Here is a 72089-nt window from a genome sequence, read left to right as displayed (position 1 = left end):
GGAACAATGTTCACCTGCGCTTCAACTGTGTACATGTACTTCTGTAATCTGTTGACAAAACTCAATGTTCCACCTCTAGTTGCCACCAGCCTTCTTAATCATTTTGAAGACTTCATTAAAAATCCTCTGAGTTTCAACACGTCAGTCACTGACCCGTTCTCTGTTCCTATCGACTCCCACTTACAGGAACTGCCAGATCCTAGAACAACCTGAGAACAAACATTCTCCATATTCAACAAGAAATTTTCTAGAGAAGTTTCAACCGCTGGAATACTGGTTCTCCTAACCCACTGTCGTCTAGGAACCTCAGCTGAAGCATAACCCGTGCTCCCACTGCCACAAGTACCTCTGATTGGTCTACCTGAACCTTTCCATGCTCGTTCATCCTGAATCTGACCTGTGGCTCTGGGTTTCTCTCTTGTAAAGACAACCCTTTTCTGCCGACGAGATTCTGTGAACCGAACTTTGTTTATCTTCTGAACTGGGATGGTCACTCCCTCAGACGGTAATCTGACCATATACAACGAACCTCTCTTTCTTCCGCAGGCCATGACAAGATTTCCCTTGACAACCTTCCACTGCTGATTTCCGAACTTCACTTCATGTCCCTGTTCATCCAACTGCCTAACAAAAATCACACTTTTCGTTAAGCTTGGAACAACTCTGACATTCTTCAAAGTCCAAAAACCAACTGGTGTCTTCAACACTATGTCACCCATGCCCGTAACATCAAGAGTTTTGTTGTTTGTTAGTCTTACCTTTCCAAAGTCTCCAATAACTAGATTATGCAATGCTTCAGAATCCATGACCCAGGAATCCACACTGTTATCCGCGCAACAGACTAAAAAATCCTCGTCCATGAAATCTTCTGCAATGTTGACTTATTTATCATTTGGGCATTGATTCCTGAAATGCCCCACCTCCTTGCAGTTCCAACATGTTACACTTGAGCAATCCCGAGTCTTCGACTGACTCCTTCTTTTGTTCTTGCTCCCACTATCTCTGATATTTTTCTTACCTCTAATGACATATAGCGATTCACTAGATAATTCCCCAGAACTCCTTCTTCGGACATCCTCGCCAAGAATGAGATCATGAATTTTCTCAAAAGTGAATCCATCGGATCTCGCTGAACTGGTAACTATTGTAACCATTCCAGACCAACTGTTAGGCAAAGATAATACCAGTAGTAAAGCTTGAACTTCATCATCGAACTTAATGCCCACTGACATAAGTCTGGCTAAGATCGAATTCGTTTTATTGATGTGCTCAGTAACTGAACTCGCAAATCCTCAATTTGCATTTTTCACCAACTGAAATTTGTACCATCGAATTTTCAATTCGGAACTTTCCTTCTTCTGCCATCTCAAATGACTAGACGAGATACTCGATACAACTAATTTCAGATCTTGGCAATCTTTTTTTTTTTAATTAAGACTACAAAAATTGCACCACCCAAAATCACTCACCAACAGACTTGGTCGCAGTCCCCACTGCACTGGCGCTCCGCACCACCACCATCGTTGGTCACCGCTGTTGTGAAGCAGATCTGGGAGCCTCTCCTTGCACCGCTGTGAAACCCTAAACCTTGGGACACTGCTGCAGCCCCTGTGAAACCCTAGCTTTGGGATGCTGCTGCCACCTTTGCGAAACCCTAGCTTTGGAACACTACTGCCGCCTCTACGAAACCCTAACTTTGGGACGCTACTGCAATCACAATTTTCACGTCTCGTTGATTAATTTCTGCTGATCGGATCTCTAGTGTGTAAACGAACCAAAGCTCTTGATACCACTTGATGGGAAAAACGCACGCGGAAGCAATACACACAATCACGAATCAACTGCAGAAAAATAAACAACACAAGATTTAACGTGGTTCGGTCGCCAACTGCAACCTACATCCACACGGGCAACTATTAGGTTTACATTATATCTTGTTGCACATCAATTACAAGTACAATGATCTCTTTAAATAGAGATAAATAGAGATAATAAAGGGACACAGTGATTAAGCCCATTCACTAAAACATGGTGTCTACTCAGCCCAACCCAATTGGTCTTGGCTTCATACCCAAAAATCTCCCACTTGAAGTCACGGAACAATGTTCACCTACGCTTCAACTGTGTAGAATGATTAAGCTCACTCACTAAACATGGTGTCTAGTCAGCCCAACCCAATTGGTCTTGACTTCATACCCAACACCTTTTGTAAGCCAAGGTTTTTCTTCATTGAGTTTAGTACCCTTGTCAACAGATAGATGAGCATTATGAAGCTTGCGAGTAGAGATAGGAGAACATCCAAGTATACCAATTTCTTCAAGCATATCCAAAGTATATTTTCTCTAGCTTAAGGGAATTCCAGTATTGTTGTGAGCAACCTCAAGGCCCAAGAAGTATGTACAATCTCCAAGATTTTGATGCGAAAGAATTGGTGAAGAAGGGCAGTTATGTTAGAGATTTCCTTAGGATTATTTCCAATTAAAACAATTAATCCACATATACTTGAAGGGCAATAGTGAATTTTCCATCAAGTTTAAAAAAATAAAGAGTGATCAATAGCATAAAAATTATAATGGTGTCAAAATAAGAAAGTGAGATAATTTTGCATACTAGTGGCATCCGACTTCCTTGAGGTCATAAAGGGAATTTTGTAACTGACAAACACGATTTTTATCAGCAATATGAAATCCTGGAGGAATTCTCATATATATATATATATATATATATATATATATATACATATATATATATATATATCTTCATTTAGATCACCATGTAAAAAGACATTGTTAACATCCAGCTACAAAATCCAATTATTTGCTGCAACAAAAGCAAGGAGAAGTTGTAGGGTAGTTAACTTCGTGAAAGGAGAAAAAATATTCATAAAATCTAATCTCATCAATTGATTGTACCCATTTGCAACAAGTCGAGCTTGTAGCGCTCAATAGTACCATCAACATGATTTTAACTTTGTAGACCCATCTCAGCCAATAACAATCTTCAGGAGGAATTTTTGTTATTATTCAAGTTTGATTAGATTCAAGGGCATTTAATTCTTCTTTCATAGCTTGAATCCATAAGGAATTATAAGCAACTTCCTCATAATTTCGGGGTTCAACAATAAAAAAAATAAACATTATTGTGTGTTTAAAGTTATTAGATAATGAATCATAATTTAAATAAGATTGAATGTGATGCTTAGTACTTATAGTTTTGTTGTTGAAGTTTGTGATATGAAAGTCCTGTAGATATGTTGGAGGTATTTTTTTTTTCGAGCAGATCGTTTAGGGGGTATGCCAATGGATTCATCAGAAGTGTCATTAAGTTTATCATTATTATTGTGATCAACAACATTATCATTGAAAATTTTCATATTAGCTCCATTAAAAGTTTGGGCATAATTTTGAGGAACAGGAAGAGAATGACTATTTGAATCTTTATTGAAAACATTTTTAGAATGATAAAGAAAATGATTTCATAAGATACAACATTCCTAGAAACATCAACTTTTTAGTTTTTAAGGATTAAGAAAAAAAAAAACCTTTAGTATGAGGTCAAAAATCGAGAAACATACTAGGAACAACACAATTTTCAAGTTTCTTCTATGAGCAAAGAGAGTAATGGAATAACACAAACAACCAAACACACAAAGATTAGAAATATCACATATTTTTTCAAGTAATTTTTCATATGGAGAAATATTACTGTGTAAAGGAGTGGGAATGTAGTTAATAAAAAAATAGTACGTTCTGCAACAAAACACCAACAAAGAGCGGGAAGATTAGACTGAAAAAGCAATACGCGTGTGACATTTAAAAGGTATTGATGTTATCTTTCAAGAATCTCATTTTGTTTGGGTGTTTCAATACAAGTGGTTTAATATATTATTGCTTTTGAAGAAAAAAAAATCACGCATAGCAAATTAAATCCCATTATCGGTACAAATGCATAGAATAAACCAAGTGTGTCAAGAAAATTCATCAACAATGTACTCAAGCATAGAAACAATAGAGCAAGGCCCACAAGTATTAATTTGCAACAATTCAAAAGTTTGAACAATCAGTAAGAGAAAAAGGATGTCTTTTATGTTTTGCTTGATGACAAGTACCAAAGACATAAGATTAAAGAAGACAATGACCAAGGAAATTTAATTCAATAATTTACCGTAGGAAGGTAATTTAATTAAATTAAACAATAATGTCCTTAGTGCAAGAATTTTTAAATAGGTAAGATAATGTTTATTCAATATTCTGTTTTCATCTTTTCTATTTTAACTATTGAAGTTATGGTTATCAAACTTGTGAGTTAACTCATATGAGTTTACGTTTCTGCTCATCCTTTTCGAGTTAACTCAAAAGCAAACTTGGTTTTGGATCAAACTTGGTAGACTTACTATAAACTCAGTAAACTCACAAGTTTGCCTCTGAGTTGATGAGTTTAGAGGTTTTTTCTTTAAACCCAAAACGATGTCTTTTGTAAAAAAAAATCAAATAAACTCACGTCTTTTGTTCATGTTAGTGTTTGTTGGTTAAAGTTAACGCGCTTTTGTCGTTCATCGTGTTTGTTGTTGTGTTTTCGTGATCATTCATGTCGTCTCTATTTGTCATTGACGCATTCGTGGTTGCTTGCATATAAGTTCCAACCATAGGGTGGTCACGTCGTCTAAGTTCCGATTTATGGTGGTTGCATTCATATCGTGCGGTGGTTGCTTCATCTTATTATTGTGTTTGGGAAATTTATGACAGACACTGTTGCATTTTTTTTAAATTTGGGAGCTTATCTGTAGGGTTTTGTTTTTTAAGTTAGGTGGCATATAACAGTTTTTTTAGTTGAATTGGATTTGCATAATTTGCAATTCTTTTGGGATGAATATTTGCATGTTGGAGGAATCTTTTAATTAGGATTTTTTTTAATTCGAGAGATTAGAGTAATACATTCATGCAATTGTATTATTTTTATTTCACTTTTATCGTCAATTTCAAGTAGGGAAAGATAAGTTAATTGCAGTGTGGGAAGAAAAAACAACAGTCTCAACTTTAGATAAGGATAAATAAAACAAATGAAAGGTCAAGAGAAATAGCAATACACTACAAACGTTTCAGAATCTCAAAATTAGGGTTTTAGAGGCATTGAGGAGGTGGAAGGCATGACGGTAGTGGTGGCCAAGGAACAACATCTACTCCTGCATGTAGATATCGGCGAGGCGGCCACTTTTTCGGCGAAAAAGTAATAGGTGCCAGAGTTCAGTAATATTTCATATTAAAATACAGACATTTATGGATATTAATTGATAAAATAACTATAAAATAACTCTTAATTTATGAAATTAAATCTTTTTACATATTTTGTTATTTTAATTTAAATAAGAACAATTTATTCCCAAATTTGTATTAATTTCAGGATTCTATGGAAGACTAGAGATGAAAGGGAAAGAAGAGAATATACAAAGCTAAAAAGGGAAAGTTGGAATGAACCAACACTCACCCAAGCTCGCCCAAACTCGCCTAAGCCAGAAGCTCCCAGAGGATCTCGCCCAAGCAAGCTCAATCTCGCCCAGGCGAGATCACTACAGTGACGTTGGGCCTTTTTTCGTGCAACTCGCCCAGGCGATAAGTCATTTAGCCTAAGCCCAACTAGGTTAAATATGAGGCGTGAGGCACAATCCTAGACATTTAATTGGGAGAATAAAAGGTGTTAGAACCTAAAAAAGACAACCGTCAAGGAGAAACATCTTGGATCTTCTTTTCTTGCTCACCATGCTTGTAATAGCCAACATGAGTGACTAATTCTACCTTCTGGGATTGGGACTAATCTCTTCAATCTCTTATGTATTGAGGTGGTATTTAAATATAATATTTTGTTCTTGATTGATGATTGCTATTATCATTTTATTTGTAAATGCTTGTTTCTATGATTTATATCCTTAGATTTGACTAGAAAGTACTTTTAAGTTTTTTACCCAAATGGTAAGGCTTAACATATTTGAATGCTAGAAATATATTTAAAATGTTAAATATAAGGAATGTTGATTAAAGTTATGTACTATTAAATTATAATAGAAGTGATTCTTCTCGAATGGGATAGGTTCATACCTATAATAAAAACGTGAGATTTCACACACAATAGTGAACACCTCAATGACCATTATAGAACATAATGGGTCGAGATTGGATTAACTTCGTTCACATAAGTGATGAGTACAAAAGAGGAGTAGAAGAATTTATACACTTTGCGCAACGTAACGCCAACAGTAGTGGTCATGATGGAGTAAAGTTTAGGTGTCTGTGCGTTAATTGTTTGAACGGAAGGAGATTGGATGTTAACAAAATCAGGGAGCACCTTCAATGTGACGGGTTTCTACGATCTTATACAACATGGACATGGCATGTTGAATTATTAAATTTACAAAGTGTTTCCATATCCGAAGAATATATTCAGTCCACTATGGATGATGCAGTACATGGTGAAATACATGATGATCGATTAAAGGACAAACTTTGTGATGTTAGAGTTGATTCTTTTGCAAAATTGCATGGATGTGGAAGTATGTCAAGCGGTGAAGAGACTTCATTGTATCCTGGATCAACTAACTTCACACGGTTGTCGATGGTGTTAACATTGGTGAATTCAAAGATAATAAATGGATGGAATGATAAAAGCTTCACGGAATTGCTTCAGTTGTTGAAGGATATGCTTTCAGAGGGAAATAATCTACCTAATTGTAATTATGAGGCTAAAAAGATTCTTTGTCTGATGGGTGTGGAGTATAAAAAGATACATGTAAGTCCTAATGATTGTATATTATACAAGAAAGATTTTGAATTGGTTAAAAATTGTATGAGGTGTGGGTTATCAAGTTATAAGTTGAAACAAAACAACGATGATACTATTGAAGAGATGGAAAAGCATGGACCCTCAATGAAGGTTGTGTGGTATCTTCCCATCATTCCAAGGATGAAGTGTTTGTTTACAAACCCAAATGATGTTAAGAATCTTAGATGACATGCAGATGAGAGGAAATGTGATAGCATGTACCGACATCCATCTAATTCTATTCAATTGAAGAAATTTGATAATGAGTTTCCAGAGTTTGGTAAATAGTCAAGAAATATCCGACTTGGTTTAGCTACAGAAGGAATGAATATGTTTTGTAATATGAGTATGAATCACAGGTCATGGCCTGTTTTACTAGTTATTTACAACTTACCACCTGGATTGTGCATGAAGTGAAAATACATGATGATATCCAGTCCAAGACAACCAGGAAATGACATATGTTTATCTAAGTCCCCTAATTGAAGATTAAAAGTTAATGTGGAATCAAGGTGTTGAAGTATTTGACGGATTTGGTAATGAAACTTTCAAGATGCATGTCATGTTATTTTGCACCATCAATGACTTTCAGACATATGGTAACTTATCAGGGTATAGTGTTAATGGTCATAAAGCATGTCAAATATGCAAAGAAGACATCACTTCTCGACAATTGAAACATATATCTTCGGAATCGAAGGTTGCTTAGAAGTTATCATCCTTATCGAAGGTTGAAAAAATCTTTTAATGGACATCAAGAGACTGACAGTGCACCAACTCCATTAACTGGTGTTGAGTTTTACGAAAAGGTAAATAACATAAACCACACATTCGGTACGTTGAAAAAGAAGTCATCTATGACAAACATATGGAAGAAAAAATCAATCTTCTTTCATCATCCGTACTGTCGAGGTTAAAAGTCAGACATTGTATAAATGTAATGCATGTTGAGACATGGCGTCTTTTTGTTGAAAGCCATGAATCTAAAGAGTGGTTGGTAAGTGAAATCACTTAATTATTTTATTTATGTATCATATAATTAATTATTCAATATTATTTCATTCACTTTATTTATTTCATTTATGACAAGATCGTAGGAAGAAAGCTCGAGACATATCATCCAAGAATATGACCCCGCACCTATGTCTCATTCGGGGTATCGTAAGCTTGAAGAATCATTGATAATTGAAAATGAGCAATTGAGACAGGGGACTACTTCTGAAATTGATACAGGGGTCAGTGAACCTCCATCTCCACATACCCACCACCAAAAATGGAAGATGGCCCGAATTAAAAAATCGAGTACATATAGTTCTGAGCAATCACGGATAGTCTCAAAAAAATTGTAAGTTATTTTTAACTTCTTTTGCATTTATTTTAAAGAATTAATTATATTAAAAACTTATATGATTTTGGTCTCTTGCAGGATTCCTTGGTTAAGCAAATTTCTCAAGGAAATTGTTAGCATTAGTGGCCTAAACAAGAGGGGGGTAAATTGTTTTTGAAAGATTTTCGTAAAGATTGAAGGTAGAGTGAAAAGCTCTGAAAAATCAACCAATTGATTTTCTGTTGAACTCAATAATCTTTTTTTTTTAATTTTATTTCCAGAAAATCAACTTGTTTTCACGAAACAATCGGTTGTTTATACCAGCATAATATGAAATCAAGTTAAAACATATTAAGAGAGTAGAGATAGAGAGAAACACACAAGATGTTTATATTGGTTCACTCTTAACCAAGAGCTACATCCATTCCTCAACTAACCACTGAGAATTCACATGTAGATTACAAAACACACATCAAGACTGATGATTTTGAACCCCTAAAGAACACACATCACTCTTTGGCAAAACAACAATTTCCAAAAACATCTTTCTAAAACTGCCCTACACAAGAACACACATGAATACAATGTTCAAGGAGAAGAGAATAGAATACGATTGGGTATACAAAGCTTAAGTTCAAAAGAATACAAAACCCAATCCTATTTCACACACTTGAGATTATCCAAAACTTTTGAACTCTTGAAAATCGTTTTTGATAATCTCTCTTTCTTTGTTAATGCAAAAGAATGTTAAACAACCTTTATATAACCTCAATCAAGTGTTCAAAGCAGTTAAATCAAAAACCAAAAGCAGTTGGAATCATTTAAAACAGTTTAAATACTTAACAGAATTCTGTTATAAAAATAACCAGTTGTTTTCTAAATCAATCGATTGAAATGGTGTTTCTGTTAAATTTTTAATAAAAATAACCAGTTGATTTATTGAAACAACCGGTTGATTCTGTTTGACAGCAAAGACAAAACAAAGCTAAGCTTTTCCAAACCATTTTAAAAACCACTAAGTGTCAAACAACAGGTTGATTCGACATTTCAACAGGTTGAAATTTCACACCCTTTTAGAAAACACATCTTTTCAAAAAGGTAAAGATTCAAATGAACTTGGATCATCTTAAGGGGTGAATTAACAAGTTAAAAACTACTAGACAACACACACCCAGCAGCAAGGTCTTCAAGCTTTCCACATGGATTTGGAGACATCAAAGCATATTATTCAACATTTTTGTACCTCAAAGTTGTCAAGATATCTTGCTTGAAGCTATTGGACGACCTGAGCACCCTGCTCGTGTACGTGCAGCTGGAAAAGGGGTTGGAATTTGACATTATTTTGGAGCTGCACCACGACATTCATTCTCCTCCCCCGCCTTAGAGACCAAAGCAGAAATAGAGACTAAGATACAACAAGAATTAATGGAGGAGATGAAAAAGGAGACTGAGTGCGTGTGACTAGAGTTTAAGGAGAAGAATCGTTTGTTGCGACAAGAGTTTCTATCGCAACAATTTTTTGTTGAGCTGTTTGTTACTTTCACTCCTCTCAAGAGCACAAAGGGGAGTTGTGCAACTACTACAACATCAGGGAAGGATGTCATTGGCCAGATATGTCAATGTAAGTTACTGATAAGGATGACATCTTTTCTTAGGTGGTGATTATTGGAAAAGTCTTTCATGAGGTCACCACCTTGCATAATGTTCCTCTCCCTCTGATGTGGTGAAGGTAATGGTGGACAAAGTATAAGTAGTTGATGCTCGTGTTCCACTACCTACAAATAAGGTAACCATTGTGGTCGAGGCATTTCAAACATTCATAGCCTAGTCCAGACACCTCATTCGAATTATACCAAAACCCCAGGTAATAATTTAATTCAATTATATTAATTTATATTTTTACATCTAATTTAATATAAATGTTCTTTATTTTGTAGAAATTTCGTCGGAAACCAAGTCCGCAAAAGAAGCTTGCGGTTCCCATTGACGATCCTATAGCTTCTTTAACAACAATGACTAAAGATATTGATCTAGACCCCTATTGAGGTTCTGTGGGATGATACTTTTTTTGGAAGAAACACTAGCATGCCCCTGTACATATACATGTCAGATTTGTTAGAATTTGTAGTTGAAACTAGGAGCTCAATATATAGTTCAATTTTTTACGATGTTAGTATCTTTACCTATATTTCAATTTACTTTATGTTAAATTATTATTGATTATGCTTTAATTAATAACATGTAGGTATTTTTCTGGAGTTTCTATTAATGACGGGAATAAAGGTATCTATGGATTCTTGGATCCCTATTTGATTAATCCGATTGGAGCAAAGAAAGTAGAAACTCAGTCATACATCACTAACACTCTGAGTTCAGAGCAAAACAAATTTATCTTTGTCCTTATATTAATGAGTAAGTTCAATTATAAGTTGTCAATTATTACTATTTCATGTTTTAAATATTTACTAACTCTTTTCATGGATGATATAGGGGTCATTGGCAGTTACTTGTGTTATATAAGACTATTGTGTGGTTTTGTTCCCTGCATAAGAAGTCATCCACACATCTGAAGCAAATAATTTATGTGTAATTACATTATAAATTTAACTGTGTATGTTACTTAAACGTCTACTAACACAGTTTTTTGTATTAATCAGGGCATGACGTGGATATAGCATACTTAGAGGTCGACCTAGTGCAAATTATCAAAAACTAACATGGTTAAACCTAAAGGTTTGTAATTTTTGTCTTCCTCTTTTCATTTTTTTATTAATATTAACTTTTAATTCCTATTGAATTATAGTGTAATAGACAACCAGAAGGCTATGAGTGTGGCTATTACGTTATGCAATGGATGGTTACCATTGTAAGACTAGGCATTAAAAAAGATTGGGAGTCGATAATAATATGTAAATTATTCTTTATAATTTTTTAAAGTATATGTATCTTAGTGTTAATGTGAACCTTATTTTGTAATGCAGTTCTTTATGAATGAGTAACCACTGCCTTTGTCCACCATAGATTATGTGAGACATGCTTGGGCAACATATTTCCTTAATTTCTATAACTATAGGATAGCTAATCAATAGTATATGAATTAGATAGATAGATAGGAATATGTATTGGCGTTTGTAATACATTTTTATCAATACATATAATTTGCTTCTTTGAATGAATGTCTGAATTTATGTATTTGGTTGGATGGATTTAAATGAATAGGTTAATTAAGACGAGAAAACACATAAAATAGAATGAACTAAAAAAAAATCCCAAAATACACGACAGTTATGGTCATAACCGTCGTTTATACCTCCCAGGAAAGGGTCTAAAATGGCAGTTATGACCATAACGTTGTTTTAGACCTCGAGCATTTGCATTATATTGTTGTGAAGGGAAGGGTCTAAAATGACAGTTATGGTCATAACTGTCGTTTTAAACTTCGAGCATGCACAATGTTTGACAGTGCCAGAAAAGAATCTAAAACGATAGTTATTGCTATAATCGTTTTTTATATGTGATTTATATACGACGATTCCAAAACCGCCGTCTATACCTCAATAAAATAAATTATATGTGCATAGACAATGATTTTGAAATCTCCGTTTAATTACTAAAAGAATCATTGTCGTTGACGTTTTGTGCACCAACAATAACATCACGAGGTTCCTGTCTTGAAGGCTTCGGCTGAGGAATCCTTGTTGGCGTTCGATCCTTGTTCTTTGGAGGACCGTGTGTACAGGGAGCGGTCATCTACCGAGCCTCCCTTTTTCTTCATGTATGGTTGTCTTTTTTCGGACCTGCATGTGTCTCTCCCGTTTGATGTCTTTACAGTCGGGGTTTTGAAGGAGCTCAACGTGGCTCCAACTCAGCTTCATCCCAATTCGTGGGCGTCTATGCAAGCGTTCCGCATTGTTTGTCGGACGTTTGGGTTGCGCCCTCTCCCCTCCTGTTTTCTTCACTTCTATTCGTCGTACCCGGCCAAGCTTGCCAGTTGGCAATCGCTGGTCAGCCGGGCGGGTAGCGTGTTGTTCAAGCCCTTCACGACCTCTTATAAGACCTTTAAAGAAAAGTTCTATAAAGTGTACGTGGAGCCGACCGAGACGCGTTATTTTTTTGACGAGGTTGGCCAGTCTCGTTTCCCACTTTTTTGGTCGAGGAGTCCGACGAAGATAACGGATTGGCCGAGGCCGGCACATCCGAGCGAGCATGAGCGGCTCGTTTTTGCTTTGTTTGATAGTCTCCCCAGGAAGCTCCCCGCCCGACCGCTCATGTCGCTGTACAATGCGACCAATCGTGCGGAGGCTTTTGAGGGTATGCTCTTTTCATGCACTCAGTTTATTACTTGTTGCGTTTTGCTCTGACTGATCGTTTCTTGTTTGGTTTGCAGAAATCGCGAAGAGAGAAATCCCGCAAGCCGTCGGGATGTTACACTCGTTCAAAAACAAATTGAACGAGAAGAGGGGGGCCACTAGCGCCAAGCCCCGCGTAGAGGAGGGTGCCCGGGTGGGGCCCTCGAAGAAACGTGGCCGCGAGGGCGGCAACATTGCCCGTACCGTGCGGGAGGCAGGACAGATGCCGACTCCTCCTCCTAGCCGGTCGGGTAGGAATGTTTCCCCCCCCCCCCACTAATGACTTCAACCGTCCGATCCCAACGGCGGTGGCGGTGCCCATGCCGGCCTCTGGGGGGTCAGCCCTGGCTTTGTTGGGGGGCGACCGGACCTTCAGCCGGGCCGTATCCTTCAGGTTGCCCCCAGGCCTTAAGGGGGAGATCAAGTCAATCCCCGAGGGCGACCTTCTCAATGGCGGCATTGAGATGATATGTCGGGGTCTGGTGCTGGCCAGGCGGGGGGCAGACGCCCGGAAGGGCCGAGTGGAGGAACTTTCCCACCTCGAGCACGAGCTGCAAGAGGCGGGCCAAAATATGAAGCAAGCCGTGGAGGCCAACACAACTTATGAAAAACAGTTGTGTGCGCAAGCTGCCGAACTGGAGCTGCGTCAGAACCGGCTGGCCGAGCTGGAGAAGGCCGATGCAGAGAAAGTCGCGGAGGTTGCTCGTCTCCGCAAGGCATTGGAAGCGGCCGACTATCGGGTCACCTTGATGGGAGAAGAGGTCGCGGCCGAGCGTGAGGGGAAGAAGGCGGCCGAGGCCGAGGTTTTGAAGACAATGGAAGATACCATGGTTCTGATCAACCAGAGCTTCGACCTGGTCATCCGCCAGGCCGCGGTACTCTATGGCGGTCCTCCTCCTTCCGGTCAATTTGACCAAGACATGGAGGTCGTCGACGGCCGCTTGGTCCCTGCGGAGGCCGGCCAGCTCGCCGAGGAAGCCGATCCCGCCGATGCTGTTTTGAATATTGTAGACTAGGCGGTTTGGCTTTTGATTTTGAACCCTTGGGGTCGAGGTGTGGCCCCCACCTCTTTTTTTATTAATACAAGTGTTTTTTATCCTCAATTACTTCTGCACTTTCTTGGACGGACGAGTCTTTACGAGCCGAGTGGCTTGGAGTAATTAATCTTAAATCGTGGTAAAATTAACTAAGTAAAAAGAACTAAGCAACCGGTCGGCGGATGAAATCAACTGAGTGACTTGTGATAATTAAAATCAACCAAGTGAATGTAACGGACTTCGATCAGTCGGTCGTTCTTTAGCGAATTCGATTTAGACGAGTTTTACTGTTTAGGCAAACTTTGGTTCTTGTCGAACGTTAGGTGTGTGCCGGGAGGGTATGCCGGTTAAGGCTGCGCTCTGGCCGAGATGGGTACGGGTTCGGGAGGGTATGCCGTTTGGGGCTACATCCTGGCTGAACTGTGTGTGTTACGGGAGGGTATGCCGGTTAAGGCTTCATCCTGGCCGAACCGTGTGGGTTGTGGGAGGGTATGCCGGTTAAGGCTACATCCTGGTCGAACCGTGTGGGTGACAGGAGGGTATGCCGGTTAGGGCTACATCCTGGCCGAACCGTTTGTGTCATTCGTTGTATACACTTATGTACGAAACGCCTCGTTAAAACCTCTCTGACCGATCGGGCGAGGAAAGAGTGCGTGTATTTTATTCATGTTTAGCTGAAATAAAACTTTAGGTGCGTGGCATTCCACGTCCTAGGTACAATTTTTCCCGATAGATGTTCCAAGTGATAAGCCCCCCCTTCTCCTACTTCTCGGATTCGGAACGGTCCTTCCCAATTTGATGAGAACTTGTCGTCCGACTTCCTAGCGTTGCTGCGCATTCTCCAGACGAGGTCGCCTTGTTGAAAGCTTCTGGGCTGAACCTTTGAGTTGTACCTCCTTGACGCTCGGAGCTTGCATGCCGCTTCTCGTATCTTGCTTTTATCTCGGAGCTCGTTCAAGAGGTCAAGGCTGACCGCCAGGCTTTCCTTGTTGAGGGATACGTCGAAGAGTTGACGTCAGATGGATGGCTCCCCGACTTCTACTGGTATCATGGCCTCGGTGCCGTACGTGAGGCTGTAAGGGGTTTCTTGTGTGGTGGATTGCGGGGTGCATCGGTATGCCCACAAGACCTCGGGCAGCTCCTCCGTCCATCTTCCCTTGGCGGTGCCGAGCCTCTTCCTTAGTTCGTTCAACAAGACCTTGTTGGCCGCCTCGGCTTGTCCGTTCGTTTGTGGGTGCTCGACAGAGCTTGTGAGGAATTTGATGCCGAGGTCGTTGTAGAATGTCATGAGGCCTTGGTCGATGAACTACCGGCCATTATCGGAGACTATTGAGTGTGGTATGCCGAATCGGCACACTATGCTTTTCCACACGAAATTTTGGACGTTTCGAGCGGTGATTGTGGCTAGTGGTTCGGCCTCTATCCACTTTGTGAAGTAATCTACCGCGACTAACAGGTGCTTCGTCTAGCCTTTGCCTGGTGAGAATGGACCGATGATGTCCATTCCCCACATGGCGAACGGCCAGGGTGATGTCATGCTGTGCAGTTCTTCTGGTTTTTCGTGGTCTAGGGGGCCAAACTCTTGGCATTTTTGGCATTTCTTGACGTAATTAGCGCTATCTCCATGGACGGTCGGCCAGTAGTATCCTGCGCGGATTATCTTGGCCGCCATCGTTCGGGCTCCGGAGTGGCTCCCGCACGTCCCTTCGTGGATTTCTTGTAGCACATATTGGGATTGTTCCTTGGTGAGACACTTTAGGAGTGGCGTTGAGTACCCCCTTCGGTATAGGTCTTGGCCGATCGTGGTGTACCATGCGCACTGCCGTCTGATGCTCTTCTCTTCCCCCGGTTGGCATATTCCGTGCTCCAAGTACTGGGTGATCGGGGTCATCCATGTGTGGGTCTCAGTGATTGTCATGCATTCGGCGTCACCTACGCTCGGCTGTGCGAGTCGCACCTGGACGACCGATCGATGGTGGCTTTGTTTTTTCGAAGATGCCAGGCGTGAGAGTGCATCGGCACGCTCGTTTTCCTCCCGTGGTATGTGCTGGACCGCCACCGTGTCGAATTTGGCCATGATGTTACGGACGGTGTGGTAATATCGTTGGAGGAGGGGCTCCTTGACCTCGAATTCTCCTTTGATTTGACCGACGACCAGTTGGGAGTCGCTCTTGCATGCGACCTGCCGCGCGCCTAGGTCATTTGCTAAGTTGAGGCCGGCCAGTATGGCCTCGTATTCCGCTTGGTTATTCGTTGCTTTGAAGGAGAACTGGAGGGCTTGTTCGATCAGCAAGTCCCCAGGCCCCTCGAGGACGACCCCGGCTCCACAAGTCGTTTTGTTGGAGGAGCCGTCCACGTAGAGGACCCATTTGGCTGAGGTTTCTGTGTTTTTGGGGAGCTTGGCTGCGAAATCCGCCAAGCATTGGGATTTAATGGCACCCCTCGGTTCGTACTTGATGTCGAACTCTGAAAGCTCGACCGACCACCCTATCATTTGTCCTGCAAGGTCGGGTTTAGATAGAATTTTGTATATAGGGTAGTTGGTCCTTACCCTGATTTCGTGGTTCTGGAAGTATGGGCGCATTCTCCTTGCTGTCAACAGCAGGGCTAGTGCCACTTTCTCTATCATTTGGTACCTGGTCTCGGCTGCATGGAGCGTCCGGCTAACGAAGTACACCGGGTGTTCTTCGTGGTCCACTTCTTGGACGAGGGCGGCGCTGACCGCTTCCTCTGATACTGCTAGGTAGACCACTATAGGCAGGTCCAGGCGGGGTTTTTTGATGACGGCCGGTGACGACAGGAATTCTTTGAGTTGGCCGAAGATTTGTTCGCACTCCTCGTTCCAGCTAAATTTCGAAGTTTTGCGGAGCATGGTGGCTATCGGCCTGATCCGTTCGGCGAGGCGGGGGACGAATCTGGAAAGTGATGTCAGCCGGCCAAGCAACTGTTGAATTTCTTTCAAGTTTTTCGGGCTCCTCATTTCTGTTATGGCTTTGCACTTGTCAGGGTTCGCCTCGATCCCTCTGTGGGTCAGCATAAAGCCGAGGAACTTGCCACCTTCAACGCCGAACGCACATTTCTCGGGGTTAAGGCGCATGTTGACCCTTCTTAGGGCGTCGAAAACTTCTTGTAGGTCTTTTATGAGTTGGTCGCACGAGTCGGACTTCACCACGATGTCGTCTACGTATACCTCTACGCTTCTGCCGATCATCCCTTTGAAAATCTTGTCCATGAGCCTCTAGTAGGTAGCCCCGGCGTTCTTTAGGCCGAACGGCATTACCTTATAAAAGTAGTTTGCGTCGTCCGTCGTGAAAGTCGTTTTGCCTCGGTCGCCATGGTGCATGCTGATCTGGTTGTAGCCAGAGTAGGCGTCTAGGAAGCTTAATATTTTGTGACCGGCCGCTCCGTCTATGAGCCGATCGATGTTGGGAAGGGGATATGAGTCTTTGGGGCATGCCTTGTTGAGATCTTTATAATCTACGCACATCCGCCATTTGCCGCTTGACTTTTTGACCATCACGATGTTGGCCAGCCAAGTGGAGTATCGTGCCTCGGCTATAAAGCCGGCTTTTAGGAGCTTCTCGGCCTCACTCCTGGCGGCCAGCCGCTTGTCCTCTCCGTGGTTTCGCTTCTTTTGTGCTACCGGACGCGCTTCTTTATACACCGAGAGGCGATGGGTGATGATGTCCGGATGGACACCTGGTACGTCGGTTGTCGTCCAAGCAAAGAGGTCCACGTACCTCTTGAGAGTTTGGTGAACAAAGTCCGCATCGGCAGCGGCCATGGCCGTGCCTATGCTCGTGTATCGGTCCTCCCCGTCAAGTTCGGCTTGACGTAGCTCGTCCTTGGCTTCGAGTCTTGGCTCGATTTCCCTGGGGTCCAGATCTGCCATGGTGATGCCCTTCTTTGGTTGGGGTGAGTGCCGGCGGGGACTTCTCCCACGGTCGGCGATCTTTCGCTTGGGTGAACGGCTGCCGCTGGGCCCCTGTTGTGTGGGTTCGACCCGCAGGCTTTCGGCGTAGCACTCTCGGGCGACCTTTTGATCTACATGGATCGTCAGGATGTCGCCTGAGAGGGAAGGGAACTTCATTGCTGGTGGGGTGTGGAGACGATCGCTCCAAGCTTGTTAAGGGACGACCTGCCGAGGAGGATGTTGTAGGACGTGTTGGCGTTTATGACCAGGTATCTGATCTTGAGGGTTTTGCTAGCTCCCTCCAGGCCGAATGTTGTGTACAGCTCTATGTAACCCCTCGTTCCTACGCGCTCCCCCGAGAAGCCGACCACGTGGTCGTTGTAGGGCATCATTTCCTCCTCCGGGATTCTCATGGCTTTGAAGGTCTTCCAGTATAATATGTCGACCGAGCTCCCTTGATCCACAAGGGTCTTCTTGATCGTAAAGTTATCGATATCGACCGATATCACCATGGGGTGGTCCTGTGTCGGGTCTATCCCCTTGAAATCTTCATCTGTGAACGTGATTGGCGGCATCCTCGGTCGGGCGGAGACAAGGTTTACTTGGTGGACGACGCGTAGGTGCTTCTTGCGTGCGCTGTTGGAACTGTCTCCGTCGCCGAACCCTCCGGCTATGGTGTTAATTACCTCTCGGCCTCTGCGAGTGTCGGCTTGTGGGGGGTCGTCTCTTCGCCCCCGTCGGTCTCCACGCCTATCTCCCTCTCGTGGGCATGAGATGCCCGGCTTGAATGAGTTCTTCGATTTTATCTTTCAGGGCTTGGCATTCTTCGGTAGAGTGGCTGGTATTCTTATGGTACCGACACCTTTTGCTGCGGTCGGCATTGTCTGGGCTCAAGGCCCTTCGGGGCGGTGGTATTAGCTCGGCGCTCAGGGCCTCTTGCAAAATTTTGCTCCTATCCGCGTTCAGAGGTAGGTAGCGGGAGAACCAGGGTCCACGATTGTCCCTCTTTTGGTCCCGGCCAGTTCGGGACCTTCCTTGCCGCTCCCTGTCCTCCTTCTTTTCTCCGCTCACCTCGGTCCGGACGTTGTTTCTGAATTCACGAAGTTCCTCCAGCTGCATGAATTTCGCCGCTCGGCATCTAAGGTCGTCGAGGTTGGTAGCGGGCTGCATACACAGGCTATCGGCAAATGGGTCGGGTCTGAGGGCGGTCAGCATGTGGTGCATCGCCACCTCGGGGCGGAGGTTGCGAATGCTCATAGCGGTCTTGCTAAACCGATCAATGAACGTTCTGAGGGACTCTCCCTTCTCTTGACGAATGTCGACCAGTGCTATGGATGTTAGATGGTGGGGGCGGCTCGTTGCGAACTGGACGTCGAATTTCGCTATTAGGGTTTCGAAACAGTCTATAGAGTGTGCCGGGAGCTTGGTGAACCAACTCAGAGCGCTGCCCTTTAGAGAGGTTGGGAAGACTCGGAAAAATACTGCGTCGTCCGTGGTATACAGGCTCATGTGGGTCGTGTATGCGTCCACGTGCTCATCTGGGTCGGTCGTCCCATCGTACCGATCCCTGTTGAAGCCTTTCCATTTTTCCGGCAAGGGGGTTTCCATGACACGGTCGGTGAAGGGATGACGTCGGTCCGGACCCGCCGGAGCGGTAATGTTGATTGTCTTGCTGGGATGGGACTCTCCATCCATTTCCAGAGTGAAGTCGTTCTTGGTGTCTTTCTCGGCCTGGAGGCCGGCCCCGGTGGCGTGGGACCTGCCGGCCTGATTGGTCATGGCGAGGGATGGCACCCCCTCGACCAGCTTCTTCATTTGCTTGTTCTCTTCTTGGAGGCTTTTGATTTCCTCCTCGTTCTTCTTAGCGGCTTCCTCGTGCGCCTTCCTCATCTCTGCTAGTTCCCTCTGAAGGGCCATCATCATTGTTGTTTGGTCTGCTTCGGTCATGCTTGCCATGCTGCGGGTTGATACCATCTACTGTTGTGGTTTCTGCTGGCTCTCCACGGCCCCACGGTGGGCGCCAATTGTTCTCGAACTAGGTTGGGGACTGGGAGAACTATTGTCTTTGGATGTCACTCGGTCGGTCGTGTCTCACTTCCCCCTTCAGTCCTTCTCGCTGAACGACTCCTCAGGCTGGTGGGGTACCTGCGAATGGCACTCCAACGCTCAAGTCAGTGGGGTATCGTATTCGGCTGGTTAGAATACTGTAGATAATGACGTACCTTCTTCCTTGGAATGCGTGATATTTATATTACCTTGATGGGCCCTTGCTGTTGGGCCGGATTAGGGGGTTGTTTAGCGATTAGGGTTGGATTAGGTCGTTTCCTAACCGTGGGTTGACCTTTGCTAATTGGGTCAACGGTTTGACTTGAGCACCTTATGTCGGTCGGCCGCATATGACACGTGGTCGACCTCGTACCTTAAAGTATGGTCCTGACGCATGGGTTGACCGGGTCTATTGACCGGTCGGTCATCCCGGTACATTAATTTTTAGCGGATGTTAACTCAAAGTTTTCTTGTTATTTTTAAAAATTTAGGTGAGGAATTGTTATATAATTATTTTCATATAATATTATATTTCTACATAGACTGTAACACTCGTATCGTAGTTTCTTATTCGTATATAGTTTTTTTTTTTTTTGTTACGATAAAAAGACGTGCTGCAGGAAATTAGTATGAATCTATCAAAACACTCTGAACTAATTTCCCTTGTGTAATTAATTCTTTTTTATTTGTGTGTAATTCTTTTTATTACATAATTTAATACTTGACGACTTGTTGAATAAAATATTAATTAATTTAGAAACTATATAAATTTGAGAAATAATAATAATAAAACTGAACATCATGTTATTATCTTATAAAGGACTTGATATGAAAATAAGTAATATTTATTCTAAATTTGAAGGAAAAAAAGAGTAATATGAGTAGCAGTGTTATTCTTGAGTGAAAAAGTTAGAGGAGTTGGTATTCAAAGTAGCATTTGAAGGTCAATATCGAATGATGGAAACAAAAATAAGGGTCAGTATCAGTAATCCAGAATTTCTGAAAATATTGTCATAATTTAGTCTGCAACGCTTACGGTACCAATTGTCTCATTCCTTGAAAACTGATCAATCCATGACTCTTGATAATGGAAGGTTATTGCAGTATTTGATGGTTTTGTTTTGTTGTTATTTAAGAAAGAAAAAGCTTATAAGATGTAATTTTTGATTTTGAAATGGATGTGTTGTCCATTCTATATCCAAGAGGGATCCACATTATTCTCTTCACGATACAGTCAAGTCAAGTCAAAGTCTAAATTCCATCCCTCATTCTCATTCATTCATTCATTCATTTCTTTTCAAAGGAATCATACCTTTGGCTATACTATGCCATAGCCTCCATGACATGACCACTGTCTTCACACAATAATGCACGCTCATATAAAACCCTTCTAATATCATACAAACACTGTTCTAACTAAATGCTATATGCTTTCTTAGTTCCTCATCTTATGTTGTTTTTCGTTTTATTGTTGCGTTTTTTACGTGTCAGGGCAAATATTTCCATATCTTCTATAGTACTCTTTTCTTGGTGCAGAGAAAATATCTCCATACCACTTTTATGATCCTTTCTGTCTCCTTGCCTCTGCTTCACTCCTAACTATGTCTTTGCATTCAATTTTACAAATTCATTATTCTACACATAAGTGTTTTTTTCTCAGCTATATTTATGGTAAAATAGTTTAGTGTTTAGGGTAAAACTGTTAAGGCTTTTTCTGTTTTGTTACTTTTTACCACAAGCACAATTTAGTTATTTTTGTAGTATACAGAAACAAAATAGGAAGTAAATCAAATTTTTGGTTGAGAAGAGAAAAAAATTAATAAGGATTTCATCAAATTTTAATTTTAATTTATTTTCTTATTTGTATTTTGACCTTACTAAACACCACACTGAAATGGGAGAAGAAGCCAAAGCCCAATAATTGATGGACTGGAGCCACTCTTCAATGCTTCTCCATAATAATTCACAATCGCTCGAGCTTTTCCTTTTGGGCACCACCGCTTTTTTTTTCTCACAAAAATTTGTTTGTACTATTTGTGCAAAACGGTTTTTATGAAGTTTTTTTCTCTCTAATTCTTTGGTGAGATGTTATTTTATCAAATAGTTAACTATTTCAATAAATTAATTCAAGCATGTATTTTTTTAATCAGCACAAACATGTAGTTAATAAAATATTTCCATTCAAATATTATTTTTTTTTGCAGTGGCACTAATATCTAGAAAATACTGTTAGTAATTAGTATTATATTACTTTTACTGAAACGCATATTGATAGTGAAAATAATAAATAATAAACAATCGAGATTAAAAGAAAGTTCGTTGAGATTCTTAAAATATTTGATGATTACAAAACACATCCCCAATTGTATGTATAATGGACTCAAGTTATGTTAAAAAACTTTAAATTTATTATTATAATAAGTTGCTCACATTTCTCACATCTCACAGCTAAATTTAATGTTAAAGAAATGAAAGTCTAACTCAATCTTTTATCTTACAAAATCATTTTAAAACTAAAGTTTACATTATTTTCATATAATAAAATATTTTTATTTTTAATTTATATGTGATCTTTAATAAATGATAAAATAAAAGAATGAAATTAAAAAGTAAGTTTTTAATTTATATGTGATCTTTGGTATATTGATTCTGAGCTTTGCAATAGAAAATAGTGACAATTGTCTCTATTTTTGTATATAAGAATTCTATAAATATGTTTGCATTAAGTAATTTTTGGTGGGAATATGTATGATAAGTTTATTGTGAGAAAGTGGGGAAGATTAAGATTGTTGAATGTTCAAAGTTTGAGTAGAGAAGTAGAGTTAGGAGAAGAGAATATAATATAGGAGAGAAAAGCAGTAGATAATGTGTTTGTGAAAATGTGTCAGGCAACAGAAAAGCATGTGGATTGAGAAGAGAGTGAGGAAAGCCAAGTTTTGAGGAAGGAATTAGAAGAGAGAGAAAGAAGTATTATTTGAACAGGAACATTGGTTTTCATGCAATCTGTTTTATTTGTAGGTTTGCGATTATTCCATCAATCATTCAAGGCATTATTCCCTCTTCTCCTCGAGAAAAGATAAAAGGTAAAGGCCACCACCACTGTTCCCTCTGTCCATTCAACCAGACAGACAGTCCTCTCTCTCTTTTTCCTCATCTCCTTCCCTTTTCTCTCTCCACCACCTTATTCTTAACAAAACTCATTATTCCATTCACAATGTTTAAACCTTCTTCTCACTTTCCCACTTATTTTGCACTTCCTACAATATTAATCACCACAGGCTTTTCATAATCTACTTACCTTTACAATCTACAAGAAAGAAACACAAAGAGAAAGAGAGAGAAAGTTTCATATCACACACCAATCCACTTTCATATAAAAAGCCAAAATTTCCCTCACTGACAAGAAAGGCACAAAACCAACACAATATCTATCTTGCAGACGTTGCTATAAGTATACCAAACAAAGTATAAACCACCATATAGAGATACATATCTGCATATCCAAGCTCCTCACCCACCATATACACAACCCTTACTACATCTTTCAAACCAAATGAACCCTGTTTATCCAAAACTCCATTAACTTCTATCTAAGCCTAGCCCTTGTACTATATTTATATTCCTGAGTGTGAGTTGTTATTTTTACTAGTTGAGAAGATGAGAGGAGGTATTTGTAGTATACAGCTTCAGGCTCTAACACCTGATGCTGCAACTGTTGTTAAGCAAGCTGTTAATCTTGCGACAAGAAGAGGTCATGCACAAGTCACTCCTCTTCATGTTGCTAGTGCCATGCTTGCAACTTCCACAGGTCTTCTCCGCAAGGCCTGTCTTCAGTGTCACTCTCATCCTCTTCAGTGCAAGGCTCTTGAGCTTTGTTTCAATGTTGCACTCAACCGTTTGCCAGCTTCCACTTCAAGCCCTCTTTTGGCTCCTCAGTATTCTACCCCTTCACTTTCCAATGCCTTGGTTGCAGCCTTCAAACGTGCTCAGGCTCACCAGCGCCGTGGATCCATTGAGAACCAGCAGCAGCATATTTTGGCCTTGAAGATTGAGGCGGAACAGCTCATAATTTCCATTCTCGATGACCCAAGTGTTAGCAGGGTCATGAGAGAAGCTGGTTTCTCTAGCACCCTTGTGAAAAGCAGGGTTGAACAAACTGTTTCAATGGAAGTTTGTTCACAAAAGGCTCCTGATAGGAGCCAGGCCACAGAAAGCACTAAGCCTCAACTTATTCTTGGTGGTAGTAATGTGTCTCCATCTAGACCTTTTGGTCAAGTTGGGGGACAATTCATCAAGCCTCTAGACCGTGTCAACAATGACGATGTAACTAGTGTGTTGAGTGAGTTGGTGAGGAAAAGAAGAAACACAGTCATTGTGGGGGAGAGTGTGACCAATGCCGAGGGTGTAGCTAGGGGAGTAATGGAGAGATTTGAGGTAGGGAATGTTCCTGGAGACTTGAGGTATGTGCAATTTGTGAGCCTTCCTCTTATTTGCTTCAGAAACATTAGCAAGGAGGAAGTTGAACACAAGCTTATGGAGGTTAGAAACCTTGTGAAGAGCTATGTGGGAAGAGGGGTTATTCTTTATTTGGGTGACCTAAAGTGGTTGTTTGAGTTCTGGACAAACTATTGTGAGCAAAAAACAAACTACTACTGTTCTGTGGAGCACATGGTGATGGAGCTTAAAAACTTGGTAAGTGGTGGGGAGTCTAGTAGACTGTGGCTTATGGGGATTACAACTTTTAAGACATACGTGAAGAGTAAAATATGTCACCCATCCCTAGAAGCTATTTGGGAGCTTCATCCCTTCACCATTCCTGTCGGAAGCCTCAGCCTAAGTTTGAATTTCGACAGGTAATTCTTTATTCTTCTATATTTATTTATTTTCTGGCTTAGAATTTTTTTAAGCTTTTATAATTTTTCTCTTTTCTTGTCCTGTTGTAGTAACTTCTCTCTTGTGTCCTTTTTCAGTGATTTTCAAGCCAAAGAAAGAAGCAAGGCATTTTTCAAGGATGTCGCTTTTGAAGATGTAGAAAGAGTTCGAAACAATCTAACTTGCTGCAGGGATTGCTCAATAAATTTTGAAAAAGAAGCTCAGAGCATAGCCAACAGTGTAAGCAAGAAAGTTTGCACTACCAGTAACTTGCCAACGTGGCTTCAAAACTGCAAGGAAGAGAGAAGTGATATAATGGAAGAACAGGTTTGTATTATAGTTAATAATCACAGACTTAGCTCATACAAATGTTTATCTTTTTCCTTTTTTTTTTTAAATACTGATTTATTCTTCTTCTTTCTGAAACAGGAAAATGCAAGGCTTAAGGATCTGTGCAAGAAATGGAATTCACTGTGCAACTCAATACACAGACACCCTTCCCTTTTTGAGAAACCGTTTTTGTTTGTTTCATCATCTCCTTCATCTCCCACTTCTGTTTCTTCACTTGAGATAAAGTCTAACTTCCATCACAGCCACCTAAATTGGCCTATCATTTCTGAATCAGAAAAGACGCCAAAAGAATGTGAGTTATACACTGAAACTGGAGATGATGGTTATGACAGCAATTTCATAATGTTCATGCCAGATAGAGATGTCCCTAAACCAGATCTTCTGTCAAATCCCAACTCTAGCCCCAACTCAGCTTCTTCAAGTGAAGCAGTGGATGGTTTGGAAAGCACTGAAATGTTCAAGGAACCTAGTGCCGAGAATCATAAGATTCTGTGTGATGCCTTGGAGAAAAAGGTTCCACAGCTTAAAGAAGTTATTCCAGAGATTGCAAGTACTGTCCTTCACTGTAGATCAGGAATGAGAAAAAGAGAGAACCTCTTGATGAAGAGAGAAGACAATCAGGAAACTTGGATGTTCTTTCTTGGTGTGAATTCTCAAGCCAAAGAGAGTATCTCAAGGGAGTTAGCTAAAGTTGTTTTTGGCTCTTGCAGTAACTTTGTCACAATTGGCATGAGCAGTTTCTCTTCCCCTGATGATTCCACTGATGAAAAGTCCAAAAGGAAGAGGCCAAGAGAAGAGTTGAAAAGCACTTACATTCAAAGATTCGGGGAAGCAGTGAATGAGAACCCTCATAGGGTGTTCTTCTTGGAAGACTTGGAACAAGTTGATTACCTTTCTCAAAAGGGTGTAAAAAAAGCAATTCAAAGTGGAAGCATAACACTTCCTGGTGGTGAATCTGTTCCTCTCAAGGATGCCATTGTTATTTTCAGTTGTGAAACCTTCTCTTCGCCAATGTCAAGATCTCCAGTGAGAAAATCACCATCTGAAAACAAAAGGACAGAGAATATGAACGATGAGAGTTCTAGCCTCTCTTTGGATCTCAATATTGCCATTGAAGATGATAGTGGAGACAATGGTATCCTAGAGTTAGTTGATAAACAAATTAATTTCAACATACAAGAATTGTGATAGCAATGGGGAAACGATGTTATGTTAAATTTGGGTGTTAACTTTTTTTTTTCTTCTTCTTCTTCTTGTATTGTTTTTGAGCTACACTTAGTGGGGTCCAGGAGAAAAGAAAAACATGAATGGAAAATTTATATTAGATAGAGATATGATATAGCTTAATCTGCATTTCTTAAGCTTGAATGCAGATGGCATATATTCAGGAAGAGAATGAGTCTGTGTATATGTTGATTAATGTGCTCAAATCTTTTGCATGTAATTTCATTCCTGTTCTAACTAAATATATTTTAGTTTTTGGTTTCCAATCATTCGTGGTGCATCTTCCATTCACTATTCATTGTCCCATGGAGTTTCATTCAATAATCTCCTCACATCAGTTCATATTTCTCTCTCTATTTTTCTGCTGTCATATTTTTTTTCTAGCAAGTATTATGAAAATTTCAAGTAAAAATAAAATATTGTAACTTAAATTTCCAACACTAAAAACAGTGAAACTTCTGACAGAAACTATAATGATATATTGTAGCATTAATAAAAAGGAAAAGGGAAAATGAAGGGAAAAAGAGGAAAGCAGATACATATTTTAGATGAGTTTGTAGATGGGAGTGTTTTGATTGAGAAAAGGAAGTAGAAAATGATGACAGGCCTTGTTGTGTTTCTGAAACAGGAGTTTGGCAGTGATATATATGCTTGGCATTCATACAATTCCTTTGTCAGGACAGCGTACTATTGTCTCAGCTTTACTCTTACATGTCTATTCAAAATAAATCTCTAATATCCTATTTAATATATATAATATATATAGAAAGTAAGTTCTTTGTAACACTATGACAGATTAGATATTCAAAATACTTCAAAAAAGATTTTAAAAAAATCATCTTCTTCTCAATGGATTCACATGAAAAGATTATTTTTACAAATTTTCTCTCCATGACCATATATTAATACTTTTAAAATGTTTAAATAACTTAAAATTAATATAATTTAACTTTTTTACATAACCTCGCTCCACCTCACATCTTCGTTTCTTTCTTTTTCAACTGCAACACTTTCACTATTTTTTTTTATTGCGGTGTTTGAGATAACAGTTACATCATTTGAGCGTGTATAAGAAGATTGATGATAAAATTTGACATTTTTCAATGTTATGATTTTTTTTTTCAAGTTTTATTCTCCATTTTTTTACCTTGCTGGTTTTTTGGGTTTTGTGGATTTTGTGACTTCCAAAAAAAATAAAAATAAAAAATGAGTGAAAAAAAATAGAATCACCATCAGTAAAAACACCACAAAATCAACCTTAACTATCAACATTCATCACCAGTTATCACAAGCAACCATTATCATTTGAAAATGAAAAAAAAATGTCACACTCTCAACAATACTTAGAAGAGTATGGTTGGAATTTAAAAAAATATAGAGGTGCGGAAAAAGAAATAAAGATGGCTTTTCTTCTATTTTTAGCAGTTGTAACATGGAGAAATTTACTAGTGTGTTATCACTCTATTAGACCATAATACATTAACAAATCACTGGGAAAGGAAAAATTGTCTTTATCTTTCCTTCTATTTTTAGCAGTTGTAACATGGAGAAATTTACTAGTGTGTTATCAATCTATCATAACTCTTAAATATTTTTTTAACCATAATACATTAACAAATCACTTTTTTTCTACACTTACCTTACAATTTTAATACTATTATTTTAATTACTTTTCACATTATTTAATTATAAATTTACTTTTTATTAAATATTTTTTTTAAACTATCATTTCAGAAGTTGTAACAACTCCATGAGTTCTGAAAGTATAATTTTTTTATTTTATATTAAAAGTTTAAATTTTTATTCACCATCGCATGATGGTGTAAGATATCATTTTTACTTAACCTTGTTTCTAAATTGTTTTTGTTTAGCCTGTCATTTACCTGAGTCTATAGCAATGAGATTTTTTTATTAATTGGTTAACTATTTTTTTTTCATAATATGTTGGAGAAGAAAAATCAACGAGGATGTAAAATTTAAGTGTAAGACACTAAATATTATAATAACAACTTTTAAAATACCTTTCAACTAATACAAATCAAAATTCTAGTTATTATGCTTTTATAGAATGATCTAAAACTTGGTTAATAGTGTAGTTTGAGTTTAAAAAATATAAAATTGTATTTGACTTTATATGAATAGTTATTTTTTCGTCGGTTAATCTGACAAAATAGTATAATTTCTCGTGAATCAACAAAATAGTGTTTAAATAAAGATGTTGATGGGGAAAGAAAAGTTAAAGGTCCTGAAAAGGTTTATGAAAGAATTAATTCATTGCGTAAGCATTCTGCAAAGTATTTTTTCTTTTTTTATGTCAAAAGCTTCAAAATCATATTATATATCATCAATTTATTCAAATTTCACTCGAGCATATTAAACATGATTTTACAATTTCTCAATCCGTTGATTTATTTTGACCTCCTCTGTTTTACCTATCAATGGAACTGATTCGAAAACTTAAAATTAAAAAAAAAATTATTATTCGAAAACAAAAATATATGATAATATTATAATTTAAATAATTAATATTTATAAATTAAGTTTTAATGATTAGTTATAATAGAGTAACTTTTATAACATAAATATAATATTTTTTTATTTATCCAATTAAGAACCTTAATTTACTAATTAAATTTAAAAATATTTATATGATTAAGTACATTAATATATATATTAAATAAAAATAAGTTAGCATATAAAAACTCTCAACCTGAATAACCATGACATACCAATCCGTCTCACCTCATTCTTGATAGACCAACAATGAGTCAACAATAGAATAAAAGATCTATTGTTACCTACAATAGAATAAAAAATAAACTAAAGTGTGAATATTACAATACTTCAATAGTTCTTGGAGTAAAAGTTGGAAGGAGATAAGAAGTGATGGAACCCACAAAAAGCAATAATTTAATAGTCTTTTTGTTCGTTTGTTTATTAAGTTTTTTATTTATTTGTCCTACTATTTTGAAAAGTTTCAATAAATATATAGTTATTTTTTGAAAAGTTTAAAAAAAAAAGTATGTATATAATTATAATTATAATATCACACAATAACTTCAAATTTTGAATTTTGTTATGACTTTAATTTTGATATCAATTATTGGATTAAGAAGAGAAGAAAAAATTAAACTGATTTACTATTCACATATACATAATGTATTATTTATATATATATATATATGGAAAAAGCTAAAATATATATAATAGAAAAGTTGTTATATATTTGTTAAGATGGTTTGCTTGTCATCCCTCTATAAATTTATGGTGGGTCTGATGATTACCATAAGTTTATCTATAAACTTATAAAAAGAGGATTCATATAAAGGCTGATAGGATGTCTGCTACTTGAAAATGAACTGAAAAATGCACCAAGTAAACAATATTTTGTTGTACTCAATCATGAATAAAATGCAAATTGAGTTCAAAATGTTTGGAGCGAGAGTGTAATGCAACAAGGAGAATCGCGTCAAGGTTATCTGAATAAACAATTGGAACATTTGATGGAATACAAAGCTCACAAAGAAGAGATACTAACAATAAAATTTTAGTGAGCGTTACAACAATGCATTTGTATTCAACTTCGGTATTACTTCGAGATACAACACATTGTTTAGTGATCCTCAAGAGACAAACATTAGGTCCAACATGAACACAAAATATAATTGTCAATTTACGATCATCAGTATTAGATTCCCAGTTGACATCACAAAATCCAATAACAGACAAGCTTTTTAAACTTTCAAGAAAAAGACCATGGTGAGCAATGTCAATGAGATAACAAAGAATGTGTTTGAGAGGTTTCCAATGATGCTCTTGTGGTTTATGCATGTAGTGGCTAATTTTATTTATAAAAATAAACAAGCTCATGATGAATGAATGTTACATGAATGTTACATTCTATATATAGAGCACCAACTATTGACCTATAAAGTGTAGGATCATGAAACGTAGTGGAGCTATTTTAAGTGAGTGATGATTTTTTTAATTCGACAAGTGTATCGAGTCAAAAGTAATAAATTGTCCATGAGGACGAATTTTGAACCCAGAAGAAATAATTCTAAAATCTCAAGTATAATATTCATTAAATATGAAAAATGTGTCAAAGTTTGTTTGAAAGGTTGTTGGTATCATGAATTTATGAAGAAATTTAAATAAAAACAAAGTAAATGATTTAGATGATTCAATTAAGAAAATTGGGATTGGGTTTTAATCTTTCTCTCTCGTCTGTATTTTTAATGAATAAGAACATATAACATTCCATCTTGATTGACCTTGATGCACATATAAAAAATCATTCATATTGATTCCTCGCATACAAAAATATTAAGATTATCTCCTAAATATCCATTCCTCGCATATTTATAAAAACTTTCTTATGATTACGAATAAATGTTATGAAACAATTAACATTTCAAATTTATTTCTAGCATTCTAATATGTTAAACATTATCATTTAGGTCAGATACTTATAAGTGATGGAAAAAACGCACGCGGAAGCAACACACATAATCACGAATCAACTGCAAAAAATAAACAACACATGATTTAACGTGGATCGGTCGCCAACTGCAACCTACATCCACATGACAACTATTAGGTTTTCATTTCTATCATGTTTCACACCAATTACAAGTACAATGTTCTCTTTAAATAGAGATTATAAAAGGGACACAATGATTAAGCTCACTCACTAAACATGGTGTCTAGTCAGCCCAACCCAATTGGTCCTGACTTCATACCCAACAATCTCCCACTTGAAGCCATGGAACAATGTTCACTTGTGCTTCAACTGTGTGCAATGATTAAGCCCACTCACTAAACATGATGTCTAGTCAGCCCAACCTAATTGATCTTGACTTCATACCCAACAATCTCCCACTTGAAGTCACGGAACAATGTTCACCTGCGCTTCAACTGTGTACATGTACTTCTATAATCTGTCGACGAAACTCAATGTTCCACCTCTAGTTGCCACCGGCCTTCTTAATCATTTTGAAGACTTCGCTAAAACTCCCCTGAGTTTCAACACGTCAGTCACTGACCCGTTCTCTGTTCCTACCGACTCCCACTTGCAAGAACTGTCGGATCCTGGAACAACCTGAGAACAAACACTCTCCATATTCAACAAGAAATTTTTTGGAGAAGTTTCAACCGCTGGAATATTGGTTCTCCTAACCCACTATCGTCTAGGAACCTCAGCTGAAGCACGACCCGTGCTCCCACTGCCATAAGTACCTCTCATTGGTCTACCTGAACCTTTTCATGCTCGTTCATCCTGAATCTAACCTGTGGCTCCGGGTTTCTCTCTTGTAAAGACAACCCTCTTCTGCCCACGAGATTCTGTGAACCGGACTTTGTTTATCTTCTAAACTGGGATGGTCACTCCCTTAGACAGTAATTCAACCAACAACAAACCTCTCTTTCTTCCGTGGGCCACGACAAGATTTCCCTTGACGACCTTCCACTGCTGATTTCCGAACTTCACTTTATGTCTTTGTTCGTCCAACTGCCTAATAGAAATCAAACTTTTCGTCAAGCTTGGAACAACTCTGACATCCTTCAAAGTCCAGAAACCAACTGGTGTCTTCAACACTATGTCACCCATGCCCGTAACATCAAGAGTTATGTTGTTCGCTAGTCTTACCTTTCCAAAGTCTCCAATAACTACATTCTGCAATGCTTTAGAATCCATGACCAGGAATCCACACTACTATCCGCGCAACAGACTAAAATTCCTCGTCCGCGAAGTTTTCTGCAATGTTGATTTATTTATCATTTGGACATTGATTCCTGAAATGCCCCACCTCCTTATAGTTCCAACATGTTACACTTGAGCAATCCCGAGTCTTTAACTGACTCCTTCTTTTGTTCTTGCTCCCACTATCTCTGATATTTTTCTTACCTCTGATGACATATAGCGATTCACTAGATAATTCCCCAAAACTCCTTCTTCGGACATCCTTGCCAAGAATGAGATCATGAATTTTCTCAAAAGTGAATCCATCGGATCCCGCTGAATTGGTAACTGCTGTAACATTTCCAGACCAACTGTCAGGCAAAGACAATAGCAGTAGTAAAGCTTGAACTTCATCATCGAACTTAATGCCCACTGACATAAGTCTGGCTAAGATCGAATTCATTTTATTAATGTGCTCAATAACTAAATTGTCTTAACTTCGTGCTGTAACGAAAAACAGCCACACCCCGCACCTAGCACCGCACTGTCACTGCTGCATTAGCAGAAAAAAGCACGTGCCACCCTGTGTCTTCCGTCACTGCCATCGCAAGCACCTGCACCTGTTCGCCGTGAAACGCGATCTGTCATCGCACTGCCTGGACATGACCCTACTACGAGCAAGCCACCTGCACAACGTCGTGAGCCGCCACCATTTATATCGTGACCCACACCAATGCACATCGCACCGCCTACTACGCGCACCTACCGCAAGTCATAGGTCTGGATTGTTGCGAATCTTGGGCCACCGTAAAATCCTAACTTTGGGACGCTGTTGCAACCCCTGTGAAACCCTAGCTTTGGGATGTTGTTGCCGCCTTTGCAAAACCCTAACTTTGGGACGCTATTGTCGCCCCTGCGAAACCCTAGCTTTGGGACACTGTTGTTGCCTCTGCGAAACCCTAGCTTTGGGACACTACTGCAACCCCTGCAAAACCCTAGCTTTAGGACGTTGTTTCCGCCGCAATTTTCACGTCTCGTTGATTAATTTCTGCTGATCGGATCTCTAGTGTGTAAACAAACCAAAACTCTTGATACCACTTGATGGGAAAAACGCACGCAGAAGCAACACACATAATCACAAATCAACTGCAAAAAATAAACAACACAAGATTTAACGTGGTTCGGTCGTCAACTGCAACCTACATCCACACGGGCAACTATTAGGTTTTCATTTCTATCTTGTTGCACACCAATTATAAGTACAATGATCTCTTTAAATAGATATTATAAAAGGGACACAATGATTAAGCCCACTCACTAAACATGGTGTCTAGTAGCCCAACCCAATTGGTCCTAGTTTCATACCCAACAATAAGTACTTTCTAGTTAAATCTAAAGATCAAAATTATTAATAAAGATTCAAACTTTAAGAATAAAATGATAATACAAATCTCAATCATGAACAAAATATTATAAATAAATGTCACCTCAATACATAAAATTGAACAAATTATTCTCAATCCCAAAGGGAAGACTTAACCACTCATATTGGCCATTACAAACATGGAAAACAAGAAAAGAAGATTCAGGGTTTTTCTCCTTGACGACTACCTCCTCTAGGATTTTCTATCTTTGATTATCCTCCATTTGGTCCCTAGGGTTTTTCCTCACGCCTTCTATTTAACCTAATTTGATGTAGGTTAAGTGACATCTCGTTCAAGCAAAATATTGCTTGCTTAAGCGAGTTTCACAAGATAAAGCCAAACTTCACTAAAGTGAACTCGCTTAAGCGAGTCTTGGGTGAGTTTCTCTATAGTGATCTTGCTTGGGTATGTTTTTATGTTTCAACTTTATCTTTTCATCTTTTCTTTTTCTTGTCCATTCTTCTTTAGCCATTTTATCTCCATCTTTCCATAGGTTCCTGAAATCGACACAAACTTGGAATAAATCGTTTTTATTCATCTCATAATCCAAAAATATGTAAAAAGGTTCAAATTCATAAATTAGAGGTTGAATTATAAATCTATTAAAAATTAAATTCTATATGTGTTTATCTTTTTGCATGAAATTTTACTGAATCATGATAGTTATCAATGAGGTGCGATTAAGAGATCATAGGAGTCAGTTGAGACTTTGCATCATGCATGTTGGCTCGTTGAAGAAGTTGCTTGATGTTCTTGGTTTGAGATAGAAGAAGGTTGTTACCCCTGTTCCAAACAAATTCTATACCAAGAAAAATAATGTAAAGAAACAAGATCCTTTGAGGAAAATTGTTTATTAAGTAATATATCATGTGAAGAACTACCAATTAGTATAATATCATCAACACATGTCAGAATAAAAATAGTTGATACCATACCAAACTTGGTGAACAATGATGATCACTTTTGTTGAAGAAAATCCCATAGTGATTAGGGTTTGACTTAGTTTGTTAAACCATTATTGCGGGGCATGTTTAAGTCCATAAATAGCTTTATTAAGCTTTCAAACATGTTTTGGATTTAAGGAAGAGAAATTTGGAGGTTGATGCATGTATACTGTTGTTTATAGATCATTGTGTAAAAAAAAAGCATTATTGATATCAATTTGATAAATGGACCACCTGTAAAACTATATCACGAGCAAGAAAATTATGAATAGTTGGAGGCTTCACAACAAATTGAATGTTTTAGTATAATTAAAAGCAGGTGTTTGAGGAAGCCTTTCACAACTAAATGTGCTTTGTGACGATGAAAATTCCATCTACATTGTATTTATTTTTGTGTAACAATTTCAAACCAACGAACTATTAGGAAGATCAATAAAACTCACTGTATTGTTGTGAATGAGAGCATCATATTGAAGTTTCATGGCATTAGAGCGAGATGGATAAGCTAAAGCTTCTTTTAAAGTGTTAGGTTTAGTATGACCAAGAGAAACAAAAACATGGTAGGTTTTAGGTTTAAAAGTACATGTCCTGCCTCGTGTAACTATAGGATGTTTATTTTGGACCTATGGTAAAGAGGACATACTATCATTTGCAAACAAAGAAGGTGCATACAGAGGAAAAATTCATTGATAGATGGATATAAAATTGGCTTGGAGAATAGCTGGATCTGCAATTTTGTATTTATCAAAATGCTCTTCTTGATATAAAAGCAAATCTTTGATTTCTTCAACAGTGTAGGGATCCACCTATGACAGAACAAAGGTAACAAAGTTGTCATAATCATTCAAGATCGCTTTAACATGATCATTAATGGAAATTGGTGCACCAATAACAACTAAGGTGTCTTCTTGATGTCAAGAAGATAAATGTGTATGGAACGATCGTTCTTTGGGGTGTGTAATTTTCAAAGTGCATGGTGGAAGAAAATATTAGAAATCATGGTAAGACCTATAGACTTGTGGATACCGTGTCAAAAAGAGAGAAAAAGAAACTAAAAGTGAGTTTTATTATTCATGCATACGTAAATACATTGATTTATTATTGGTGTTAAATAACTCTAGTTTCTCCTCTTAGAAAAATTCCAAACAACCTAACTTAATGAAACAATTAAATTATTGTATAAACATTGTTAATTTTAATTTAATAAAAAAAATTACCGTAATTATTTTAGATAAAATTGAGATTAAATTAAAATATTTCAAAATAATAAAAAAAATTAAAAAAAACAAATAAAAAAAATAACTACAAAACAAAATTTTATATATGCTTTATATATTATTATAGACAAAAATATATCTTCACAGTAGTTGTAGTCTTTGATTATCCTTACTTAATTTTGCATTGTTGGAATGTTGTGTTATGTAGATGTATATTGTATACAATTTTAAATTAAAGATAAACATTTCATTAAAAAAAATTGTCAATAGTATATACTAATAAAATACATAGTATAACATTAAATGAATTTTTTTATTAAGTGTTGAGGTACAATTGGGGAAAAAGTATAAACATTAAATTATAAATTTAAATGCATGGTAGCTTAAAAAAGTTAATTAACTTGTTTATGAAACAACATATTTCAATCAAACAAACTTATAATTTAACTAGTGAAATAACTTATAATTAACTTGAAATGACTTATTAAACACAATTTATGTGTTTTGTACAATTGCTCCAAAAAAAGTGTTGCCTCCATATAAAGTAGTCTTTAAATACCTAAAAGAAGTTAATATTTCAAAGTTCGAGTATTTTGCCTGTATATTCGTAGGTGTTGGTGTTGGATTCGTAAAATAAAGCATACCCTTTAAATCTGTATTAATCCTTTTACAAATTATCATAAAAATAAAGAATCTTCTTTTTTTATTTTCCTTGAAAGAAAGAGAGAAAAAGAAAAGGTAAAAAACTGAAATAAGAATTTTTAGCAAAGTGTCTAATTGAGGCTTTTAAAGACACATAAGTTTATCCTTAAAATGCTTTAAAAGCAGCAAAGAAGGGGACAAGAATTAAATACAGCTTTTCTTTGCAAATAAAATAAAATAAAATAGAATAAAATTAGTGAATTAATATAAATATATGTGCCTTCCTCAACTTACAAGAAACCTACGGCTTCTTTCGAAAAGATTGTGTTTCTTTTTCTTTTAAAAAATGTTTTAAGGTATCGCATCTTATAAGCTAACTCTAAAACTATCTTTAATATGTAAAAACTATTCATTATATTTACATCAATAAGTTAGTGAGAATATTGATTTATATATGATTCAATATTTAAAAAAAAAATGAACATGGATTGAATCAATAATATATATTTTTAAATACAATGTTGAGTAAAATTTTAAAATAATTTAAAACCTTTATTCTATAAAATAAATAAAAAAATCTTAATAAATAGTGAGGTAATAATAAGTTCATACATAGACACGGTACTTTTTTATCAATGAGAAAAAAGACAGTAGGATCCTAATTGAAAAATCTAATTACAATTGTAATTGAAAAAAGACATGATCCAAGATGCAAATCGAAATCACACAAGTTGACTCCATTTCTTACTACATTAAAAGAAACTCAGAAATGATTTTTTAAAGATTTTACACAAAATAGAATCTTCATGAAAAATCTTTTCAGTCTAAGAGTTTTAAGTGCAGTTCGAAATTAATGAGGAATTTTATGTTACGTAACTACCGCTTGAATTGAGATTTTATAATACTTAATAAAACTTGACATCTCAGTTATGTTTACACCTCAAGTAATAATAATTAGCATATGAAAAATTATTATTAAAAAAAATACAAGAAAATAAGGGGAGACTCAAAACTCATATGTTAACAAAAACGATACATAGATAGACTATACCTATTTATAAAGAATTCTAAGAACAAACTAGATGGAAGTCTATTATACTAATGAAATGATTATTTATGAATAAATCATAAATTATCCAATTTATCATCACACGCATTCCCTTCACAAAAAATATTAGTAACCCTAAACCTGATTTTCCACAATAATTAAGACAAGTATTTCATCGATTACGAAGCATCAACGAACATTAGCCCTAACAGTAAATGCAACACAAACCAAGGCAGAATCACATTCAAGCCATACATTAGTAAGCCCCATTTTTTAAGTTTCCTCCATAGCATGTATAACTCCATAAAACTCATTAACCATAGCAGTCTGAACTTCAAGAAACACAAAGAAAGCATCAATAAACTTCCCCATACTTCCACGAAAAATACCTCCACAAGTAGCAAGACCAGGATATCCCTTAACAGCCCCATCAATGTTAATTTTAACCCAACCTGGTGAAGGGAACTCCCACCTAACAGAAAGAGGACGAAGAACTTTACCAGTACAAATATTAATACCAAATTATATCATTATTCATTGAAGCTTTAGAAGAATTTTCCACTAGACAAGTTAAATCTTTAATTACAAAAATAGCCCTAGAAACATCAATCTTATCATGAAATCTAGCATAATTCCTCATACATCATATCCTCCAAATAGAAAAAAAATTATCACTTCAATTTAACCAAAGGACTATCATCAATCATAATAAAAGAAAAAAGATCAACTTTATTAGAGAAATGAAAAGTAAGAAAAATTTGTCGAACCCAACTCCATATGTAGAGGAGAAATTGTACTGAAGAGGGACAAACAAATATTTTTCTTGCATGCATTAGAGCTATGCAAAATACATATAATTGTTGAATGTTTGAGTGACATTTGAATATGAAGTTGAACTTAAAAAAATTATACAAAATATAGTTGTAGTATGTTTGAATGAGATTTGTATAACAAGTTTAACTAAAAAAAGTTATACGTAACCTAAAAACATTTTTAACAATAAAATAAAATTATACTATGTTTTTTATGGTCTTTTAGTGTTTTTGGATGCTATCGTGAGACAAAATATTTTTATTATTATAAACCTGAAATATTTTACCCACTTGATTATATCGTAATCTTAAAGGTAAAATAGAAATAATCTTATACTTAGATATGTTACCTCTATCCAACATTGATAAACATTATACATAAGTAAAAATAAAATAAGACAATTTAATAGATGTGGTCGTTTTGAGACTAGCCTGACCAGATATGTAGGCCGAGCCAAAAATCTACCTAAAGCCTCTCCCACCAATTGAACCTCTATGTTGTGCAGAGGCACTCGAGCAGTAACATCTCGAGCTTCATTAACCATCACTTGTGTCTGTAGAGAGACATCACATATGGCTAACCCTCCCTTTATTCGTCATTCAAATATGATTATATGTGGGAATTATCTTCAATATATAACTCACACTAGTTTGGTACATCAATATGAGTATGATCCCCTGAAGGATCTACAACACAAATCCCTTTCTTGCTCACTGGAACAACCTCGGGAACTGTAGGTGATCCCTAAGTTTGTGGTTGAGAACAAAAGGACTATAACTTATCATTGAACTCTTGCTGCAAGGATTGCCGATTTTTATTTAGTTTCTTTTCAAAGTGAATCTCCATCCTCTGCAAGGCATCCTGCCTGCAAGATTCGAAAATTCTTTGTGGTGGTGGATCAAACTAATCTCAGAGTTCCCATGAACCACCAGTACCATGCACACATCTTATGTGATCTGGTCTTCCTATGTTTGTCGTCAAAATATCCTCTTCAACATAAGAAACAAATGAGCCTTGTGTTTCCTGCTCAACTAATGAATCCTGCAACATATAAACAATAATTAAGCCTAAGCAATACTACTTCACTTAGGAACAAGGGGAAATGACAATGATAGTAAGTGTGATTATACTTTAAAAGATTTAGTAATGATCTGATTGGACTGTGAAATCATTTGCATGTCTGATTTCGTGCGAGCAACCATCCACATCTCATAGTGTAGAGGTGGAGATACAAGGTCAACTAACTCTAGCCATGTTGTCTCTACTTCAACCTTTATGAGGCATTGATGTAGCAATGCATACCCTCCCCTCCTTACAGTAGATGAGGGTTATCATTTAGCTCCTGCCGCTCCTAGGCAGTTATTATGTTTTCCTTCAATGCAAATAAAATAGGATATAGCCACAAATTGTAGGTAGATATTTGTGAGTATAAAAATTGTAAAAAAAACTAACCTACAAAAGACGCATACAATCGAATGGCACGAAACTGCATTCATTCCTCCTCAATTATCTAGTACTTGACACATTAACTGTTATCTTTATGCTTTTCGAACACATACTCTTGTATCAAGAAAGTATTAAAGTTCTTGCACATGGTGGCAATGATTGATAAGACTTTCTTTCTAACCACCTCGGTGTTTGGAATGTCAAAATTTTGATGTAAACAAAATATAAAATGTTAATCAATTGAGAATGTCAAATGATTACGAAATTCACTTTTAAGGTGTTAACATAAAATGGTGTAATACCTTAATATTCTATCACATGATATTTTTCTCTATCTCTTCAACCTCAACTCATTATGGAATGACAATAGATACATGTTGTCAAGCTATTCATCCCAAGTAGTTGCTAAACTTAGCAACATTTGGCCTTGACAACTTACACGAACGTGAATCTATGGCAACCTGCATCCTCTCTTTGTCAATCCATCCTAAGTGACTTGAGCCAATCGGATCACAAATCTCCCTGGTCTGCCTTTTCCAATTTCAAATTTAGAGTATGCCAAAATCCTAAAAAATAACAATCTCAGTAAGTGACGTCACAAAATAATAAAAAAAATATAAAAAGAAAGGTTTAATATATTTAAAATTATTATAAACTTTCAATTAACTATTTTCTAGTCAAGATCACTACAAATTTCAAATGTTAAACTTCAACTACCTAAAATATATTTTTCAAGTCAATAAGTCATTTCACAAAATATCTAAAATACTATAAAAATAAATGTTTAATGCAAAAAGTATTTAAAAATAAAATTCTATTTAATTATTTTCTAGTCAAAATCACGTTACTAACACTTGAAACGTAATTTTCAAGTTCCCACCATTAACCAAAATTGGTCATAACTAACCCAAATATACAAATATAAACAAAATATCAAGAATAAAATGAAATCCAAAATTTTATTATTCAACTATAATCATTTCTAGGTTTCTTAGCCTATCAAACTTCAAGTACTTTTAGAACGAGAGTAAAAAACCTATAAATCAAACTTCAAATGTTATCATCATTTTCAAACATTTATTAACTAAAAATACAGTTCATATCCTACAACTAAATCATACATAATTATTCTTTAAATGGGAGATTTATATTAAGGAAATAATAATTATCAAATTATACACAATTATTGTATGCAATTATTGTATGATATTGGGCGCTATTGTACACAATTATATGTAATTAATTTAATAATTATAGAATCTCATGATTAGTGAGTCCCTACCTAATTAGGTTGTAATTTGGAGAGAGAAAGTCTCCATACACTTGTATATATATTTGCTATACATTGAGTGATGTAAATCGACACAAGAGAATAAGAAATATCTCTTTTTCTTACCATTTTCTTATATGGTATCAGAGCACCGATCTTGGTGCTCTGACAACCTCTCCATTTTTATCCGTGCTAAATAAGAGATCATGTCTGACAAAGAAGGCACCAATAACGTTGCCAAGTCGGTTGCCATGGATCCAACTAATCCCTACTATGTTCATCATTTAGACCAACCAGGACACATGTTGGTGTCGACCAAATTGAACGGCGCCAATTATCAATCCTGGAAGACAACAATGGTACACGCACTCACGGCGAAGAAGAAACTCAGATTTGTTGACAGTACCATAGAAATGTCGTCACAAGAAAAAGACTCATCCCAATTCGAATTGTGGAATCAATGTAATTCCATGATTCTTTCATGGTTAAGTCACTCCATCGAGGCAGAGATAGCCGCAGGGGTAATTCACGCGAAGATTGCCCGTCAAGTTTGGGAAGATCTCTGTGACCAGTTTGGACAGAAGAATGCACCAACCATTTTTCAAATTTAGAAGACAATAGCAACCATGTCCCAAGGTACGATGTCAGTGGCTTCATACTACATCAAACTCAAAGCGTTGTGGGATGAACTCGAGCTATATCGTTCACCCATAGTTTGTAATCAAACAAAGGAGCACCAGATCGAGAATGAAGAAGATAAACGGATGCAATTCCTCATGGGGTTGAATGATTCGTTCAAAACAATCAGGTCCAATATTCTCATCATGAATCCTCTACCAAATGTCCGACAAGCATACCCTCTGATTGTGCAAGAAAAGACACAACAATAGATGAATTCGGATCCTGGCGAGATTTTTTCAATCGCGACATCAGTACAAGGTCGATCTGCCAATTGGAAGCAATCAAAGGTAAGACATGTGAACATTGTACAAACCAGGTCATACCATAGACGAATGTCGTAATTTAAAATTTCATTGCACATACCTTGATAAAAGAAGACACACAAAAGATAGATGTCGCATAAAAAATGGGACGTGGAGCTCCAATGGGCGCAATGGCCAGCAACAGCGAATCAAAATTAACCCTAAAAGCTCTCATTCATCAACAACAAACATGGCAAATTCCTCTTCATTACCAAATGACAACAATGAGTCCGATAGAAACCTTGTACAAGGGTTCACTGCCGAGCAAATTCAGCAATTGACAAAGGTTGTTTACTCAGCTCAACAATAATGGTAAAAGTGAAGCGTTTATAAACGTTGCAGGTCTATTTGCTCATAACTCATCAATTAATTCTGCTTTTACAAAACCATGGATTTTGGATAATGGAGCAACCGATCACATTGCATCTGATTCACAAATTTTCACACACACTTCATCATCATTTATTCCAAATGTTAATATGCCCACAGGCTCAACTGCGACCATCTCATCTATCGGCACGATTAAATTCAATGACAATATCACTCTCAAAGATGTTATTTGTGTTCCTTCTTTTAATTTAAATCTCATGTTTGTTAGTAAGATAACCAGTGCACTAAATTGTTGTGTCGTTCTTTTTCCACATGGTTGTATTTTGCAGGACTTGGCCACGGGGAGGATGATTGGCTCGGGTAAACAATACGCATGCCTTCTCCGGTGCGTCTACAACTTGCATCTTTATTACTACCTATCAATAAAAATCTCATTTCCATTCATAACAATTGTAGTGTTTGTCCCAAAGTTAAACAGACAAGGCTATCCTTTCCTTTAAGCACAATAAAATCTCATTCTCCATTTAATTTATTGCATTGTGACATTTGGGGTCCTCATAAAACCCCAACTCATTTTGGAAAACGTTTTTTTCTCACTATAGTCGATGACTATACTAGATGTACTTGTCTATTTCTTATGAATCACAAATCTGAAACCCAACATCTCTTAGAATCATTCATTACATTTGCATAAAATCAATTTCAGGCATCTATTAAAACCATCCGCATTGACAACGGACTGGAATTTATTTCAATGCATGATTTTTTTTCTCAAAAAGGGTATTGAATGACAACGCACTTGCGTCTACACTCCTCAACAAAATTGATTAGTAGAACGCAAACATAGACACGTTTTAAAGACAGCACGAGCCCTCCTATTTCAATCCAATTTACCATTAGAATTTTGGGGGGAATGCGTTTTAACCTCCACATATATCATTAATCGCTTGCCATCACCTTTACTAAAAAATAAATCACCTTTTAAGCTACTATATAATCAACCACCTTCACTTTCTCACCTAAAATCTTTTGGTTGCCTCTATTACGCAACTATTGTTTCACCTAAGCAAAAATTTGATCCGCACGCCCGAAAATGCATCTTCATTAGTTATCCTCACAATAAAAAAGCATACAAATTATTTTATATAGATGCAGACACTTTTTCTACAAGTCGAGATGTCACCTTCCATGAAAGTGTTTTCCCATTCTATCAACACTCTCAGACGCAATCCTCACATCCATTACTAGATATTTTGCCCGTCATTGACATTGACTTACCCACTTCTGTCCAACATTCACTTGATTCACCATCTTTTCCTACTAAACCTCCAGCAGATCAACCTTCTTCTCCCACCAGGAAGTCTTGCACCCATTACCGAACCTTCTCCAGCCAACCTTCATGTTCGACGATCAAGTCGTACATCAACCCCACCTTCCTGGCTTCAAGACTATGTAACGGGATCCCAGGCCAATCATTCGACCACTGCCCAAGACCAGTAGAACGGAATCAGGTATCATATGCATCATTTTCTTTCTAATTCATGATTTTCTTTACACATAGTGCATATCTTGCTAACATCACAGCCACCAAAGAACCTTGTTCCGACCTCAAGTCGTTGGGCAGCATCGCTAGGGTCAATCACCACATTCGAGGTATTGTCCGCTTTGGAGGGCGGTGCTCCGTCACGGTTTTGTCCTTAAAAGGCGCCTCGAAGGGTGAAGGGAGGATGGAGTATATAAACCCAGTCGAGGTCTAAGGGGAGTGGATCCCCCTAGTTGAGGGGCGAAGGAGCCTCTTCAGCCCCACGGTGGGTGCCATTGTTCCGACCTCAAGTCGTTGTGCAGCATCGCTAAGGTCAATCACCGCATCTGAGGTATTGTCCGCTTTGGAGGTCGGTGCTCCGTCACGGTTTTGTCCTTAAAAGGCGCCTCGAAGGGTGAAGAGAGGAGGGAGTATATAAACTGCCCTTGACCTCGATTCCTGAGCGATGTGGGACTGTATTGGCATACGGGAACAAGCCCCCCAGTCGAGGTCTAAGGGGAGTGGATCCCCCTAGTTGAGGGGCGAAGGAGCCTCTTCGGCCCTACGGTGGGCGCCATTGTTCCGACCTCAAGTCGTTGGGCAGCATCGCTAGGGTCAATCACCACATTCGAGGTATTGTCAGCTTTGGAGGGCGGTGCTCCGTCACGGTTTTGTCCTTAAAAGGCGCCTCGAAGGGTGAAGGGAGGATGGAGTATATAAACTGCCCTTGGCCTCGATTCCTGAGCGATGTGGGACTGTATTGGCATACGGGAACAAGCCCCCCAGTCGAGGTCTAAGGGGAGTGGATCCCCCTAGTTGAGGGGCGAAGGAGCCTCTTCAGCCCCACGGTGGGCGCCATTGTTCCGACCTCAAGTCGTTGTGCAACATCGCTAGGGTCAATCACCGCATCTGAGGTATTGTCCGCTTTGGAGGTCGGTGCTCCGTCACGGTTTTGTCCTTAAAAGGCGCCTCGAAGGGTGAAGAGAGGAGGGAGTATATAAACTGCCCTTGACCTCGATTCCTGAGCGATGTGGGACTGTATTGGCATACGGGAACAAACCTCACACTTATGCTCAAGTTATCCTTGATCCAAATTGGTAAAAAGCAATGGACGAAGAGCTTTCCGCCTTGCAGCTAAATCAAACGTGGACCTTGACATCGTTACCCGCTGGGCAGAAACCCATCAGATGTAAATGGGTCTATAAAATAAAGTACAACTCAGATGACAACGTCGACAGATATAAGGCGCCCCTTGTCGCAAAGGGGTACACTTAGATTGAAGGTGTTCGTTATTCTGAAACCTTTTCACCAACAGCAAAATTAATAACTTTGAGGTGTCTCCTCACCATTGCAGCAACTAGAAATTGGTTTACTCACCAGCTAGATGTGTAAAATGCCTTCTTACATGGCACATTGCATGAAATTATTTACATGAATTTGCCACCCGGGCATCATCGACAGGGGGAGAACATTGTATGTCGACTCAACAAATCCCTTTATGGTCTCAAACAGGCATCCCAAACATGGTTTTCAACATTTTCTCATGTGATTAAATCTGCAGGATTTCAACCGTCCAAGACAGACTACTCTCTATTCACAAGATAGAATAACTCATCATTTATTGCCCTTTTGATTTATTTTGATGATATTCTTTTGACAGGAAATGATTTGATAGAAATTCAGCGTCTTAAAGACTGTCTATTACAACAATTTCGCATTAAAGATCTTGGAGACTTAAAATATTTTCTAAGCATTGATTTTTCCCGTTCCAAAGAAAATATGCGTTTGATATTTTGCAGGATACGGGACTCACAGGTGCTCGTCCAGACAAATTTCCAATGGAGCAAAACTTAAAACTCACATCAGACGGTGAAGAGTTGTTAAAGGATCCAGTCAAATACAGGCGACTTGTGGGACGACTCATATACCTCACGGTTACTTAGCCTGACATAGTATTTTCGGTTCGGACCCTAAGTCAATATATACAGCTCCACGGAAACCTCATTGGGATGTTGCAATTCGAGTCCTAAAGTACATCAAAGGATCACCGGGACAAGGATTATTATTGCCATCTGAGAACAATTTGACATTGACAACTTATTGCGACTCAAACTGGGGGAGGTTGTCAGACAACTCGGAGATCAGTATCTAGGTGTATTGTATTTTTCTTGGTTCCTCTATTATCTCATGGAAATAAAAAAAAAACAGACAAACGTATCAACATCATCTGCGAAAGCAGAATACCGCACGATGGCCAATACTTGTTTGGAGATAGCTTGGTTGCGATATCTGTTGCAAGATTTAAAGGTGTCATGTAACTTGCCAGCTCAACTTTTTTGTGACAATCAAGCAACATTACATATAGCAGCAAACCCAATATTTCATGAATGCACACAAAACACATTGATATAGATTATCACATTGTACGAGAAAAATTACAAGCCGAGATAATCAGTCTTTCATATGTACCGACACAGTATCAGCTCGCAGATATTTTTATGAAGGTACTGGACAAGGAACAGTTTTTTACGCTGCGACACAAGTTGAGTGTTCATGATAAGTAAATAATAATTATCAAATTATACACAATTATTGTATGCAATTATTGTATGATATTGTACACAATTATATGTAATTATTAATTTAATAATTATATAATCTCATGATTAGTAGATCCCTACCTAATTAGGTTGTAATTTAGAGAGAGAAAGTTTACATACACTTGTATATATTTGCTATACATTGAGTACTATAAATACAAGAGAATAAGAAATATTTTTTTCTTACCATTTTCTTATAATTTAGACCACTATTCTTAGTGAAAAATTGAAACTCAATCTAATTGAATAGAAATTATACACAAAACCCATCAAAAGGAACCAACAAAATCATTGTTTGAGTCACTGATAAAACCTTCACAAATTGGTTAAAATTATTACCAAAGAAAACCAAAATCGTAATAGAAATCACCATTTGCGAGAGAGAAAAATCAGGAGAAAAAGATTCAAATAGAAATTTAAAAACCATTTACATGAAACAACCTTATGTCTGACGTTAACAAGTTAAATTTAATTAAAAAAAATATCAGTATAATTTTTTTATTGATTGCCTTTTTATCTGACATAAATTAGCTATGTGGAAGCCTAACTAAATACATATAATTATTTAATGTTTAATGACATTTGAATGATTGAGACCGTCTTTCTCATATTCTCTTTACCATAAAAGTGGTCTAGTCACAGCAACATATATATATATATATATATATATATATATATATATATATATATATATATATAATCTAAGTATGAACATGCTTTCTTAAATATATATAATCAAAACTTTGAATATTCGCACATTGCAAAGGCTCTCCATTTTCATATACTACTTATTATATTTTGCAAATAAAACTAAAGTGTGTTTTCAAGGAATTAAGACTCTTAATTTAAAAGAAAGAATATTTGGTAGCGTAAGCATTGTGCAAAGAAAAAACAAGTTGTGAAAAGTTTGAAAAGGAATGAAGTTAGTAGAATTATGCCATAGATGGAATTAATGAGTACATAAACATTCCCATGATTCCTTCCTTTTGAATTCTCACACTAAAACTCATAAATGGAGGGAACAAATTTTAACTATCAAATACCAATTGCATCCATATATATGTGACAAAATATGACACTTGTTTAAAGTTGACATTGCTTTTTCTACCTCACAATATTCGATTATTCCATCTCTAAAACTTTTTATATATACTCATCCAACTTTTCCCTCCTAAAAATACTAATCAAGAATCAAGGTTCTCATATGAATTTTTGTAAAATGATACCTGTTTTAATTAATTATTTTTCCATAACATGACATCGATTTGGTATAAATTTAATAATCGATAAAATTATGAAAATTTCAAACTTTGATAGTAAAAGGTATAAAAAAAACTTAGATGGAAAAATTATAAAAGTATAGTTAAGAAGTGAAAGTGTAATTAAACCTAATATTTTCAGCTATTGTTTTGCTTAGATATATGTTAAAATAAATCTTGTGCCAGTAAGTTGCTAGCTTGCCATGCTGATCTGGCAGAATAAAACTTAACCCTTCTTTTTTTAACTCTATTTTTCAACATTAAACCCTACCCTTTAAGTACAACTACGTAAGCATAAAAATAAAACAATTCTTTTTTTTTCTTGTTTCTTTTCCTTTCAAAGAAAGTAGGAAAAGAAAAGTTACAAAACCAAACTGAAGTGACCCAAAGTAAATATTGGTAGCAAAGTGTGAAAGGCTTTTAAAGATAGGTATAATTTGATCCTTAATGCACAAAAAGATGCAAAGAACGACACAAAAATAAAATTGACCTTTCTTTAGCAAAAACATTTTCCCTAAATTAATATGTGCCTTCCCTTACTTACAAGAAACCTACGGCTCTTTTTCCAAAAGATTGTGTCACTTTTCTTTACAAATTAGCATATAGTGGAAACTATCCTCGTAACTTTCACAAACTCACTATGCTAAGACTTCTATGCCTTATAACACTTATCCTTCTTCTATTATATTTTATATACGGTTTGTTAAGAAAATATTTGACTTTGGAAACTAAATTTAGAAATAAAAAATAATTAGTCAATATAAGAGACTAAAAATTTATTCATATTTAAAATAGTTTCTATTATTAATAAAAATTTATAAAATAGTTTCTAAATTTGTATTTAACACTACTACAAAAAATTCGTTGAATAAAAACCAATTTTAGAAAAAAAAAATAATCAGTTGCTTTATTGACTAAATTAGAGACCATTTTAGAGACTAATTTTTTTTTTGTTTTTAAATTAGTTTATATTATTTTTAAATAGTTTTTAAATTAGTATCTAATTAGCTACCAAGATTTTTGCTACCAAGATTTTGCTATCAAATTTAGAATCTAAATGATTAGTAGTTAAAACAGCTAATTAGATACCAATAATTTATTTGGTTTATAAAATGGTTTCTAATTTGATCAAATAGTAACTAATTATTTTGGTTTTTAAAATTAGTTTCTATTGATTTTCTTGTAGTGATAGAAACCATAAACATAATATAAAAGAATATTGATTTTGCATGATGAAACTTTCTTACTATCACAATTTAAATTTTTCAGTCTTTAATCTTCTCGGTTGTTGGTCATCGGTCTCGAGTCTTATCGACTCTCTTGGCATGGGTACCTACAATGACATTTTGACACTCAAGTTAGTTTAGGGTGTGTGTGAAAGACTTTTATGATATGATACTCCTTACCTTTGACTTTAGGGGATTCACATTTGTAACAACAGGATTGGACTTTCCGGTGTATGGAAGTGTAAGAATCGTCAAACCAGGTTTAGTAGAAGCCAATTGCTTCTTGATAGTGGTTTATGTATAGTTATCATGTAATAATTGTTAAATGATGTTGCTAATCATTTTACGAAATATAGTGTGAGAGATGTTGGGATGCTGAGTAATCAGTATTCAACCTACTAGTAGTACAAATGTTATTTATTTTATACACTCACATATATTAAATAGTTCATATGTTCGGTTCAACACTTATATTTTAAGGTTGAAAATATTTTTTAAAAAAAAACTATTGTAAAAATTGGACCATAAATCTAATCTAGAATAACATTGCTCATAAAGACACATTATGTATATGAAAGACTTATTTTTAAAGGAAATTGATCTATACATTATTTTTAATTTAACTATCTATACAAAAACTCTTGTATAAAAATAATTATCTTACACGATACATTTTATAAATATATATGCTGGTGCACAAACAAACACACTCCATTTTTCATTGTTCTCTTGTGTACGAGGTTGGCAAGAGGAATAGTCTGCCAAAGGTATTAGAGTATTGATTTTGTGAAATTCAAGAAGAAGAAAACAAACATTACCCTCAAAATTATATACATGCATAGGGATTTGTACTTGCAAACTTTTAAAAAATATTAATTAAAATTTGAACAGAATGAGAATTATATGAACTATAAATATTTTTTTATTACCATTTTCAATATTGATAGGCATGTTATCCACTATCTGAGTATGAATTACTTTATGCAAAAGTAAAGTGAGAAAACCATAGTGTATCACCAAGTTCTTGAGCACCGTACCCATTAGAGGAAGATGGGATGTGATATAACACAAGTTCTTATTACTGTTTTTTAATAGCAAAAACCCATGTTCATACTTCTTCATCTGTCCATATCTACATTGATATTGTGTAATAAAATCTTTCCAGATTTTCTACTTGTGACATTAATGTGTTCTTCCATCAAAAATATATTAATTAGGTTGCTTTGTTGAAGAGGGACAGACCATTGAACCAATCCCCATGAATTATACACAATCCGACAGGAGAAAGAGACTTTTGTAGAGTAAATCTTTATAGGATCAAGCAAGAGAAATTCAGAATGTGTATGCTCTTATTTTATGAACAAAACAGTCCATAATAGGCAGCTGCTGTTGCTACTGCTGCCATTTCATATAATATTATATAAATAATCAAGAACGTGCTTCAACTCACCAATTTTTGTAATGCAAAACGAATAGAATGTCACTTGGTTGTGCTTATAATTAATTAATCAGTTAAATCTTAATCATTGACTGATCCAGTGTGATTAGTTGTTGAAGATCTCACGTGACTATATGCATACTTATGGAGTCGATTTTATAAAATTGAGTTTCACTTAAATTTTATTTTATAATATAATATTAAAATTATTTAAAATTTATTATAGTAAAAGTTTGTTGGACTTATCACGTCATTGAATTGCTATCTGGTCACTCATAAATATATAGTCTCATGTATAAGTTGACAGTCTTAACGTAAAGAGTGTTGAAGATCCTAAATTTCATAATATATAAGTGAATTATTTTATAAAATTGAATCAGAAATTAAAATATTTTACAATATTTTTATTTTATTAGAAGATGAAAAAAAAAATGAAGGGAAGAAGGAGTCAAATTAATTCAAAATGTATCAACCATATTTTGACTCATCAATTTTTATTTTCTTTTGCTGAATTATAAATTGATAGAACAAAATGACTCGTAGGTGTGAAGTAGCATGTTGAAACTTTTGTAATGAAAAATCATCTAGATAATTAGTGTGAAAGCCTAATTTGTTGCAGCTATTTAACTAGTACTTAAATATTGGAGCATATTCTTAAAAAAGGATTGTCTAAGTAGGAAAAATGATGTCCAAAGATTTGAATACATAGTTAAGTGAAAGTGTTTAGATATTCAAACCCCACACCTAAGAAAAAGACAAGAGTTTAAATAAAATCCTCAATCACTTATGTTAAACAGCATTGGCTTTATTTTCTTTTGTTTAGGAGTTTGTTTTCCAAACATCTCCTATCATGTTTCTGAAAAAAAAAATATTTTATCAAAGATATTAATGTTTTCAAGAGAAAATAGGTTATCTCCTAATAGTGTAAAAGAAATTATAACGTGGTTAAACTATAATTTTTTATAATAAATTATTTTCAAAGATAAATTTTTAAATTTAATTCAATTTTATAAAATTAATTTAAATTTTTTATTATTTATAATCAAACAAACATTCTCGATTACAGCTCAATAAACTTAAAAAACTTTTATTATAAAATATTTTAGATAACTCTCATACTAATATTGAAAAATAAATTTTAAATCTTATTCAACTTCACAAAATCAACTTATATTTATAAATTATAATATATATCATAAATTAATTTTATTTTATAATACAAATTTATTAATTTTTATAATATTTATTTTAAAACGGTACTGACGACTTCTAATAAAAAGTTTGGGGTACTATGGGTCGTTTGGGGTGACAAAGAACTGCAATATTCAAAGCAAAGAACAAAAGTTGCACTGCCTTTGAAAAGTATCAACATTTTGAATGCTTTAAAGCATTAATGACCCCTAAAAAGAATACAATTAGTGGGGTCATGCTTTTCAAATTCTCTTTATCTTTACTTTTTCTTCCTTTGTAATGATTTATAGATCATATTTGTAAGATTTAAAGTATCCAAAACGACTGGTGTAATATCTTGGTATTAAAGAACCTTTTGGCCGTTGGGATGCGTTGTGCAATGATCATAGGTTGCAAGTTTATGACGATATAAAATAAAGAAAGTTAAATAAAATGATAATGTTATTCTAAAGACTTCAAATAATTGACATTCAGTAGAGGGATTCATTAAAGAAAAGAAGAGAATCAGTGAGTGTCTCATTCATATATAAAATATTGAACATATAGCAAACATCGTTTATTGAATTCTCTGTTTTTAAAATATATGAATCGAATATTATGAGAAAGTTTAAAATAGTAAACAATTTTTTGTTAGAATAAAAGTGTTTGGGTTGCGTGGTAAAGTGAGGATTGTGTGTTAGTAGGATATAAATTGAAAACTTTTTATACTATTGAGGCAAGGGAGATAGTGGCATGGAGACAAAGTTTCCACAGCTTGAGCTTTTGCAGTCTTTAGGAAAGAAAGAGAGAAAACAATAAAGTTTGAATGGCTGTGTTCCCTTTATCCTTAGAAGGCCACCCTCTTTTTAGTTCTCTCTTCTTTCTATTATTACAAGTGAATTTTTGCATGAAAGTAAGGGATTTCTCGGATCTAGAACTCCCAATAATCAGTGTATAATTGTGGACATTTCTCTCAGACACATTCATAGCATCATCTCTGCACTGACCTTGGATCCTTCAACTAGCTGGGGACAACACAAAGATGGATCCATAAGGCCATTAGTGGGAGGAATGTTGTGTAGGAATCACCTTTGTTCTAAAGGCTAATATGACCAGTCAAAAAGGGAGGTTGCCATTCAAGTTAACGAGAATGGCTTTCACAAAAGTTAAAACATTACAACAAACGCTGCTTACAAACTTTTTTTTCACCTCCTTCTTCCTTATTTTGCCCTTCAACTAACAATGCAAATAACACAGTATCTAACAATTTCATCATATGTATTTCTTATTTCTCATCGTGCTAAATGTACCACGCAACATATAATTTATAGAATTCAGTTCTAGCATGTATAAATATAATAAATTTCAACAAAATGTGTAATCTTAAACGTTAAGTATATTTTACCCCTAAAACAAACGCAAGCAGTATGTTTCATCAAAATATATTCTAGTATTCATCATAAGCACAAGAAATAAACATTTTTTGTCAGCAAAATAATATATTGCAAATACGGGCCACAAGAACTAAACATGATAATACAAATATGCTTTACAAATAAGATCAGGTACGAACATGAAGTACCATATACAGGCCCATATAATAAAGTTTATAGTATTTTGCAAGGATTTTTGTTATTCACGTTCTTGGGTCCTTCCCAAACCTCATAAGCAGATGCGTTGCCAGCATTGACCCTCTGCGACTCACTTCTGCTATTCGACCGAAAAATGACACCTTCGCCGTTGCTCTATTCCTAATTGGTTTTTTGTCCCACCTATTGGGTATGGAAACATAAAATTTAGTCACATAGCTGCAGTTATTAAGCATTGAAGAAATATTTACATTTTGTTTTTGGAACATACAAGAAAATTTTACCTGAGCCTTCAGTTATTTTTCATAGGTATATAGAAAAAACAATATATTGACTTAGTTTCAACGGCCCAAAATGATGCATAATTTATAGTTTATTGAAATCATTTACATCACAGGAAACTAGGGTGCATTTGTGAAGCCAACGAGTTAAAATGAACCAAATGATGTACATAAAGATCTTGCACTCCTGAAAAACAAGCAAAGCCCTTTTGCAAATTTGCCCCTCCTTTGCAAGTTCTAATAACCAATGTACCCTGGCTAAAGTGTTACACACTGAATTTCAATTGATCACGACAATTAATGTGAGGAGAGAAAACACTGATCATTCAACTTATCTTAATGATTTGTTGCTAATCATCTTTTTGAAGTTCTTCCAAAATAGCAAACTTTTTTTTCTACCTAATATATCAAACAATTATCCTAATAACACGGTTTAATGTAAGGGTTCAGAATTCGGTTTTTTCTCGTATTAATTGGATATAATTTCGCTAGAAAACCAATTCAGAATTTGGTTTCCACAGAATCGAACTTTGAACTCAATTTTAATTTTTGTTGTTTTTTCATGGAAAGGAAATTTATAATTTTAAGTTTTTAAAAAGTAATTATTTAAAAAACAATTGGTTAGGAAAATAATTTTTAAGAAAATATTTATTTAGAAAAATAATTATATATAATATAATAATTTATAAAATAATTATTTGAAGAAATAAATAATTATTTACAAAACATATATTTTAAACAAGAATTATTTACAAAGAGATGTAAATTAAAAAAATTAACAATTATAAATTTTGAAATAAATTGTTTTCGTAATTTTGGTTTGAAAATTTTCATAGAAAAAAATAAAATTAAAAGAATATATTATTATTTATCCCTATTTTTATTATCATAATTATTTTACTAATTATTTTTAGGGTTAAAAATGAATTTTAAAATTGTATAAATAAAGAAATTGAAAATACTTTATTTTCACATTTTTATATTTACATTTACTTAATCTGTATAAACAAATAGCTAAACTTTTACATTTTTTAATTCAATACAAAACTAAATAATCACTTCTCTAAATATTTAATTTTCTAAAAAATTAATTTTTCACATTTTTTTATTTTCCAATTAATTATTTCTTAAATTAATTACTTTTCTAAATAATTTTTAAATAATTATTTCTTAATATAATTAGTTTTCCAAATTATTACTTTTTAATATATCTACTTTTCAAAAATATTATTCCTTAATGTGATTACCTTTCTAACTTTTATTTTTTATAATACATATTTTTCAATAATTTAATTCTAAATATTTATTTTCAAGATAATATTTTCTAAAATTTTAAAATTATTTTCCTTTTATTTTTAAATAAAGAAGAAAAAAAAATACTCAGAGTTTGATTTTCAGAAAATCGAATTCCAAACTGGTACAACTGCTATTTAGATAATTATTTCACATAATATGCTAAAAATAAATAAAAAAGTTAGTGTGTTATTTTAGAAATATTTTTCCATCTTTCCCATCATAAAAGAGACATTATCTTATTAATTTACAACAATGGTTGTTTATTGACTGAAAATATAAAATAATTAAAGATATTTCGGTAATAAAAATAATCAATGCAAAACAAATTGAGACGGAAAGGAAGAGATTTTAATAGAGGAGAGAAGAAAGGGAAGGAAGGAAGAAATTTTAATTAAACATCATGTTTGATTGAAAAATTAAGGAAAAGATAGATTTTAATGGAGTGAAGGAAAGACAATAATTTATTTTCTTTGATTCACAAGGATAAGGGAGGGTTAAATTACTTTTCCATCCTTATAATTATAAAATTAAACAGTAAAATTATGCATATATAATAACCATTAGAGGTTGCTATCAATACACTCTTACTCTATCTCACTTGCCTTCAATTTATTATTTAAAATTTACAATTTTATGTAAGGATTCGTTAAATGAGTATCCTTGCAAAATTAAATAATTCCAATCCAATAATAAAAATTATGTTCAAATGAATATTTGATTTTTAAATCAAACTAATTTCAGTTTTCAGTATAATCCCTGGTTATAAAAGTAAAGAATTTATAGGCGCCCATTTTTTTTATCTACTTCAAATTCTTTTGTAATTTTTTTCTGTGTTCAGCCCTATCAGATATTTTTAACCATTCCTTCTACTTCAAAGGAACTAATTCTCTTCTAAATTTTAACTGCACTCACTTACTCAGCTATAAACTCATCGTGTTCATATTAAAGTATAGTATTACTAACCTTAATCCAAAAAAAAAAATCGAAGAACCTGACATAAAAATGTTTACTTCTTCAGGGACCACTATTAGTTTATATCTTTGGGACGAGCACTAAATTATAATAACTTCTACAGTTACTTGAAACCACCATTTATCAATTTGTATGAAAAAACATGCTCCCTCTCTTCATGCACATGCAGAATTGTAGATGCAAGTGTATATATACGAGCACATAGTGGTAGCATGATATGAATGTTGTGTTATGGCTAATTGAATAGATGCGCAAGATTATCTATAAATTACAAAACAATCTTCTATTCAACATTCACTCCATGTGTTCTCTTCAGTGGCAAAAATATTACTCTTCGACAATATAGGATAAGTTGCAAATATTTCTAGTACTATTAAATTAAAAGTAAGGAGTCCTAAGTAATCTTAAAATGTCAAATTGATTTTTTTTAAGGAAAGCAGAAAACAGAGTGTTCAGTAGATTAATACATACCAGTCCTCATGGCGAACGACTTTACCCTCTTCGATATACAACTTGATTAGCGATACCATGTTTATACTCCTCCCCAAGAATTTATAGTATTGCTTATTGTCAATTAATATCTGTACACAACATCCATCATTTTGGATCATCCAGTAAGAGATCAAGCATGCACTTGAACTTTTAAACAAAACAAAAGATTGAAGTGCTACATATACTATATAAATTGAGTCACCAGATTTACTAACCTCTCCTTTTCCTGGTGAGACCATATTTTCTTTGATACTGTATTCCACAATCTTTGATTCCTTAAAAAACTGAGATATATGCAGACAAATAGAGTTTGGAAATTAACTCAACATTAAGAAAAGGACTGAAACGAGATAAATTTTATCTAATACTACTATTAAACAAGCCATTGTAGGATAACTAATTTGCTTCTAATATAAAAAAACTTCTTCCACTCTAAAGAACAAAAAGGAAAGGCATTTCTTCCTGTTAAATTACTTCTATCACATGCTTGATGATCCACTAACATTAGAAGCTCAAGGCTTATCACTGTTACTCATATTTTGGTGACACAATGTCAACAGAAAGATAACAGGGTTAGAACAGCTTGCAAGCAGGAAGTATTCCATTATATAACAATTTATACATGATACTCTTTGTATTGTCCTTTCAGTCAGTGCAAGAATTATCAAATAAAAGCTAGAATGGACTCTAATTTATTACCGGTAAATGGTACATTCATTACAACCAACTATTCAGAAACTGTTATATCTTGAACAGAAATTTGTATATCTTTTGACAAATATGACGAGAACTAAATTTTTGCTTATAAGTGAAAATCAACTTATCCTCCTATCCTATCATTCAGAAAAATTAAATGACATAGTTTCTATAAAAGCTAAAGTGCAAGAGTTGATTTTAATTGATCGGAGTTCTTATTATCTTTTTCTATAAGTACTTACTGAGAAATTTAACCTGATGTTCTGTAACATATAAAGATTTTGAGGCAATCATTGGTCCGGGAAGATCAGGACTGTATTTAGAATATCCAAAGCAAGAGAAGAAAAAAGGAAGCAAAGAAAACCTTGGGAAGAGAATAGAACGCTGATTTGATCTGTTTCACCCTGCAGTACGCGTGAATCAAAATCCAGCGTTTAGTGAGTATTGGAGGGAAAACCGAAAGAAAGAAGAATAAAAAAATGCAGACCCGCGAGCACACATAAGCGGATCCTCGAAGGAAGCATTAGAAGCATAGATTTCAAAGTCGCGAGACGTTGCGCACGATCCATACCTGAAATGAAACGACGTGTTGAATTAAAATGAATGGATGGGAAGAGAAGAGAAAGAGATGGAAGCAGTGAAAAGGTTATACAGTACAGATGCAGAATGTGAGGAATTATGCCATCGGCGTAGCGCTGCTTGGCTGCACTGTAATCGAATGATTCTTTGAAAGTCCTCTCCCTGCCTTCAAATTCAAGAAAACAAAGCCAAATGAATCCATAGCTTAAAATGCATTCAGCGATGGTTATTGTATGAGATTACCAGCAGAGTAAGTAGCCATTGCAAAATTTCTCGGAAGAGAAACCCAATTCTTCACGGAACGTTGTTGCGCGCTATATACCGTTCGTGGCACTCTAACCATCAACGTGGCCATGCTTCCCTCTCTCTCTTACATTATTATTATGATCTTATATACGTCTCAAATCAATTCTAATTACATTATTAAAACTAATAATAATATAATAATACAAATCAATTAATTCGTCAATACGGATAAAATTCATCTCTCCTCTTTTTTATTTAATTGATTAATATGACATAAAAATCTTAAATAACAAAAAGAATAATGAATAATATTATTTTCACTTACCTATAATGAAAATTAGAAAAGTCTAGATTTAAGTATATTGCAAAAACAATTAAAGTTCATAAGCTTTGTCCAATTCATCGTGTGTAGAGAGAGCTATTGCATGTTATGACGATTACATTGAAACCGGTCAAACTAGATTAAGTTACGAACAAGGTTGAGTTTTTTTACTTTAAAAATTTCTCATAAATTTAATTATGATTATTTTAATAAAAAAACACGGTTCTTTCGCTATTTAAGTTTAGATTCCTGACATGTTCAAAAAATGCATAATTTTTATTTTTTTTCATGTAATTTTGATTGATGACATGGGTGATGAGTTATAATAAAAGTGTTTGTTAATATATAGTGTTTGGGTCAACAAAAATTATTTAGTGATAAATTGTATTATTGGGTGATTGTTCTTGTCATTTAATTTTTTAATTTTATATTTAGTTTAAATTAAAATTATACATACTAGCCGCAATCATTTGATTGTAACTTTTTTCAGCTCATGTTTTTTGCTTTAATTTTTAATCCTTATAATTTTCTTTGATTTTAGTAACTCTGACAATTGACATGATATATAATTGACATCATTTTTTTGTTAACGGGCACATGAGGACATTTTTAATGTATTTAAACGACAAGAACTAAAAATGAAACGTTTAAAAATATCAAGAGAGTAAAACTAAAAGAAAAACTTGCTGAAACTAGAATAAAACAAAAACACTAAATTACGATGATACTAAAATCTTATTTAAAAGCCTTTATTTTTTAACAGGAGAAACCAGGATTTTATTTTATTTTTTTCTATTCCATCCCTTCCTAACCTCCCAACGTATCATTTATATAGCCTGCAAAATTTGAAAAAAAATGTAAATAAAATGATGTTTCAAATTTGATGGTAGAGTATCACAGCAAGTCCCTAGTTTGCTCCATATGCATTGGCCCAAAATCATGACTGCCAAAATTTCATTCATAATAATCACACAATCATTTGTACATGCCGTCCCATAAGATACAAATCAATGCTCAAGTAAATCAAGAGATTCTATTATCACACTTACATTTGCTTTGAAGACCAACCTCATGAACAAATCAAATGAAACTATACAGAGAAATCACCATCTTATCACACTTGTTGCAACACCAAAAACACAAAAATGAAAACTCCTTTTTGGCCACCAAATGCAACCTGCTGAATTATAACAAGTGAGAAAAGAAACAATCCACATAATAGTAAATACCATTATGATAAATTAAACCACATCATCTACCTTATTACCAATTATTTTATCGCTTGGTCTCATTCATGTTCTTTCCTTCAAAAAATTCACCCAACATTCGGTCTAAATCTTCTGCAGTGTATTTGATGTACTTCTGAGGATTCTTTCCACTCTCCACTAACGGCCTGAAACACAATGTTCCCGATCATGCATCATTGCAAAATGAATGTTCTTACAAAAGCCATAAGCCATCAAATGCAAACATATCAAAGATGAGTGGATAAATAGTGATCAGTAACTAGAAAAAACTGTAAGGAAGTTGAAGGGAAACTAGAGGATTCACATATAAACGGCTGAGATATATTTCAGAATAAATTTCAGTTGACCTCCCTAAAAGTTACATCCTAAACACTTTCGGTGCACAAAGATTACAAAACCCTTTGAAGACCCAAAAACACTGGAACTGTTGAAACTGGCAAACCAAGTTGATTTGCACAAAACTTAGAAGGGAATAAAGTGCAATTCACCCCATGTTTTAAGGATAGCAAAAATAACTATAATCTCAAATTATTATAATATTTTTTCTTTCAATAGGATTTGATGTCATTATACATGCATTTTTGTCTCAAAGGGGACGAAGAGAACTTTTCACCTTCATGGATGATACTAATTCCCTACATAAATAGAAATGGCATAATAATGTTTGAAGTGAATCCAAACGAGAACAAACCCAAATCGTTTGACAAAGGATCTATAGGCAGGCAACAAGACTTCAGCAACTGCAAGCCTGAGAGACTCTCGCAACTCGGTGTCAGGAACTGTCCATTGAGATTGTTTCTGATGGAGTTCCTCAAACATAACATTGAATGCCTTAAACCTGACCACACAGTACACATAGACATGTCAAAAGAAGTAAAGAAATTACTCTCCCTAAAAAAAGTCCACAATAAGCAGCTGAAAAGCTACCGGTCTTTAACAATTGCTCTTGAAGCACCACTACTGCTTCCAGTTATACTATCACCACCAACAGTACCACTCCCACCACCTGAAGAGGTAAGGCCCTGAATAGACAGGCACTGAAGAATCTGCCAATGAAAAGAAACAAAATTTAGGACGCAGTGCCCACAGAAATAATCACAAATCAATAAGGATGACATACGAGGATTTAGCCAAATGATTGCATAAATATGAAAACAAAACTGTACAACAATATGTAAGAAGAAGAAATACCATGGTTCTCACAGTATAATTGGCATAGACGACCATTACACTGAATTTCATTATAAATTTGCCTTTGTAATAAAAAACATTAAAAAATGAATCAAGTCACTTCAAAATCAATTTTATCAACACTTAACCAAACACGCACTGAGAAAGCCACAATACATTTAACAGTCAGTAAGGTCACTAGAAAACACCTTTGCCCAGGCATTTCTTTTGTATTGATTAGCATGCTGCTGCACAATCCTCCTGTGTCGTTGTACCCAATCGTCCCCCAGTAAATCTTTGGCTTCAGATCTAAAATACAAGAGGATTAGGAGAAAAAGTAACTTTGAACCATCAGAATATGATAAAAATATGATTCAATGAAATTAATAATCTGATCATGTTGAAGACATGCCTTCGAACCGATCTGACAATATAATGAATATTGTTCATGAGAAAAAGATGTGTCAATCCAAGGTCTTTATACTGCTTTGATTTCCCATCTAAATTAGTTTGCAAAGCTTGCATTATTCGCACTGTCACAGATGCTAGCTGTGAAGAATCATCACCACCTTCAATTTCCTGAAAAAGTTGCTTCAAGGTGGATTGGTAGCTGCAACGTTAAAGAATTCTGATCAGATCAAATATGTGAAGATCAGATCTATGATGAAGATCCGGAGTAAATGTACACAAAATCCCACACAGAGAAGAGGACAAGTATAAGCATCACCCTTCTTAAATACGACAGGAAAACTAAATTTTAAGAAATAATTTCTCTTAAATATAAAAACTTAAAATAGAAGTATGAGATTGCAAAGTTTCCTGAGGTAGTTTTAGGATGGAGAGTTTTAAAATTTTAGAAAATTTGAAATGCTTAATTTTTTTTAATAGTCTTTATTTAAATTTCTTTCATTTTAAATGTTTTGTTTGGTTATATCACTTTAAATTTCTTAAATTATAAAGTCTTTGTTTGGATTCTACTATATGCAAAAAAAAAAAAAAGATGATATTTTAAAAACTTGAAATTTTAATATTCAATTTTATGAAAATAACATAAGCTAATTCTAAATATTTCATAATTGAAGTTAAAAAATTAATATTAAATAAATTTCAGTAACTAAAAAATACAAATATTGTGATGAAATGAACTAAAAACTCCACGAGCCAAAAACCACTGATATAAAATAAATTTTAAAAAATAATGATGACTAACATCTTTTTCAATGTGAACATAACAAAAAATGCTAGAAACAATTTGGTGGCATGGTATGCCAGTCAAACTGGATCAGACAACAAAATAGCCGTACTTACTCGAATAAAAATTTCACATAGTTAATAACATAGCTTGTCAGAGGATGGACAGTTCCATCTGTTACTGCAGTCTTCGTAGCATCTTTCTCAACTGCCTCTTCAAAATCTCCGAAGGTCTCTTGGGCTGTTTGTGCAAGACGTTTGGTCAAACTAGTTGCAGCCTCTCTTATTCCAGAGCAAGCTTCGCCTTTAAAAAGAGTTTCAATCTGCAAATTGTCAGGTATAATAGTTTGTCACAAGATTGTAACACTACTGTAATATTATATCATATCTAGGGTGGCAACTAATCTAACCTCTTATCAGTTAGAGCTTGAAAATAAAAACTGTGGCACATGACACTAACATGGATGCACACTAAGGAGAGAATTAAAATGCTTTAATTGACATAAATTAGACTCTAGACATGGGTTGGAGCACCTGTCTGAGATTTTTTTATATTTACTAAGTTTTTCCTGGTTGATGTTAAAAGCAGTGAAAGTAGCTATATTATAGTTCAGAACTTTTATTCAAGAATTTCTGTGTAAAAATTTCATGTATGTGAGAGACCAAAGTTCCCTTTCATGGTATTCTAAGCAAAAAGAGGATCAGCCAGCTCAGATCTACGTGCTATCTAATTTATCCACGTGGAAAGAGAAGATGCCCCCAAAGGTTTATCAATCGCAAGATAGAAACAGTCTGAGATGTGAAGACATCCAAAAAAATGTTAAAGCACAAGGTAGAGTGCAAGGACAGGAGTTCAGTAATCAAAACAAATTTCATGATTGTCGTGACATGAAAGTTTCAAAGTACAAAACAATAAGCACCAGACACCTGGAATTTATGATAGAACATTCTTAAAATAATAATATTAATTAAATTTGAGGCCCTTACTAGCCTCATAGCCCAATGGGAAGTAAACTACAAACAAGTTATCCAAGTGAATAGTCACTGACATGTACAGCAACTAGCTATTATGATATAAAAGGAGAATTATGACTGAATAATGAATATAAAATAAAACATTACAAGTTGATCTCATAAGTTTTATGAAACCAATACACCAAAGAGGTAGTAACAAGATTAATGATTTTGCATGCCAAAAGCCATACCTCTGAATGAAGCTCTTGCATTATTTCATACATGTCCAGAAGTACAAATAACTTTTCTGGGGACCTCTTGCTTCTAGCAATTGCTTCTCCAAAACTGAGTAGCATAGAAACACTGATTTTGGTCACGTCAGCAAAGCTCTGTTCACTGAGTGAATCAAAGCCTTCAAATATCTCATCACAAACTTTCCTCTCACCAGCAAACAACAATTTCACCTGTTTGTGTATACATTTTTTAAAGAAATTAAAAAAATAATGAAGAGAATAAAAATAGCATCAATCCTACAATCATCTTACTGCTATACGCATGAAATGAATCCAGTTTCCAATTTTTGCTTCCAAGATCTCCCATTGCAGCTTTTGAACATCATCTTTGTGGAGTTTTTCCACTCCAAGTTTTTGAAGGCTCTCTTCCAATACATTAGAACGGGCATCCCTACATAATAATAATGATGACAACGGTTGTAGTAACAACCATAATTATATTGTAGTGGCAGTATAATAAGTACATTTATCAGTGTTGGAAATGCGTATTATAAGTACATTTATGAACTACACCTAGAGGTGTAAAAGTCATGCTGCTTATTAAGCCAAAGCCAGCCTACAAAATTATTTTTCTCTACGCCAGTCAAATTTATTTTCAATCCTCCCATGCTCTGAGCATGAATTAGACTAGGTTAGAACAGGTTAGAGGTAGCAATGTAACACTCAGCTCATGACCTAGGAATGATTTTCTTACCACCACGTGACCATAATTTCTAGTCTGTACAAGATTCTAGAATCCAAGCATAAGAATAGGCAACAATAGGAAACTCCCAGTCAGCAACAGGTACGAGTCTTCCTTTCTCGAATTGAGGAGCTAAAGCAGCCCTTTCTTTAGAGATAGGGGAATGTACTGATTGGTAAAGAGGGGAACCATCGAGACCGTATGCAATAAGTAGAAACTCTAAATCGGCGGCAGGCCGAAGGAAACCCTTTTGAATCAGTGGAGTGACAGTAGCAGTACCAAGCCAGTCTAACTGCTGCAGGGGCCATAGATAGGTCTGAGAGTCTTGACCCAAAAGTTGGAAAATAAAGCTACCTCTGCCTCCGCTCATTCTTAATCACACAACCTACGCGCTAAGTAAGAGAAGAAGTCATCATTTTTTACAGGGATCAGCGTCTAGAAGACGTCACCCACAGTGCCCCCACCTAGATTAATAAATGATAATGGATCAATCCAATAACAACCCAAACAGCCTCAAATTAATTCATAAGAGCCTTAATCTATTACTTATAGATTGAGGTCCTCATATTATCAAGCACTTTCTTAAGATATAAGCATGGTAGCATATGCAAACACATGTTGGGATACACATGGACAGGGCTTTTCTTAGATAAAAGTTATTTTTTATGTTGGGATGACTTCCATATCATTCTTCCTAAAAAGCATCCTACAAAATTTAGAACTAGAAATAAAGGACAGCCCATGTGTCAGAAACATACCAGCATCACTAGAAAAGGAAAAAAAAAAACTTGCCTAGAAAATTTACTTAAGAACCCCTGACAGTCAGCAATGATGGGTAACACAAACCGACCAAGGTTGAGTTTTAAAAACAGAGAATACTAGATATTATTGGTAATGAGTGGCTGGAAACTCCCACCAGAATAATGACAACAGAATGCTGAAAATGATCAAGTTACAGAGAATTCTTGAACAAAAAGCTAATTGTTGACCCATCAAATTACAAGCTAGAAACCTAAGAAGACCACATACTAAAGATATTCAGCCTTCTACCCTTCTCCAATCTGCTGGATTTTATCTTGTTTAACATTTTCTTTCCTTTTTCCCTTTATTGTCCTCTAATGTAGCTGAATTTTGTATCAAGGTAGAGATGCTACTGCTTTAATGCTATAGCAAAAATTCAACTTCTCGAGAGAAAAAGTAAGGATTGAAAAGAGAATTATAGAGGGAAGAAGATAGAGACATAAAAAGTTACTAAACAAATTGCATCTGGCCAACATCAATGTATACTAGAGAATTGAGTAATCAACTGCATGGATAAAATCAACGACTCCTCCATTAACATCTATAAGGCAACTCTCCCAAAATCTAAAACTGTTAGGCCTATGAACAATTTAATTCTCTAACAGGCCTATATAAATTAATCAATTGGAACCAATCTCCAATAGACACTTCCCTAATTCACTAGACATTTACTAAATAGCTTTTAATTTTACACGGTGAAATTTTAGCTTTCATTTTCATTACAACTTTTCAAATATAGAGGTCTATAATATAACTAGGCGATTTCAACGTTTCCTTCTGTAAGGTCATAAACAAGTAAACAGTGATCACTACCTGTATATTTTGAGTAACTGTTGCTGGTGACCAGCTTCAACCATTTGCTGAGCTAAATCATGTAGCAGCGGCAAAGATCTTGGTGGTATAAGAGCGGGAGGCGTATATACAACAGCATCAGCATTATTATTGTGAGACTCCGGATGGTGATTAGAAGGTATCTTGCCACTAGGATCGCCCTCATGGTGAGGTGATCCTGATGAAGGTCGCATTGAGTTTGGAAGGCAGTCAAAGAGGCGCTCAGGTTCCACAGGTTTGCTATAATAACACAAATATAGCATAAATAAAGTTTTCTCAAAGCAGATGAAGAAAAGAATCACACATTTACTAAATAACCAAACTTCATAGGCAAATTGCCACAGATGCCTCAAGGAAACCATATCCATTTATCAGGAAAATCATACTCCTAAATAATCTGAGGATATTTCAAAAATAAATAGCATCAAGGAAACCACCATGTAACTAATAATTAAGAACTGCAGACAGTATCAACACACTTCAAAATGCATTAGACTCATCAAAGTTCGTTTTTATTCAACATCATATGTAAATAAAGCATAAAAATGAGAAACATCCAGTAAATTTAGATATTAGCAGCAAAGGAAGCAACTATTACACAGGTAATTGTTCTTGTTTATCATTAAAGATTGGTTTATCTAATGAAGCATCATTTTCTTGACAATCTGGCACAACCATCAATGATTATTGAGTTCATGTAGGCAAATAATTTTTACACCAAACAAGGCAAAACAAGAACATTAAGCACAGACATAAATACCTGTAAGATAATAATAACTGCCTAAACTCATCTTCTAGCTTTGAAATAGCCTTAGCTAGCAAATTATTAGCATGAACAACAATACCATCACTGCTCTTAAAACCCTTCTTACTGCCAAAAAACTGAATATTGCTTCTCAAGTTGTCAATTGCTTCAAGATAGTTTTCCAAGTCTTCATGTGGCCCTTTAAGTATTTTTGCCTCTGCCTGTACAATAGATCAATGTGAACAAAAAATTGTAAATGGCATACCACATATTTTTTAAAAAAACAGGAGGAGACAAGTCCTGAAGTTTCATCCTGTAAATCAATTTTTTAAGAGGATATGGAATTTTTTCTACACATCCTCTTCCAAGATTGCTAAAGTACCAAGGTTCAGCTTAAAACAAAAGACAGCTATAATATATAAATAAAGATAGGAAAAGAAGACATGACTTGGTGGAGAAAAGAAAACAACAACTACAACCATAAAAGTCTTATTGTACTAGGTAAGGTCAGCTACATAGATCACATGAAGTCATTCAGCTCAAAGACCAAATTTTCAGAGATATCATTTATCATGTCATCCCCTTAAAAACATTCTCATGTGTCCTTCTTCGACTCCCTTTTCCCCTCCCCTTTTTCACAGCACTGAATACCATCCAATCTACTCCCCAACCCGCACCAATGCTTCTAGTCACATTCTTTGTACATGTAGAACACCTTAACTTATTCTATTATGATCCTTTTCTCAATCTGTGTCACATCAACATCTCCTCATATACACATTTTGTATCATATCTTCCTAGTGTTGTCATGCATCTATCTTAACATTCTTATTTATATTACTCCCACCTTTTTCTCCTATTGTCCCTTTAAAGCCCAACATTTAGCACCACAGAATATATAGCAAGGTGCAATGTTGTTAAATAGATGCTATTGCAGCACTAAAGTACAATAGCACGATAGCATACAGGAATTTTTCAAATCTGTGATTCCATATCTGTCCACTATCCCGGACACTATCATCGTTGTGGTTGTGGTGGCATATGTCTTGCGTCCTCTTGTCATCTTGGACAGGTCTTCATCCAATTGAACTTTCCAGTTGATATAACAACAACTTGTGTTATTTTATTTTTATTTTCGTAGAACTTATTATTTTACACATAAATTTCAACCATTATGAAATTCCACCATATGGCACAATCCTATGTGACATTTGATATATCAAATTATTGGCTTTACAATCCGCAATTGATAGCATTGGCTAGATATATAGCCGTATGATACAACTTATATTTGAGTTGAATAGGTAGTTTGTGATCACAAATAATCATGAAAGGCTTTCTCCTTTTAGCCATCCTGATGTATCTAGTGTGTAACATATCATTAAATTTAACATCATTTTGTGGTAATGGTCCCAGATATTTAATCTTATAAACATGCAGTACACATCTTCTCCCATTTTTACATCCAAGTCATATTCCTCCTGTCTCTTGCTAAAATTGCAATGGGTAAGCTCTATGTTACTCTACTTACGAGAAGATCCTCAGATTCCAAAGTTTGTCTCAAAACTCGAGTTTAAAGTTAACTGCTTCCCTAGTTCCTCAATCAAAACTACATCTGCTAAAAAAACAGACAATTAGGGACGATTTTTTGTGTGTACTAAAGCACATCTGAGACCATAATAAGATTTTAGGATGAGCCTTGATGCAATCGTATCCCAAAAGTAAAATCCTTAGTCTTGTTTCTTGGAGTTATTACACAAGTAGTTACCCCATCATAAATGTTCTGTAACATGAACAGAAGTCATGTGAACTCCTTTCTTTATTTTCCAAAGTTTTCCACAACACAACTCTTCTCTGGGCACTCAATCATTAGTTTTTTCAATTAAATAAAAACAACATTTGCAATAACGTCATAATGCAAAAATCAGTTAAGTTGACCAAATGAGACAAGGGTCAGACCTTCAAATTTACAATTGACCGAAGCAACACAGGCAACAAACAAGCATGCCTTCAGATAAATGACAGAGAATTTGATTTTGTAATTCCAATTCATCAATTCAACAGAGTAACTTCATTAAAAAATAACTACATTACGAGAAACAGATCACGGAGGTTGAATCAAGTAGCACCAGGAAACCAACCTGACGATATTGATCGAAATGAGCCAAAATAACCTCCGCAGCCTTCAAAGTCCTATCAATATTCTCATGAGCCTTCCTAATGGAATGAGTTCTAATCTGCAAACCCAGATGAAAAGATCCAACATTCAACCACCCTCCAGATCCCCACTTGAAAAAAAATGAAGAACCCCCCAAAACGAAACCCCATAGCATTCGGGTCAAAGAAAAGTCAACCCAACAAAATCCATTTTCCAAAATCCCATTTTGAAGCTGAACAAAGCAAACCGTTCAAAACCTCCCCCATTTAATGGAGAACAGGAAAAAAGGGTACCTGAGTTGGACGCATGGCGGTTTCAAGTGCCGAGAGACGGTGGTCGAAGGAACCCAGAATGGTGACAACGTTGTCTGTGATGGTTTGACTCTTCTGCAGAGACTCTCTCATCATCGCCGCTTTTTCACTCAACACATCCACACCTGCCACTGCAATTCCCATCTTATTCTCCTTGTTTCTTCTTCCCCCTTCTTCTTGTTTAATAAGTTCAGTCTCAGAAAACCATAACCGAGAGAAAGTTGAAGAAGAAATCAGAAGCTATTGTTGGTAGACTATTTCAATCTGTTGAAGAAGTTGTGAAGGTGATGTTAAAGGATGGTGCCACGTTTGCTTGTGCTGGTAGTTGGTGGCACTTTTCTGGTCTTTCCACTGTTCTCTTGGATTATTTTTCTATGAAAAATCAACTCATCAGTAAATAAAACACCGAAAAATAAACATGGAAACTTTTTTTAACAAGTGACGATCGAAGATTATTTTTTAGAATTTTTATATTTTATAAAAAAAGAAATCAAAATTTATTCAAATATTTTAATCTAAACTAAATTTAGCACACTCGTTAAAATTTAATATGAGATGCTTGTGGTACAAGAATTTATGGATGACTTTCTACGAATTTAAAGAAAAAAAGAAACAAACTCTACTTTAAATATAAATAAAATCCAAGTATATAAATTATAAAAACAATTAATGCAATAGTTTTCTTACCGAATTACAGATTGACATTAGTGTGATTAACTATACACAAGTCCAATAAATACAATTCAAATAGCACTATTTTACAAAACTGGACAAAAAAGGTTATTACAATAACAATTTTCACAATTTTTTATATATTTGTAAAGAAGTACGTTAAATAATTAATGTATCTTTAATACAAGATCTTATTTAAAAATTGTATACTAGTTTTTAGTAGGTTTGATTGTGTCATATAGGATGTAACTTCTTATTTAATTTGTATTCTAATATTTAGTCTCTCTTTTAAAATTTTAAATAATTTTTCATTCTCACAGTTTCATTTTTATTGGTGTAAAAGTATAAAAAATGTTTTTTTTTTAATATTTTGAGTTATTTTAGAATAACTTTTTTTCATGGGAGATCTTGTATATCCTAAGACAAATTATTTTTTCTTTTCAAATAGCAAAAACTCTAAACATGTATTTTTTCACAATTTTTAATACCTGTCTTTTCACTACTTTCTGGTGTTGGTTAAAGTATAATGAATACTTAATTGAAATAGTTTTACATTAATAATAAAAAATTACACTTAAATTTTGACATTTTTATCTCTCTTTTCTTTCAAAAGGAAAGAAAACTAAGGTCAATGGACCGCAAAAACATTTTCCATTATGATAGAAGTTGTGAATTCAAACCATACAATTTTAAATTTACACACTTGTGTTTCATGGTGTATTTGAAATTTGAATATTCATTTTTGTTCTTGTTAGCATACATTAAGAATGGTTTAAATGATATATAATTAACATGTGAGAAAAGAAAAATAGAAAAAAGATGTGAAAGTTCTCTATAAAAATATCTTTTATAAACACATACAAGAAAAAAATATTATATAGCAAAAAATACATTATATGTTTGAAATAGAAGAAAGAAAACGAATTACAAATATGACCAATAGCAAACTACAGATGCATAATCCAAGTCAATCTAAGTTACTTAAACTCATGTATATATCAAATAGTTATAGTTATAACTAATTACATAATTGAAAGTCTTATTAAGAAATGAGTTTTAAGTGTAACTCAACTTTATAAAACTGACTCATAAGATCCAACATAACCCTCCAACTTGTGCATGAAACTATATATTTATGGGTGGTATTATAGCGAATGAACTAATAAGCCCAACCAACTCTCTTTAGGATAGATTCTAAATGACTCTAATACCATATTAAGAAATAAAAAAAATTATAATAGTTTTGATATTATCTTATATACACAACCTACCAAAGATATAGGTTTGTACTCATCAAAACCTTGGATATTATCAATATTTGAAATGAGTGTTATGAATGATGCATTGCTTCCCTTTGGTCAGTTCTTTTTTCTATAAAAACTATGTGCAATATGTATTATATCCTATTTTATAGTGTCCCGAAATTTCTTTATAAAGTTGAAGTTGAACCCATAAGGACCAAGACCTTTTTGTATTTTCACAAATCCATACAACTTCCATGATTTTAGTTTTATAAACTATTATGTTAACATCTTATGCTATGTTCCCCAACCTTACTTTCAAACCATCCACCTTTTCCAATTTCTCCTTGTAAATTTTTTTGATTTCCTTGTTAGTTGACCTTAGTCGAATCTTCGCACCATTCACCATGTATCCTTACAAATTTTATTTCTTTATTAGTTCTCCTCTAATTTATTATAGTTTGACAATATCTAGTGTTTGTATCCTTTAATGTTAACCATTTAATTTTTTATTTTTATCTCTCGGTAGATTCTTGTTTAACACCTAATTCTTTTTAGCTTTGCAAAATGTTATTTTCTTACCCCTTTCCTATCTTCAAGTCTATTTTCTTCATTTGTTTTGTCTATGTCATGTATTCCTCTAATAAGTTTTTTTTTGTTTCATACTTAATAAATAGGAACCATTATTTTGAAACTTTTTGAAAGATGAAAATTAAAAAAAAGATTTGATAATGGAGTGAAATCATAACTTATGAGTTGATTTTAATCCATTTTAAAAATATATTTAAGATTTTGTAAGGATCGAATAATTTGATCCAAGAGTTGGTTTAAATGAATAGTGTATAAATATTTTATCAATTAAGTTAAAAAACTTATATATAGAAAAACTTAACTATTCAAACTTCAATTTATGAAAATCATCATCGTTCTAAAACTAAATTTTATCTACATTCTATCGATCAGAATTTTGTTTAGAGTAAACTTCTCTTTGTCTTTTTCTTGAGACGGTTGCTTGAAGGGTTGTTTGAAACCTTATAAAATCGACTCAAGAGATGAGGTTGCACTACTTATATACTATGAAATGTCTTTACTCTAGTCGATGTGTGATCTTCAACTAAATTAACAGAACAATTATCTAATTACAATCATGAGAAGACTTTGATACTTTAGATGATAAATTGTGTCTATCAAACTATCCATATTAGACACATCAAGGAAAGGAGATGTTGTTATTAGACAATTCAAAAAATTAAGAAAAAACAAGACAAAACTCAACAATTATTCGTATTGGTTTAAGTCTTCTTCCAAACCATTGCTTACATATGATTGTTCCTAAAAATCAACATTGAACAACATCAATCAATACATGAACTTGCTCTTAGGACCACACTTAGTGAGCATATAAGTTGGATTATCCTCCATATCAATCTTTCACACTTTGACTTGCTCCTCAATATGAAGAAAATGCATCAATATGTATAATTTGTTCATGATGAACTTGATCATTGGTCAATCAAATTACACTAAGATTATCATAAAAAAGATAATTACCTTATTTGTTGGAAATTTATATCAATAACAGAACCCTTCATTCAGGTTTCCTCTTCTTTCTTTTTTTTTGCAAGTAGACAAGACAATTTTAGGTTGCAAAAAAAATTTCAACTCATGAATGAATTTTCAATTATGAAAACACAACCATATATAGATCACCCTACATCCATATAATTGATGTGATCTGGATTGGAATATCCAAAAAGACAATGTCACGCTTATGAACGAGACTCACATTAAACATCTCATTAAAGTAATATACATTTCACCACTAACCATTATTCTTGTTTTAAATTAATCATGTACTCATTCACCGTACTAACATCTTTATCAAAGTGCTAAAGAAAGAAAAATCTTTATCAAAATCTGATTTATTGTACATCATTGCATACATTAAACTCCCTACTAAACTATCATACGAACACAATTCATGCATTCCTTCTTAGATTATGAAATATTAATATTGGTTACAAATACATTAATAGACGATGTTAACGAAGTAACAATTGGATTAAGATCTTTTGAATATAGTTCTATTAACCCCAAAAAAAAACTTATTTTGAGCACTATCCCATTTAATCTTGTTGTCCATAATTTACCCAAGACAACGTATTTTGTCATAAAATTTCAAATTCTCTAAAAAAGTTAATTATCATCTTAAAATATCTAATCCAAACACAAGGTAAGTTTCTCATCTTTAATTCACAACTCAATAATGACTTCAACTTTTATATATCCATTTTATAAATGAATGTTATAAAATGCCATTTTTTTCCAAAATATCACTGAAAATATGTTTCCATTATTTTTAGAAAGTGAGTTTAA

General features: G+C 35.0%; 6 protein-coding genes across 9 annotated transcripts; 3 read left to right on the top strand and 3 right to left on the bottom strand.

Moving 5' to 3' along the window:
• Positions 1-6156: 6156 nt before the first annotated feature.
• On the top strand, positions 6157-7002 carry LOC137829259 (uncharacterized). Its single transcript, XM_068636060.1, has one exon. The coding sequence runs from the start codon at positions 6157-6159 to the stop codon at positions 7000-7002; it is 846 nt and encodes a 281-aa protein (XP_068492161.1).
• Positions 7003-18189: 11187 nt separating this feature from the next.
• Positions 18190-19395, bottom strand: LOC137829258 (uncharacterized). The gene has a single exon (XM_068636059.1). It carries the CDS (start codon positions 19393-19395, stop codon positions 18190-18192), a length of 1206 nt encoding a protein of 401 aa, XP_068492160.1.
• Positions 19396-22349: 2954 nt separating this feature from the next.
• Positions 22350-26198, top strand: LOC137828544 (protein SMAX1-LIKE 3-like). The gene is made up of 3 exons (XM_068635164.1): positions 22350-24338; positions 24456-24684; positions 24787-26198. The coding sequence occupies exons 1-3, from the start codon at positions 23143-23145 to the stop codon at positions 25894-25896; spliced, it is 2535 nt and encodes an 844-aa protein (XP_068491265.1). The 5' UTR covers positions 22350-23142; the 3' UTR covers positions 25897-26198.
• Positions 26199-40622: 14424 nt separating this feature from the next.
• LOC137829257 (uncharacterized) lies at positions 40623-41027 on the top strand. Its single transcript, XM_068636057.1, has one exon. It carries the CDS (start codon positions 40623-40625, stop codon positions 41025-41027), a length of 405 nt encoding a protein of 134 aa, XP_068492158.1.
• An 11347-nt stretch (positions 41028-52374) lies between these two features.
• LOC137828543 (uncharacterized) lies at positions 52375-57246 on the bottom strand. Its single transcript, XM_068635163.1, has 7 exons — positions 57093-57246; positions 56928-57015; positions 56758-56841; positions 56635-56674; positions 55790-55858; positions 55554-55663; positions 52375-52716 (listed from the first exon to the last, which is right to left on the bottom strand). Exons 1-7 carry the CDS (start codon positions 57202-57204, stop codon positions 52581-52583), a joined length of 639 nt encoding a protein of 212 aa, XP_068491264.1. The 5' UTR covers positions 57205-57246; the 3' UTR covers positions 52375-52580.
• A 1097-nt stretch (positions 57247-58343) lies between these two features.
• Positions 58344-68207, bottom strand: LOC137828542 (exocyst complex component EXO70A1-like). 4 transcript variants are annotated; one of them, XM_068635160.1, is made up of 13 exons: positions 67783-68207; positions 67473-67568; positions 65347-65552; positions 64569-64826; positions 62525-62663; positions 62231-62443; positions 61143-61348; positions 60247-60444; positions 60044-60143; positions 59592-59710; positions 59356-59502; positions 58685-58810; positions 58344-58594 (listed from the first exon to the last, which is right to left on the bottom strand). In XM_068635160.1, the coding sequence occupies exons 1-12, from the start codon at positions 67942-67944 to the stop codon at positions 58693-58695; spliced, it is 1962 nt and encodes a 653-aa protein (XP_068491261.1). In that variant the 5' UTR covers positions 67945-68207; the 3' UTR covers positions 58344-58594; positions 58685-58692. The 4 variants fall into 4 exon arrangements, with proteins under 4 accessions (XP_068491261.1, XP_068491260.1, XP_068491263.1 ...); XM_068635159.1 differs by having other exon boundaries at positions 58677-58810; positions 67783-68184; XM_068635162.1 differs by having other exon boundaries at positions 58344-58597; positions 67783-68173.
• Between the last annotated feature and the right edge of the window lie 3882 nt (positions 68208-72089).

The sequence above is a fragment of the Phaseolus vulgaris genome, chromosome 7, assembly GCF_000499845.2.
Source record: "Phaseolus vulgaris cultivar G19833 chromosome 7, P. vulgaris v2.0, whole genome shotgun sequence".
Taxonomy (NCBI): domain Eukaryota; kingdom Viridiplantae; phylum Streptophyta; class Magnoliopsida; order Fabales; family Fabaceae; genus Phaseolus; species Phaseolus vulgaris.
Note: the sequence above shows the minus strand (reverse complement) of the source record. Positions and strands in the feature narration are given on the sequence as shown.

Excerpts from the sequence above, each read along its gene's own strand:
- LOC137829259 (XM_068636060.1), top strand. The coding sequence starts at position 6,157 with ATGGGTCGAGATTGGATTAACTTCGTTCACATAAGTGATGAGTACAAA.
- LOC137829258 (XM_068636059.1), bottom strand. The coding sequence starts at position 19,395 with ATGGCAAGCATGACCGAAGCAGACCAAACAACAATGATGATGGCCCTT.
- LOC137828544 (XM_068635164.1), top strand. The coding sequence starts at position 23,143 with ATGAGAGGAGGTATTTGTAGTATACAGCTTCAGGCTCTAACACCTGAT. Across the intron at positions 24,339-24,455 it reads CTAAGTTTGAATTTCGACAG|TGATTTTCAAGCCAAAGAAA; the intron begins GTAATTCTTTAT and ends GTCCTTTTTCAG. Across the intron at positions 24,685-24,786 it reads GTGATATAATGGAAGAACAG|GAAAATGCAAGGCTTAAGGA; the intron begins GTTTGTATTATA and ends TTTCTGAAACAG.
- LOC137829257 (XM_068636057.1), top strand. The coding sequence starts at position 40,623 with ATGTCTGACAAAGAAGGCACCAATAACGTTGCCAAGTCGGTTGCCATG.
- LOC137828543 (XM_068635163.1), bottom strand. The coding sequence starts at position 57,204 with ATGGCCACGTTGATGGTTAGAGTGCCACGAACGGTATATAGCGCGCAA. Across the intron at positions 56,675-56,757 it reads CCGCTTATGTGTGCTCGCGG|GGTGAAACAGATCAAATCAG; the intron begins GTCTGCATTTTT and ends CGCGTACTGCAG. Across the intron at positions 55,664-55,789 it reads TCTCACCAGGAAAAGGAGAG|ATATTAATTGACAATAAGCA; the intron begins GTTAGTAAATCT and ends TGTTGTGTACAG.
- LOC137828542 (XM_068635160.1), bottom strand. The coding sequence starts at position 67,944 with ATGGGAATTGCAGTGGCAGGTGTGGATGTGTTGAGTGAAAAAGCGGCG. Across the intron at positions 60,144-60,246 it reads ATTGTCAGATCGGTTCGAAG|ATCTGAAGCCAAAGATTTAC; the intron begins GCATGTCTTCAA and ends CTTGTATTTTAG. Across the intron at positions 59,711-60,043 it reads AAAGAAATGCCTGGGCAAAG|ATTCTTCAGTGCCTGTCTAT; the intron begins GTGTTTTCTAGT and ends TTTCATTGGCAG.